We start from the raw sequence: 72,089 nt of genomic DNA on the forward strand, positions 1-72,089 counted from the left end.
CCTGTTTAGGGATGAACCTTTTATCGGTGCATTAATGCGCCGACTAAACTATATCAAAACAGGTTCAAAGAGGATAAGAGTATCTGTTTATGTCGGCATTTAAGTTGTGCCGGTGCAATTTTTCGCCGGTAAAACAAGTTTTTACTGGCGCATTTTACCTGTGCACCGGTAAAAACTCCTTTACCGACCAAGCTTCGCAGACCTCTTTTGCCGGTGTATAATTGCGCCAGCAAAATTTTGCCGACGCATTTAGTTTACTTTTATCGGCAGGATTTTTTGCGCCAGCAAAAGTAGATTTTCTTGTAGTGTGTCTATATGTGTGTTATTCATATAAATATTGATCAATCCAAAAGAAAAGTTGATACTTAATTTAATTGCACACATACATGTGGTGATAAATATGTAACAATTATAAAGTTATTTCATACAAACAATATGTACAATTCAAAAATAGACTAATTGTTTGACCAGATTTATTGTCAATATTTAATTGCTACAACAAGAGTACCGTCAGTTAATATAATTGTCCAAAAATTTAATATTAATGGTATATTTAGTATCTTGATATGAGATTTGTCATTATTTGAACTTAATATGTTATATTCCCTTATGAACTTTGTTTATTTTGTTCATTTAAGTTTATGCTTCAGTTACATCTACCAACATATAAGCTTTTTTTTTTTTTTGATGAAGTACCAACATATAAGCTTAATTCTCATGCTAAATATAAAAAAGTTTTAAGTAAAGAAAAGAGACACTCACATGTCTTTGACTACGGTTTGTTTTATAAAGGATTTATTGTACCTAAATAAACGTCGTAGGAAGTAAAATTTTGTGACATTTATTATGTAAGTATAACTATGAGCGATTATTTTTAAAACTAAAAGTCAAGTGATGATGAAAAATTTATCTTTCTGGGCAATTGTGAAAGAACTAATCTAGAAAGATATATCCAAAGTTATAGTTAAAGACTATTTATTTATTTATTTATTTGGAAAAGACTTATACAATATCATAACCTAAATGACTTTTAGGTGGTGTTTGATTGGAGTTATTGAAATAAAAATGAAATAATTTTCATTCTATTCTTTTGTTTGGTTGCATTTTAAAATATTGAAATATCATTTCAATGGAATGCCCTTTCGACGATTTTGGTGAAATATAATGACTATTTCATTTTGAAATAGAAAAAAAGACCTATGTAACATGAGAAAAAATGTAATGATTTTTTTATCAATTTTTTTATGTATTATAAATATTATTCCATTTTATACATATTCTTATTTTTATTCTTATTCATATTCTTATATTTTTATTTTTCCTAATCAAACACTACTTTAGAGTTGAATTTTATTTTGAATAAATTACATCATTATTATTATTATTATTTAAAATTCTAAATGAATAGTAATGACCTAATTTATTCAAAATAAAACTCAAAACCAAAAGCCATTTAGGTGAAGATAATGTACGAGTCTTTCTACTCGACTTTGCCTACATGATTTAATTATATGTATATATACTTAATGATGAATGTGAAATAATTGTGGATAAGAATTGTATATGCATGTTGGGAAAGTCGAGTAGAAATCAAAGTGGCAGGCAGGGAAAGACATAACAAAGAAAGATAGCAAACTTTGGAGGCACAAGTTTAATTAGTTAGCTAGATACATACAATGGCTTTAATTAAGGTTGAAATGACAAGAGATAGAGCGGTGTGCTGTGGCTGGTCTTTCTCTTCACTTCTTCCTAGAGTAGCTACCCAAGAGTTTTAATTTAAAGGGAAAACCAATTATAACCTTCCTATATATCGTGATTCATGACCTCCACTTTCTATTAAGATTATGACATCGTTGAATAAATAATTTCTTTTTTTCTTTGCCATATTAAGGGTCTTTAAAGAATCAAAAATAACAGATATAATATGGGAAACTTCTACAAATGTAGCCACTTATAAAGAATTTGATGCACCCTTAACTATTTCGATATTTGAGAAACTTTTTTAGTTTGATTTTTTCATAGTCGTCTACGTTCTAGTTATTTAAGATATGTTGCAAAATTTTAAATGATTTAGAAAAATTTAACACGAGAAAAACATGATTTAAACAGATGCAAGACTCTTTTATTTTATAGCATGTGAACTAGATTGTTTGAACCCTATTTTCAATGTGTTAAATTTTTTTAAATTTCTTAAAATTTTACAGAATGTCCTAAATAACTACAACATAGACAAACATGAAAAAAAAAATTAAACTAATTTTTCTTTTCAAATGTCGAAACATATAAGGAGTATGTTATCCTATTTTTACTCACCTGAAGTAGCAGTACAGCTTTCCAACAATAGGGTCAAGCTATCTACTCAGCACTTCAACCAACGAGGGGTCCTGGTACTCAGGCGGGACGACGAAGTGACGAATTACCAGCTACCTCAAAGGGGCTGGCCGATCACCCTTGGCCGCGCTATTGCCAGCATAGGTCGTCTAGCTTCTGAACATCTCATGGCTTGCCAACATGCACTCTACAGGTGCATGGCTGATCAGCCTTTGACTTAACAGGATTTTTGTGTGCATGTTTTATACGTGGACAGTAAGACAAACCACGAATTGGGCCATAATAGGCCACAAAAATAGAGAAAAAATATCTATTTTCGAGAGGTATTTTAGTCATTTGTATTTTATTAATTTAATATGCAAATAATAGCTTATTTTAACTATTTGAAAAGGATTTGAAGGGTGAAAGCTCTCCTATATAATTATAGAGCCTTACTCAATTCCTAAAACCCTAAGTCATTAAGTCTAAACCATAAGCTTTAAGTTTGATAACTTATCACCCATTACTCTTCTCTTACTTGAGATTTTCCAACTCTAATTCCTACATTGTAACCTTAAGAGAGCTACTTCAGATCTCATTACTATAGAGATCTAAGTAGTATTATCTCTCGGTATCAATACAACTAAAAGGAGAGTAGGTCATGACCCGCTAACTAAGAGGGTCAAACCTCTATAAAATTTTGTATCTATTTACTTTATTGTTCTAATTGTGTAACACTTGGCAAGCATTAGCATTAAATTCGACTTCGCTGTTGATTGGCCAAATTTGAGGTCAACAGTTTAGTGCTTTCATTAAGAGCGAGTTGTTAATTTGTCTTATCAAACGCTATGGTTAACACAAGGAGAACTCTAGCCACAATTTTGGCCTCATCGGGTCTTTCTCAAGACCCCGTGAATGCTAATCCTAAGGTGCATGTTCCAGTCACAACTAGAATCTCGACAAATCCAACAGATGTGGCCACTCTTACCCCCTCAGCAAGCACCACCAACCTGGCCAGGACGACACAACCGTTCATGTGGGTCTGAATAATCAGCCTATCCTGCCTAGGGAAGACCCTCCACTAGCGCCTCCTGGTGAGGAAGAACCCACGTGGATCAACCCCTAGGCACTGTAACTTGATATGGTCCCCGCTATTATATTGGAGAGACGGGGCTAAGAATTGATGACCTTGCCTTTGGTAAGCCCCATGTATACTTGGGAGAAGACATCGAATTGGCCATATAAGAGAAGATGCCTGCCAAATTGATCAAATCAAAGAACCACGCGCTATTGGCTGCGATGCATTCACACATAGAGACAGAAATTTCTAAGGTGGATGGATAACCAAGAGTACATCCTTCGATCTCACTAGGCACAGCTAGACCGCGATAATAGAGAAGTTACAACCTGTTGGGAGAGGCCATAATCTCATCAGAGATCCCCTCAAAGGGAGACTAGTCGACAGATCGAGGAGGGTCTACCAACAAATTGTCCAACCAGGTTCCTTAAAAACTAGGACATGCCTTCTCTTACCCAAAGGAGGACACGTCTTGCCACAAAGATCTAGTGGCAAGAACAGCTAGATCTCGGCAACTAGCAGTTTGGGGGGCCTACATCAGTCCCAACTAAGCTGGAAAGTCCATATTCGCATAGACGTCAGCACAAGAACTTGGGGGCAAATGTTATCCCAATTTTTGCCCACCTGGCGTGGCAGTACAGCTTGCCAACAAGAGGGCCAGGCCAACTACTCAGTATTTCAACCAACAAGGTGTCTGAGTACTCAGGCGGGATGACAAAGTGACGAACTAACCACCATAAAGGGGTTGGCCGGCCACCCTTAGCCGGCCCTATGGCCAAGACAGGCCGGCCAGCTTCTAGACATCTCATGGCCGACCAACATGCACTCTAAAGGTACATGGCCAACCAGCCTTTCACGTGGTAGGATTTTGATGCGCAACTTTCATAAGTGGACAACAAGCCAGACCACGAATTGGGCCTTAAAAGCCCACGAAAATAGAGGAAAATATTTATTTTTGAGGGGTCTTTTAGTCATTTATATTTTATTAATTTAATATGTAAATAATAGCTTATTTTACTTATTTCTAAGGGATTTGAACGGTGGAAGCTCTCACGTATAAAGAGCCTTAGTCAAACTCTAAAACACTAAGTCATTAAGTCTAAACCCTAAGCTCCAAGTCTGATAACTTATCTCTCTCTCTCTCTCTCTCTCTCTCTCTCTCTCTCTCTCTCTCTCTCTCTCTCTCTCTCTCTCTCTCTCTCTCTCTCTCTCTCTCTCTCTCTCTCTCTCACGCCCACTACTCTTCTCTTACTTGAGATATGACAACTCTAATTCTTACATTGTAACCTTAAGAGAGCTACTTCAGATCCCATTACTATAGTGATCTAAGTAGTATTATCTCTCGGTATCAATAGAACTAAAAGGGGAGTAAGTCATTACCCGCTAACTAAGAGGGACAAACCTCTATAAAATTCTGTGTCTATTTACTTTATTGTTCTAATTGTGTAACACGTAATAATCATCAGCATTAAATTTGCTTTCGCTGTTGGTTGGCCAAATCTGAGAGTAATAGGGTGCGAACCCCTTTTAAAGAGATGCATTGTGAAAATTTTCTATAATATCCAAGCTGGTAATGTTGAATAATAATAATAATAGATATGACTGCCTTAATAAATAACATTTATATGCATAGTATATTCTTTTTGTAATGATGTACATATTCATTTATAAATAATCTTTCACTTTTTAATTTTAACATTGTTTCAAGGGCTATTTACAAAAATGTGGGAAAATAAAAGTAAGTTTTGATATATATGGCATAAAAACTTAATTACACTAAATATGGCATTTTTTAAAAAAACTTACAAATATGGGAAAAAGTCATGAGTAATGACATAAAAAATTTTAAATTTTTGTTTCTTTTTATTTATTTTTTCTTTTTAAAAAAAATAAAATACTAAAATAAAAAAAAAAATGATCTCAACTATAGATATTATTTTTTTTTTACAGAAATTAAACTTGTTTTTTTTTTATTTAAACTACTATTTTTTTGTTAAAAATTAATTATTTCATTAAAAGCAGCAGAAAAAAAAAAAACCAGTTTCATCAACATCATCCTGCAAAAAAAAACAATATAAAAAATTATAATCTAAAAATAATATAAACTTTAAAAATCAGTTTCATCAACATTGAAAGAAACAAATAATTTTATCAAAAGAATAAAAAAATAGTTTCATTATGTTATTAGAATTTTTTTTCAAGTTACTTTTTTATTATTTTGTTTCTAGGTTGGAAATTTATACTTATATTTTGTTATTAAATTATTGGTATGCATTATGTGTTGTTTTGATTATATTTGTGATTAGTATTTTTTTTTTTTTTGTATTTTTGTGTGTGTGTGTGTGTATTTTTTTATTTGATTGTCTGATGAAACTGGTTTCAATTAACTTTATTATTAACATTTGTATTTTGTTATGATTTTTTATAACGTCAAAACTGGTTTCACATGTCGAAATTAGTTTCACAGGTTTTAACTGTTCTGTAATGGGGTTGCTCCATTTTTATGATATTATTGTATATTTTTAAGTTTGTATAAAACTAGTTTTATTATTGTATGATATTTGAACAACAATTTTTATTTTATTTTAATTAATCAGTTTCTAACAAACATATTATTTTATTATTTTCATAACTAATTTTTTTAAGTAACTAGTTTTTATAGCTGATTTTTTTTTATTGTTGTTCATTATTGAGTTTTATTCAATTTTTTATTAATTTATTTCAATAAACTGGTTTTTATTTGTTTGTTTTTATTTTGGTTGTTTTACTAACTGGTTTCTCACATTCCACTGTTTTTATTTTTTTATGGTTTTTATTGCATTTTTGTCTCTTTAATTTTCTTTGTTTCTTTTTTTTCTCTTTGATTTTAATTTATGATTCTCTTTGTTATATTTGCTGCATATTGTATGTTTAAATTAAGTTTAATTTTTGAGCAAGAAAATAAAAAATTAAATGTCAAAATAAAGAATGAAGTTAGAAGTTTGATTATTAGGTATTGATATAAAATTTATATGTTCGAAACTGGTTTTTAAATTTAGTATCATTTGTACAAGTTTAGTTATTAGGCATTGTGTATTTTTTATTATGTTATTGATGAAACTATTTTTTTTTTTTTGCCTCTTTTAATGAAATAATTCGTTTCTTTTAATATTGATGAAACTGGTTTTTAAAGTTAGTATCGTTTTTAGATTGTAATTTTTTTCATTATCTTGTTGATGAAACTTCTTTTTTATTCTTTAAATGAAATTATTAGTTTCTTTCAATGTTGATGAAACTAGTTTTTAAAGTTTGGATTCTTTTTAGATTATGATTTTTTATATTATTTTTTTTTTTAGGATGATGTTGATGAAACTGGTTTTTTTTTCTTGCTGTTTTTAATGGAATGATTAGTTTTTAACAAGAAAAAACAAATAGTAGTTTAAATAAAAAAAAAAAAACAAGCTTAATTTTTGTAAAAAAAAAATAAAATATAAAAATGTACACTTATTATATATATTAAGAGAAAAAAATTAGTTTGAGAAAAAATATTAAAAAAAAAAGAGACACAAAGAGAAATTAGAAAAAAAAAATAGAGAGAGATAAGAGAAAGAAAGAAAAAAAAAAGTAGCAACTGACTTAAAAATTGAAAAGAAAAAAGAAAGCCAAAATTGACTAAAAAAATATATAAAAAAGACAAAAAAAAAACTTTATGAAGCTTCAATATGTAAAAAACAGTAAAAAAGAAAAAAAAAATTAAGAAAAGTATAAAAGTAAAATGTTTTGTCAAATTAAAAATGTAAAGTTTGAAAAAAAAAATGTAGTATTTGGTGTAAATTTTCCAAATAGAAAAGAACCTTAAATGTAAATGTAAAATAAATTAAAAAAAATAAAATAAAACTAATTAAGCTAAAAACAAAAACATAAAATATGGGATTGGATAATAAGTTTATAAAAATATGGCATATCAAATACCATAAAAAATCTTAAATGTGAAAAAATGCCATAGAAGAGTGGCAAACCTATAAATGCCATATTTTTCTAACTTTTTTTATGAAATCCCATATTTGATGTAATTTTCACTTGTTTCAATTCAAGCCCGGACGCTTATGATATTTGGCCCAGTTTTTGCTTTCTTGGGCCTTCGTGTGGCTGGTTTTGGTTACCAAATCATACGCACACCCACGCAGGCTTTTCGGCGAAATGAATGGTTGAAAATGGGCCAATACAAATTAAGGGAAATTACATGAAATAGGGAATTTTAATGAGATTATTTTACAAATATATAAAAATTACAAAAATAAGTTTGTACTGAATTCTAAATATTTTTAAGATTTTAATTACAGAAAATATAGTCTTTTGATATTTCCTTATGTTGTACTCTTGTTAATTTATTGTTCATTTTTTTTTTTGTTGTTATTTGAATGTTATTTTTTTATTACTTTTATGTGGTTTTCTTATTGTTTTCATCTTATTTTTATAAACACAGTAAAAAGATAAAATAAAAAAAAATCTTTAAATCTAAAAATGTAAAAATTTTACAAAAAATAATATTTTGTGTAAATATTCCAATTTTTATTTCAATGAGTTTTAAAGTACAAGTCTGCAAAAATATTGTTTTTTTTTTTAAAAAAAAAAATATTTTATGGAAAAATTAAACAAAAAATAAAGAAAACAGTATAAGATTACCCTTACATGTTTTTATCATAGTTTTAAATTTTTTCTCAAATTTTTCCCATAAAATAATTCTTTATTTTTTTAAAGAACCATATTTTGCACAAATTGTATAAAAACTTGTAAAATTTGTAATATGTAATTTTTATGGTTTTTAAGGTACAAGTTTTTGAAAATGTGATTTTTTTTTTCAAATTTGAAAAATAGTTAAAAAAAATGTACAAAATATAATATAAGGTAATTGGTTACTTCTCTAATTACCTAAGGGTAACCCTTACATGTTTTTTTCCATATTTTTTTCTACTTTTTATTGAACTTTTCCTTTTTTTTTTTAAAAAAAAAAAAAAAAAAAAAGCATTTTATTACAAAGATTGTATAAAAAACCATAAAATTTGTAATTTCTTCTTATTTACAAGTTAGATAAAAATGACATTTTAACTGTGTATATTTATTATGGCGTCTAATGTACAAAGTAGTGTTAGATTAGTGAATACAGGTATTTCTATATACAGTAGAACCTCTATCCAAGAATACACTTGGGACCAACTAAATTATATTCTAATTGGGAGGTTATAACTAAATAGAGTTACACTAGAAACAAAAATTAAAAAAATCAAAAAATATCAATGTAACAATAATAACAATAAACAATCATTAATACTATATCATAATAGAAATATTTTAAAGTAAATATAATTTCATACATGTATCATAATTTAAAATAAAATTATTAATTTTACATAAATAAATTTACAAAATACATGTATATATTTTATTAAGATGTAATTATTCTTATATAGAGGTATACTTTGTTAATACGGGACTTAAAAAATGTATAACTAATTACAATTTAGAGGTTATTCTTATTTATAACTGGCCCAAATCGGGACTTGATTTTTTTATAACAAATTAGAGGTTATTCTTGAATAGAGTATTCTTAAATAGAGGTTCTACTGTATTACTATTTTTTATGGGAACTTTTTTTGCATAATCACTATATGTGGTTCTTTATCAGAGTTTGTGTGTAATCCACACGTTACTCTCGCAGACCACATATTGCATTGCACTCAGGAAGAGGAACTAAAGTTTCCCTCACTCAAGGAATGGAGTAGAGGGCCTATTATTATTTACTAGGAATAGAAGCTTAATCACTTGTAAACGTTGCCTATGGGTACTAGAGATTGGAAGGAGTGTGAGATTCGTAATTCCCTCAATCAAGCTATGGAAAGGAAAGCTCTTTATTGGAAACAACGAGCCCGTATCTTGTGGCTTAAAGATGGGGGTAGATGTTCCGAATTCTTTATTTTGACTACTACCATTTAGAGGAAGATGTAATGTCATTGAAAGTATTTTGGATAGGAATGATGTTTAGGTGACTAGGTATGACTTAATTGGGAAAGAATTCACTGATTTCTGGAGTAGAATTTTTTCGAGAAATAATTCAGTTCAAGTGCCCAACTTTGATGGCCTCATTCAAGATCAAGACCGTCTTTCTATTGAGGAGCAAGAAGACCTTGTCAAGCTTCTGAATGATGATGAAATAAGAAAGAGTCTTTTTACCATGGGAAGAAACAAAGCCCCTGGATCGGATGTGTAACGCCCTGTCCAACAGGGACGCCACGTGTGTGCAATTTAATAAAATTCTCTGATTTATATAATATGTAATTATACTGAAAAGTGTGGGTAATTAAACTTTGATAATTAAAATTCAACTTTTAAAACTGTTTAACAAAAGATAAGTGATATAGACTACGGGGTCCCCCTATTTTCAAAATATTTACAAACTGGTTCCAAAGTATTTTACAACGTAAACTTTACATTTCCAAAATACAATCAAAATAGAGCATCCTGTTTACTAGGCCGTGCCACTGCGGCTGGTATGTACATTGCTGCTGCGACCACAAACTCATGGTTGCTCAACCTTTGCCTTCCCTTTACCTGCACCATAAAGCACCCGTGCGTCACAAAGACTCAGCAAGAAAAGTGACCATAACAATAACTGAAAGAAAATGATTATCAATTTAATCTCATGTCATTATGTTTACTCATTACACAATATCATAAAGCATTCCTTTAAAAACTACACATTCTTGGTACTTAATAAAGTACCCCTTTACCACTCGTCACCCACGAGCTGAATATGTCACTATCGTGGCTCGATTAAGTAAACGATAAGTAAGAAACCTAACCGCGGTTTCAAGAGTAATTACTCGTAACGGTAATAACCGTTTCCAACCCTAGGTCATAACCTAGGCTTAATAAATATTTAATTAAAGTCTTGATAATAATCAAGGCCACTTCCATTCAATTGTTAATCTTTTACCACATACAGTGCTTACCACTTTTCTTACCTTAGTTTAGAAGTCAAGAGTATGGGCCGACCTGAGTGGAAAACAAGCTAGGCGATCCTGATCCTATGTCACGACAATTAAAACTCAAATGAATACCTTAACTTGATATTTTCCGGATTAAAACCCTAATTTAAAACCGATTAGACTTAGCCTTAACCAACTTTAAAATAACTCAAATAACTCAAAAACATTCAAAGGCAGGTACTAGGTTCAACCCCGAGTCAAAACAGGGTTCGGAGAAAACCCGAGAAATTTTCCTTTCTTTATGCTTAGGTCGGCCGGTTACGGTACACCGAACCAACCGGTCGGCCGGTTCTGTCGTCGAACCGAGAAAAATTCTAGGTTTTCTTCCCCAGCTCGAACCAAAACCATTACAGACCTAAATTGCATTTCCAGAACAGTTCAATATACCGAGTACAACATATCCAACACATCATTTAATCACAATTCACCATTTAACTCAAAATCATTATCTCACATGAAAATTTACACTAAACATCACTTTCAACACCAATTCAATTAAACAGCCCCTAACTTCACTCAAATTTCATTCAAACAAGTTCCATTTCAACCCTAAGAACCCACCTTACCCTCAGTTTATACCCCAGCTCAGAATTCATTGAAACTTCCACCAAAACCTAAACTAAACTCAAGAAAACAAATCAAGAGAAGTGTAGAAAGATCATACCTCCACTTAGCTAGCTTCTAGGGCTAAGATTAGCTCAAGAATGGTTGAAATAAGATGAATTTCACTTGGTTCCCAGCTGCTTCTAGGGTTCGACGGAAGGAGAAAAGAAGAGCTTGATGTTATGAAATGGTTTTCTTGCTTTGGAAGAAAACTTCCTTAAATAAGGGTTTGTATTTTTATTTTTATTATTATTTTTTAAAAAAATAATAGGCAGCTAAAAATAAAAGTAAAAGCACCATGAATTTACTAATCTATCCCTCTTCCTTAATTTTTTTTTTTAAAAAAAACCCTAGGGGCATTTTGGTAATTTCACTAATTCACCAACCCGACATTCTAATAAAATTTTAACTTAATCCGGGATGTTCTCAAAATAATTCTTTCATTAATGTTGTGACATTACTAACCACATCGCTAAATTCTCACAATTGTCGGGCCCAAAAATATCGTATTTCATTAAATAATTTCTCAACAATTTACCTAAGTAAGATCATAATCTTACTTCGTTTCCAAAGTAATTACATATTTGATAAAATATGTCTATTTAAACATTATTTATTTTCTGGGATATTACAGAATGGGATGTCAGTTCTCTTTTTCAAGCATTACTGGGATTTGGTGGGTGGTAAATTTTTGATACAATGTCTAATTTCTTTAGGTCTGGATCTATGCACAAGAGCGTTAATGCTACCGATTTGGTGCTCATTCCTAAAGTCAAGAACCCCTAGAGAGTTAGTCAATTTAGGCCCATTTCTCTCTACAATGTCATCTCTAAGATCATTGCAATTAGAATCAAGCCAATCTTACCTAGAATGATTTGCTTGACTCAAGCAGCTTTCGTTCCTCGCCAAAACATACAAGATAACAATGTGATTGTCCAAGAAGTTATTCACTCCTCCAAGAGGAAAAAAGGTAAAGAAGATTTCTTTTCCATTAAGATCGATCTTGTGAAGGCGTATGATAAGATGAGTTGGCGGTTCATTGATTTTGTTTTAAATAGTTTTGGGCCCCAAAGATTTTTCACAATTGGATCACACATTGTATCTCTACTACCACTCTTAATGTTTGTCTCAATGGAGGCCATGTAGGGAGAATTAATCCCTCTTGTGGCATCCGCAAAGGTGATCCCCTATCACCTTATCTTTTTATATGGGCTGCAGAAATTTTTTCTAGACTTTTAGAGGAAGCCCTCGATATTGGAGCCATAAAAGGTATTAGACTTAGCAAGGGAGGTTCGATCTTTTCTCATATCTTTTTTACAGATGATCTTATCCTTGTAGGAGAAGCCAATTTAACGGAAGCTAAAGGTTTGTGGCATTATTTGGAGAATTTTTGCACCTAGTTAGGACAAAAAGTCAACAAGCTCAAACTTTCATTTTTTTCAGCAAGAATACTTTGGAAGTGATGAAAAGAGGGATAAGAGATTTCCTTGGTATTAATGAGCCGGATGAAAATATTAAATATTTGGGGCTTCTGTTAGGATTTATGCCCTGAAAAGCCTGTAAAGAAATTTTTGATTATTAATAAAGAGTTGAACATTTTGATATATGCATGAATGTTAAATTATTAATATTTATTATTGAATAATTTATATTAAATATCAAAAAATTCTTTATTAATATATGACGTTGTGGCTTGTAGTTGTACAGAAAACTAAAACCACTTAGCTATGAATAAAAAAATCAGCAATATATTAAAGTATGGAATCTTTAATTAATGGTTGCTAGTATGGTTCACTAATGCCTATTCTTCGATGCAAGTAATCTTGATTCGGATTACAGATGTAGTATGACATCAAAGCAAAGACATTATATATAATAGAGATTATATATGACAATAACCGATATGAATAAAAGTATTTTTATTAACATGTTGTTTACTATAAAGATCTAATTCATATCATAACGGTGATCAATAGTAGATCGGCTTAAATCTTGAGTAATCATGAACTCATGTCCATGTTATTAGTTTTTTTGATTCACTCGTTAAATTTTCTCAGAGAAGATGATTCTTACAACTTTTATTTTGGAAATCTAATAATGCGAATGGCTGGGAACATGATCTAAAATTATAGAATCATAACTTTCTTAACGGATCTAATGCTGGTTTCCTTTAAGTGTTAATTCTAGAACTAGAATGTTGTGCACAAATTTAGATGGGATCTAATTATACTTCCACTAGTGAATTAATGGTATTAAAGGATAATGAAGCAATTAGAAGGATCAAATAGTATTTTGACGAAAACTAATTACGAACCAACACATGGAGGGCTAATCACTAGAATTGATTATATCAATAAACACTCTGGAGTAAAACTCAGTAAATATAATTCTATAATATTACTAAGAGTTCAATTCTATATTTTTAGTAGAGTAATCATGGAATTAATAAACAAGAATTATTTGATTGATGAGGCTCAATAAATAATTTAGTTTATTGGAGCTTAGAATTATAGGTCTATGATCCCCGAATCGCCACCTTGAAACACTGTCAAGGGTAAGTATAAAGAGTAGTATAATGTCATTTTAAATTGCAAAAATAGTAATTATTTATTTTTCTAAAAAAATTAATTAAATGGGGAAAAGATAATATCTGTCAAGACAAAAGACACTATCTTTGTCCTAAACAGACAAGGGTAGGCACCTATCCCTATGCATATTTGTCTTTTTGGGTAAATTAATTATTTAATTAATTCAATCAAATAAATGTTTTAATTTGAAAAGTAGTTATAAATTTTTCAAAGTTGTTGAGATCTCTCAAGTGGTTGAGAGATTCTTTCATAAATATTACTAATCAAATTCGATTATAGATATTTATTTATTTGAATAATTATATATAATTTAATTAAGGAATTATTACATAGAAAATATAAATTGACACATTATTTACAAAAATACTTTCATAAGGTAAGGACAAACATTTATACCTTTTATGTGATTTTAATTACAAAAATACCACTTACACTATCACTTACACAATCAGATGATGGTTGCAGGGTGGTTGCTGTGTGGTTGCACGGTGGTTGCATCAGACGAGGGTTTCAATCAGACGATGGTTGCAAGGTGGTTGGCCGAAGGTTGCATCAGACGAAAGTTTCAATCAGACAGAAGTTTCTGGGTAGTTGCTAGGTGGTTGGCCGAAGGTTGCATCAGACGAAGGTTTCAATCAGACGAAATAACTAAAATGTTTATGCAACTGTAATGCAACTTTTGTGAAACATTAAAAATCAAAATAATGTTTTCACATACGTAACTCTATCTACATGTCTATTTATGATTTAATATGAATAAATTCGCCATTAAAAATTTAGAAAATAACAAAAATATACCAGGACAAACATTTTACTATAGTATTGATGAGAGTTTTTTTTTTTTTTTTAAATTATACTTGAGATATTGTAATTTTTTTTAACCATATTTTTAAATTTGTTAGTTTAATTTTGAACTAAAACAAGAGACACTTCAACGGGCACACAACGATTCACCATTATATCTCACTTTACTTGGGTTTTATTATACATATTTATGTATATAATCACATTTAAAGGGTATACTAATATAGTTGTAACAGCTAAAATAAATCCTTAAATATTAAAATCTCAAACCCTATCTTAAAAAAATATACATTATCTAATTAAAAAAATTAAACATATGCACTTAAAATTACTTAATTAAATCTAATTTAAAAAAAATTAAGTATACCCATATAGCATAACCTTTTCTTTTTTTATTCAAGCTTTTATATATTACATTGCATAATTTGGAACTCGAACCCAGGACCTCCAACACACACGCACCCTCCTATGACGTAACCTAGTATATATATACATGTAAAATAATTCTAGTATTTCAATCAATATTCAATCTACAATTGTTGCAATTACAAAATTGAGTATGTGATTTCTTAAAGGTATATTTGGAAATAAAGAAAGAATCTAATCAATTCATAAGTGCTTTGCATGTTTGATCAAGTGATTTGAGATTCATTAATTTAAGAAAATAAATTAAATATATAGCTTGGGACTAATTAATTCAATGAATAATAACATCAAATTTCCTTTCAAATTCATATTGAGAACAGTTAATCATGATGGAAAGAATGTTCTTCTTCATTATAAACAACGGGCATTGCAATCAAAACGAATGTACAATAAATGGTAATTTTTTTATTCAATGCCAATCAAAATCATTCAAAAAAAATGTTTTCTACTTTAAACTTTCAGAAAAGATAAAAAAAAAAAAAAGTTAAGATCTTTTAGTATTAGTGAGCTCATCTTGGAGAACATCTTCGAGCCACAACCAAGATTCTTCCATAAGATCAGGGCTTAATCTGAACATCAAAACGCAGAACTCCATCTGGTTAAGAGCTCCATCACCATCCAAATCACCTTCTCTAACCATACTCACAAGCTCATCTTCTCTCATATTTTGCAGACCCAAAACGGCAGCGTTTGACCTCAAGCTCTCCAACGTGATCAACCCCTTTTCCTTGTCCATCAGCAGCTCGAATCCATTACAGAGTTCTTTAATAAGCCCTTCTCCCCCTAATTTATCGGCCATTACAGGCAACAAATCTTCAAACTCAGAGAAAGCCCTGCTTTTTCCAATTCCATTGGTCATTGTTGTTACTGTTCTTGAAATTGTTTTTAGAGAAAGAGAAAGAGAAGTTGTTGATTGATGTGAGGGAAAGGAGGAGAGGGGTGTATATATATATATGTATATAGAAAGAGAGAGGGGTTAGAGAGAGAAAGAGGGGTTCTTCGAAGGAGGAAGGGAATGGTCTCTCGATGGATGACAGCAATGGAACAAGCAATTAATTGCTGGTCGGCCTCGATGATTCCTCTGAAAGAAAGAGTCTGCAGTTGCCTCTATGTTTCGTAGAAGTATGTAAGGGGCATTTTCGTCATTTTCTCGACTAGTTTTCTTACTCTGTTTTTTTTTTTTTTTTTTTGAAAAAAAAAGTAAACTTTATGAAGAAGGGAATCAAGGGATATTGTCCAAAAATTACCAAATATTTTATGTAACATTGCACATACGGTATGATTTAAATACTATAAAATAAGTGATGTTTATATATATAAAATATTGTAGCATATTATCTGCAATGCTAAAAGAGTAATATTAAATTGTCAAATTACCAAGTTGATAGGGTCAAAATTCTTAATTTTCAATTTTTATTTTTGATGGTACTATTATATGCTTTGAAGAACAAATCATCGTCATAATGTGTTGGAGATGCTCTTGATGAAGGTAAATTTTCCTCTATGGTTGAATTTGTTTGGCCTTTTTTTAAAAAGACAGCCATATAATTTTGAAGAATATTTATTAAATAATAGTCAATTTTCAGTTTCCTCTATACTTTCCATAAGCATTTCATCTTGACCTGCACCTCTCTTGGGTTTTGGGTTTGCAAATTACAGGTTTGACCTTGTCCACATGTAAGCTAACATTATACTAATTTATTTTCTTTTTAAATAATTCTTTCTGTATATCATAGCAAAATACACATAATTTAATCAATTTGCCGTCTTAAGCCACCTTTCTTGGAACATTTCGAAACTTCCTAAGGACTCTTTATTATAGACGAGAAACTTCGCACGGGATAATAGTTTATTATGTCTTTTAAATTTTATAATTGTTTTGGATAAAGTTGGTTTAACACTCATAATTGCATCCAAATGCATGAATTATAATTTTCATAATTCGTGATCTAGTCTAAAATCTCAGTTAAGCATCAAGAAAATCGTGTATCTATATACTGTGGTCAAAATTGCTATTCAATTTTTAGCCTATTTTCTATGAAGTAGTTTTTCAAATTTAATTAAAAAAAATTATGACCGAGTGAAGAAAGGAGGAAAAAAAAAGATATATGTCGGTTGATTTAGGATTTCTTCAAATAACATTTTTGTAGAAAAGAAAAATAATTGATGATATATGGTATGACGTATGAACATAATAGGCTTAAAGTTGGCGTAGGATTCTTCTCACGCAGGTGTTGTGTTGTGTATGTATCTTAGCCGCGTATGGTATGTATGGGTATTAAGATGAGATCAAAATACTCAAACACTGTATTCGCTTTTTGACCTTACACGTTGAATAGTTTATTATGATATCAGCAGTGACGGACACATGTCATGATTCAATTGATTGGGACTTTCCTATGAAATCATTTGGTTGGTCCCCCATTTGACTCACTATTAATACTCATATTTTTAAAGGAAAATTATGGTTACAATATTATTGCATTTATTGAAATTAAGTACTTTTTTTCTTCACCAAAAGTAGCAAATGTCCAACTTCTCATTAGATTAGTATTGGTTGGTTATATTTTTGAAAAAAATTTGTACAACACCACCTTAAATGTTGTTTCGACACACACCCGTATTTGTTCCGCTATACAGAAAAGAAATTTAGTTATTGATAAAAATAAAAATGAAATAAATTGAGGAATATCTTTTTATTTATTTATTTATTTATTAATCAAAAATACTTTTAAATTATATTTGTGACCGTCACTGATCCGTAAAGGGAAACTGTGGGACTACACAGTTGAAGAAGGCTTAAATAGATTCATTGGTACTACCTATATCAACAAGGTGTATCTTATTTTTCGGTAGCCCATCACAAAAGAACTTCACGGTTAAGCGTGCTTGGCCTGGGACAATAGAGACTTGAAGCGGGACGTTACAATATTTTATTAAAATATATCTACCTTTGTGAGTGGATTGCTCAATACACCATCATCCTTTACTTAACTCTAACACATAATTCACATTAACCTAAATGTATAATGGAGACATCATCTATAAAAATATGTATATTTTGAAGAATATAAAAATGAAGGTAAAAATTAAAACATATAAAGTAAAGAGGATATATAATATAATTTCCTCAATAAAAATTGGGTCTTTTATATTAGAAGAGAAACAAATACAAAATAAAATAAATAAAAAGAAAAAATATAAAAGAAGGTTAAGCTAAAGACATAAATTGACTTAATTTTTAGTGGTTTTTGCAAAAGTGGTGCATTTTGGATAAAATATTTTAATTGTACGTATTGTCACACGACAGAAATTATATTTATACTGTCTTTTTTTTTTTCTTTTCTTTTATACTGTAAACACTAAAAAAAAAATATGAGCTTTTAATCTTCGACACCCACAACCAGAACCACCACAGTATACACCAAAAGAGCTAGAAAATAACCATTAATTCTGGTGAGGTTGAGCAAAAAATAATAAAATCGACCTCATATAAATAATCATGGGAAAACAATTGTAAAACAACACTAATAAATCAAAAAAAAAAAAGGAAAAAAAGATTAAAAAAACTAACAATTTTTTGTACAGCCTCAACACCAAATGCAATAGTAGCTATATTTACAAGTCCAATCCTGAAATATCAGAATAAGAAAATTACTAAAACAATACAAAAATAAATGTAAAACAATAAAGCAGATATAATCACTTAGATAAACATAAAAGAAGCACACACCTCAAAACTCTTTTGTCATGAGCTCGTCAAATATATTTATAGGAGAACCAGAATAGAAAATCACAAAATTAGCCAAAGAGAATGAAGAAGAAATATATTTATAACCTCCATCTTATACACCCACGGACAGAATCACTACAGCAACACGAAAACGCTCAAAAAAACAATCATTAATTCTGGAGAGATAGAGCGAAAACAGTAAAATCGACGTCAAATAAATAAATCATGGCAACAACCGTAAAACAACACTAAAATAAATATAAAAACAAAAGAAAAAAAGTGATTAAAAAAACTATCTTATGTACAACCTCAACACTAGATGCAATAGACACTATATTTGCAAGCTAAGTTCTAGAAAATCGGAATAAAAAAACCAAACTCTTATCTTTCCCAAATCTTCTTCTTCTTCCTCTTACTTCACATGCTCTTTTTTTTTTTTTTTTTGGTTACCTACTACAAAAAAAGAGAGAGTTAGCTTTTATTTAGCTAATGTTGTAGACTTAGGAAAAATAAGGAAAAAAACGAAGAAGAAGATGATGAACAGGGAAAGATAATAGAAAAATAGAAAGAAAAAAAAAGGAAAAAAAAAAACTAATATACTCATAAATAACCATATGAATTTGTAAATACAAAAGAACAATAAAGAAGTATAGATTTGTAAACATAAAAAAAAAAGTATAGATTTGTAAACACAAAAAAAAATTTAAAAAAAAAATAAAGAAGAACGTGAAGAAGAAGAAGATGAACAGAGGAGAGAGATGAAGAGCTTAATGATGAAGATGATGATAAAAAAATATAAGAAAAATAAAATGATGAAATGCCAAATGAAGGTAACGTGTGATTGATAAGGGAAAAAAAAACGTGCATGAAGTAACAAGTTTATATAAAAGAAATTAAAAAAAAAAATCAGTATAAAAGTTATATGTAGTTATGTACACAGTATAAATGTTATTTATACCAGTGTACAATAAAAATATAACATTTGGCAAAAATACAGTATAAGATGTAAATTTTCCTAGTTTTTATAAAAAAGAAAATGTACATTCTAGAACATGTGTGGCCATCTATAATGTTTTGGGGGCACAAAAAGTTCTATTATCATTTGTCGTTTTTTTAGCTCAGATGTTTTATTTATATATATATATATATATATATATATATATTTATATATATAAATATAAAGAAAGAAAAAAATGGGTCTTATATGGTCTTTGTATAGTGGCCCAAGCGGCCTAATGTTTAGGCCAACCTTGATGATAGCGTATATATTTCTTTTTTTTTAAAAAAATAATAATTTACCATGTTGAAATAAAAGCTCAATAGCTGCTTACAATGTGAAAAACAATCACACGTGCAATAAAATATTTAACTTTTATTTTTATTATCTTAAACTATTTAGAATTTTATAAAAAATTATAAATAATTTTAGATAACGACAACGTACACAATTATAGAAGAAAAAATTGACTAAAAAAATCTCCTAAATATCAAAACAAAAAACAATGTACCGCAATGACTTTTTTAAGGTGTGTACTATAAAAAACCAACACACCAGGTTGAATTCCTAGAGCGAAATTTGCATATGAGTGACAAAAACCAACACACCACGTTGAATGCCAACCTAGGGGATGGGCTCAATTCTTGGCCGTTCAGGATTCCAGTTTTCTCCTCGAATTTACCCTTATCTTCATTATTTTTTATGATGGAAAAATTGCTTGGAACACTTTTCAAAAAAACTCCTTGGAAAAGACCCATGTTGATAAATATGTTAACTTGGGCGTAGGGGCCTAGCACCAGGTCAACCTGGGCGCTGGGTCCCCTTTTTTGCCCCCAAATGGCTATGTTTGACTCTCGTGAGAACTTGTATCTTAATTTTTGATGAAAACTAAGAATATGCTCAGAGTACTTTGTTGGAATTAATGATGGAAGTTGCCTAGATTGACAAAATGTCAACCTAGGTGCTGGGTGCCTAGTGCCAGGTCAACCTAGACGTTGGGTGCCTTGTTTGCCCTCCAGGTTGGTCTGTTTGTTTCCTAAGAGCACTTGTTTCCTCATTTTGGATGAAGACAAAGAAAATGCCCAAAAAATAATCTCTAGTTTGGTGATTGGAGGCGCTCCAGTTGGTAAAATGTTAACCTGGGTGCTGGGTGCACTTGGTCCCTAGGCACCTTATGCACTTAAGTGCTCAAGTTTGAAATTTCTTCGAATTTGATTCTAATGCCTCAAATATGTTCGTGACATGTCTAATTCATGTCTAAGTGCAAAGTTTGAGTCATCTTCACTAAAACGATGCCGAAAACTGAAACCCTAGCCAGGTTGTCAACCCAAGCGCTGGGTGAAACCCTAGGCGCCTAGGTTGACTTCTCGTGGTTTATTTCGACTCCTTTCAATTTCCAAACTTCGAACTTGAATTCTTCTTGTCTCCCTTACTCAGAATACTGAAGGATGGTGACTTGGAAATAACTTAGCGATATCCAAATATCTATTCTAGAGTCCCCGAAGTCAACTTAGGCACAGGGGGGACCCTTTCCCAAGTCGATTGCTATGAATTGAGTAACTTAACTTCGTGAATGTTTTCCTTCGTGCCACGTATCAAATATTGATGTCCACGTCTCCAGATCAGTTTTCGAGTTAACCATTTTCTTACTTTTTGCTAAACAAAGTGTATTTTTATAATTTTAAAACTTTATAAGCGTATTATAGTAAATAAAAATTTTAGACCGTGAAAATGTAAATAAAACATAAAAAAAGATATTTTTGAAAATTTTTCTTTAAAAATTATTAAATTTGCAAATCACAGAAAAACAATGGGGTTTCTAAATCTCCACCAATATTCTTTTTTTTTTTTTTTTTTTTTTTAAATTATTTTATTATTTGTTATTTTAAAATTGTAAAATTTGATTGTTTAAAATAATATTTTATGGTGGACAAATTATTTTATTATCCATATATATTACGTCTAATTATTAATTTTTTTTAAATTGATTGAAAATTTTCAATGATTATATATTATGATCAAATTGCATATGTTATAAAACTCAAGAGAGATTCCTAATCATTACTCATGGGTGTATTGATTGCACCATAAACTTTCCACTTTGAAGGATACCAAGATGGATTACTCAGCTAGATTAGGAGCAAGTTCACATTGAACTTGTCTTGAACCACGATAAAACACTGTGTTTTGTTCTTTCATCTTTATATTATGCTTTATATTTTGTTTGTTAATCGTTTGCTGAATTGTTTTTACTTGTGATCTTGAGTCAGTTTCACTACATTCATGTTTTCTTTGTTTCTTTTTTAATAAAGAAAGGCAGCTCATCTTTCAAAATAATTACATTAGTTAATATTACTTCTCACAAATATTTATTTTTTAATGGTGGGATAATGTAGAAACATGAAGAAGAAAGACAAAAATGTCTATTGATGATTTTTGAGTCTTGAGGTCAAACTTTTTATTTTCATATTTTAATTCCTGCCTGAAGTGAACAGTGAACACATACACAATTATACAATCTCATGAAAAATTATAAATTATAAAATTTAATATAAATTTTTTGGGGGAGTCATGTTTCCCAAGACCTCTTACACTTTTTTAAGGCTTAAAATGACGTTTACTCACGATCCTCCGTTGATATTGTTTGAAGTTCATTAAATAAAGACGAACGTTCTTTTCTCCTTGAGATAGCGTATAATGTTTATTTCATTATTTTACAAAGGATTAAGGTGATAGTTTTGACTCTTGACAATTTCTTACAAGCTATTAAGCTGGCATCAGACTTTGACGTTCCCTTTTGAGTTTTGCAAGTTCCTCTTAATCAGGAAAACAAAAGAGTTTTTCAAGTTCCAAGTAGAAGAACTCTTGAGGTGAAGTACTAAAACAACTTTTGATTCTAATTTGGAATTAGATTAGTTTAATACGGACACCACTTTTTAATAGAGGATTTTGATTCCCCAAATCCATTGGCAATGCTTTTGTATGCACTTAGGAACAAAACAGAGTACACAATCAAAAGATCAAAGTTTATGATATGTTACAATGAGTAATTTAAAAGAAAAGGGTCTCAAATTCAATTCAACGCCAATAAAATTGATGGAAAAAAGATAAAGAAACAGAAGAACCCTTTTGCTATCTGCCATATTCTAATGTAACAGTTAGTTCATTGTGAGAGTAAGTTTCTGGTTTACTTGAGGATGAGGCTTTGCTAGAAGGGCATCGCCTAACGACGAAGGCTGGCTGTTTAGGGGTTGGAAGGGTTGCAGTTTCACTGCCAAGCATGAAAACTACGTTAGACATAGTAGGACGATCACTCGGATCTTCTTGAACACATAAGAGACCTAAGTTAAAGCACTTCAAGTACTCCTCTTTTTTGCAACTTTCAACAACTGTTTCTTCTATCAAGTTCAATGCTTTCTCTTCTTTCCATAAATGCCATGCCTGAAAGAAAGATGCCATTTAATATAATTAATGATTATGAAAGACGAGAGTAAACTGTGAAGGTCATGAAAAGATACACACGTAGCCTAGGAGACTCAATGCTTGTTCTGGCTCAAAAAATCCTGTGTTCCTTTTCCCACTGATGATCTCAATCACAACAACTCCGAAGCTGAACACATCGGACTTGAGGGAAAATAGTCCATCTAATGCATATTCTGGAGACATGTAGCCACTGCAAGAATGTGAATTAGTGAATTTGTGATCAATTTTAGTTATTGGTGAAGAAGAGGATATTATTGTTAACTTACTATGTTCCAACTACTCTTTTCGTGTTTGCTGCAGTTTCATCACCACCGAAAATCCTTGCCAAACCAAAATCTGAGATTTTGGGGTTCATCTCTTGATCTAGTAAAATGTTGCTTGTTTTTAGGTCTCTATGTATAATCCTTAACCTGGAATCATAGTGAAGATAGAGAAGGCCTCGAGCGATTCCCAGAATGATGTTGAAGCGCATATCCCAGTCTAATGACATGCACAACTTTCGATCTTTTAAGGAGTTTATTTGCCATTCAAGAAAGAACACATTTAGTTTCATTAATGATAATGTAGTTGAAAACAATAGGGACATGATGTATAGATACTAACCAAATATGAAAGAGTCCAAGCTTTTGTTAGCCATGTACTCATAAACTAACATTCTTTCTTCTCCTTCAATGCAATAACCCAAAAGTCTAACCAGATTTCGATGTTGAAGTTTAGCAATTAGCAGAACCTCATTCTTAAATTCCTCATGGCCTTGTCCAGAACTACTTGAGAGTCTCTTTACTGCAATTTCTTGCCCTCCTGCAAGCTCACCCTGAATACAGTCCAAATAAACTATGTGTTTAACAATATCTAGTTGAAAGTGACTCATAATACTTAAGTTTCAGTCACATAATTTTATTACTTTATAGACAGGTCCAAATCCTCCTTGTCCAAGCTTATTCGCATTCGAGAAGTAAGATGTGGCAGTGAGTATGCTCTCCAAATCGAAAAATGGTACTTCTATTCCATTGGTATCATCCTCCTTGTACCTGCCTGAATCAATATTCATGCTTTTAGCTCTTCTGTCACTGTCATACCACTGAAGCACCCCATTCTTGTCATAGCTTCCTCTGCTACCTGTATATGGCATGGATTAAAGTTTTGATGTTGTGATATAATATTCATATCAGCATTAAATTACCATATGTTGGCTTATGCTTTCTTGTTACCTTGTCTTTTGACCAGCTTTCTTCTCCAACAGCAGATGTAAATTATAGTGCTTGAGAGAGTAATTACAACAGCAATAGTTATAAGAATAATAATAATGATCAAAGCAAAGTTCATTTTTCCTCTCCTAATAGTCTTGTTGTAGCCATTTCCTGCATAAATTGAATTAAACATGCTTGTTCATTTTATTACTCTTGTTCTGTTAATTACCAAGGGAAACTCAAAATTTCATGTCATTCCAAGTAAAAAGCTAGACATAAACAGAATCATACCTCTACATTTCATGTTCAAGTTATCCCATTTAAATTTTTTATTGCAGAGGCACCTATTCTTGCCATCTTGAGCAGTATTGCAAGCTGAATTTGGCCAGTTCTCACAGTCCACTGATGAAGAACAAGGTGGCTCCAATGGTTGTTTCCAAGCAATTTCTACTTCAACTCCATGTTTAGATATCATATCAGAACTAAAATTCCCCAAGTTTGCATTGCAGCCGCGCCTCATCGTAAATGGCAATGACTGGTTGAGCTTGAGAAACTTCTCACTAAAACTGTCTTTACAATTATCAAGATCTTCGAGTCTGATAAAAAATGACTGTGTATTGGGGTTAATGCTTGTGACTCTGAAGGTGCCACTATTTGTCTCGAAACTAACCTGGCCGTTAGAATTGTTGCAATGAAAACTATAGTACAAGGGGTCACCACATTTTGGGTCAATGCTAAGGGGATAAGGGATCAGGTTTGTTCCACAAACTTCACAACTCCTGGCTGTCAATTCTGCAAAAGCCAAATCCCTTGACATCAGAGAAACAAGAAATATAAAGTGATACTTCATTTAGTATTTGCACCAATAGATTTTTTGAAAGATGTGTGACATGACAGGAATTCAGGCCATGAGAAGGCAGAACTGAATGTTCACTAAGCAAAACTGATGTCTTAGGCTCTTTTGGTTAACTAATTATTTTACATCCATTGTTATTACATCCAAATAGCCCGGAAGTTCTAAAAAGTCATAATCTCATGCAAACAGAAAAAAAGACATACCTATATCTGTGACTGCTACACGAACATGGAGATTCCGGCCAGTGGCATACTCCTCCTGAAGATTGTTGAGCTCCTCTGACCATATCCAACATGCTGAGCTGCCATGGCTCATCTCAGCTTCTTCAAACAAGTATGCTTGGCACTGACAATTATTGAGACACTCCACTTTGCATTCCTCTTCAGTCTTGGCATTGAACTGAGAGTCTGGATTTCCAACTTTCATCATCTTGAGGTCCAAGAACGTGTCAATCTCCGAATTGTTTTGACATGTAGTTGTCCTCCTAACACACCCTTTTGAGTAATCCCCAGTGTTCCCGTTTTCTGGTGAGATTGGCTTGAAACCAGGCAAACATTTACAAACCAAGTTGTTCTTACTATTGCAGCTACCAAAGTTTCCACAAGCATTGTATACACTACATTTGTCTCTGGGTTCCGCCCAAATTGGAGACGAAATCATCTGAGAATCCCACCTCAGATACTGAATTTGACCAGAAACACTCATAACTAATCTTGTGTTCTTGTATAAAGATGCTGTGAGATAAGGAATTGAGTCATTTCTAACTGTTTTTGACGTGAAGTTAGAAAGCAAATAAAGCATAGCAGGAGGCATCTCATTGAGGCTAATAAATCTACCTGAAACTCCACTATTCCAGTACTTTACTGATCTTTTCAATATAATCACCTGATTAGTTTTCTCTTGATCTTGCTGAAATGTAAAGTTCCCTGATCCTGGATCACCATTACTTGTCCAGGAAGTTAATACTAAATCTTCACTCAACATCATGCCTGGAAGAAAAGTATCCGTTGGATTTTCAAAACTCTGCCAGAGAACACTCATTGAGTTGTCTTCAGGGTCTATGTTGCTCAAGACCAAATTCCCAGAATCCATTAGCTTAACCACTCTATTCATCTGGGTTGAACTTGGAATCTTTGTTGACCAATAAGTTTGTCCACTTTTATCCATAACCTTGAGATTTCCATCATCAGAAATGGCGAAAACTCCACCAGTACCTGATAAAGGATTATCTCTATTGGCCACCCAAACAACTGTATGTGGATTTGACTTGTAATACCATATTCCAATATACCTTCTACTATCATAGCTTCCATTAGGAGTGAAGAATCCCAGCTCAAAAACCTCCCCTGCTGAAACCAGAGAATCTTTTATCTCATCACTGAGCAAACTTTTAAGTGTTATGGTATCTTCAGCTGAGTAACACAAAAATGAATTGTATAATAAGAATGAGTAGAAAAAGAAGATAAGCAAAATATGATTTTGAGACCAACTACACATGATTATATTTGTTTGCTTTCTTCTTTTGCTTACCATAATGTGTTAGAATTTTTATGTGTCCGCCCAAAAAATCTTCTTAACCTCTAAAGTCTAATCAACAGTGGCACAGTAAAACGTTAAATAATTAAATTTTCCATTGAGCCCGCTGCAGGGATTCACAAGACTTTCTTCTCTGCATAAAAAGGTAGCCTTGCTGTTTTTCATTATCAAAGCGCCCCCACATTCTAATTTATTTTTTACAAGACGTTAACATTTGCTTAGACTTAATTGGATAATTTGATTCAAATGTCGTTTGTGGTCATAAATATTTCAGTTGACAAGGACACTCGCAAGTATTGAATATTATATTAGTGAAATGAAGATTTCAATAATCAATAAAAGCCAAACGAAGCTTGAAAGTGGGAATAAACAAAGGGTCGGGTCGAGCATAGATCCGCATAGACATGATTTTCAAAGTCACTCAACCATACACGCTTTTAACTGAAAAAAAGGATAGCTTTCATGACTAAAAGTAAAATTTTTATAATATTATAATCAACATACATATAATTAGAGCTAGCTGAGCCAAATTAAAATCACATAGGGGTTGGGATTTTTAATGAGATTCTAGCTAGGCCATCATTGATATTATCAAAACTAACTTAATTGATTCAATACGTTACTCAGTCTGAACATGTATTAGAAAAAATAAAGCTAACAAAATTAACATTCCCCACATACATTCAGTGTATTATTTCAAATGGGAAATTTGATTTTCTATGCTTAGAAAATCAAAAAATTTGATTTATAAACCAATAATTAAAACCCTAAAAAAACTATACCTTTTTTTTCAAAACCCCAAAAATACCCCCAAACTAAAACTATCTCTCTTTCTCTCTCTATCTAGCCGGTCCCAATAATCCCACACCCCAGGTCTGATGGTCGGACCATGGGGTCCGATGGGGTCCGACCAATCGGACCCATCGGACCCCAAGGTCCGACCATCGGACCTCTCTCTTCCCCTCTCTCTCAAATCGCAGGAAAAAAAAAAAAAAAAAAAATTAAAGTCGGTCGGACCTTACGGTCCGATGGGTCCGACCATCGGACCCATCGGACCGAAGGTCCGACCATCAGACCCTTTCTTCCTCTCTCTCCAAAATCGCGAGAAAAAAAAAAAAAAAAAAAAAATTTCAAAGGTCCGATGGTCGGACCTTGGGGGTCCGATGGGTCCGACCATCGGACCCCCAAGGTCCGACCATCGGACCTTTGTCTTCTTCCCTCTCTCAAATCGCAGGAAAAAAAAAAAAAAGTTTCAGAATTTTTTTTTTTTTTCTTCAGATTTCAGAGAGGGTCGGAGGTGGTGGAGGTGTGGGTTCGGTTGGCTCTCCGTCGGCATCTCGGTCGGAGGTGGCATTCGCCGTTCTGCGATGGTTGGTTTTGGGTGGAAGGGAGGTGGATCGGCAGTGTGTTTTGGTGGGTTTGATTTGAGAGAGAAAGGAGGAAGAGAGAGAAATGGTTGAGAATAATGAGGGGGTATTTTGGGGTTTAGGTAAAAGTAGTCCTATTTTTTAAAGAGTTATAAGTATTAGTTTAGATAATTAATTTAGGTATAAAAAATGCATAGAAACTCAAATTTCCCTTTCAAATTTACCAAGTGAAAACTTTGGCTTGTATTTAAATGAGTCCAAAACAGTTGTAAGTTTAGAAAAATTAGTAAATATATAAACATGGACTGCTGTGCTTCTTGTGGATTGGTGAAAATAGTTTGAGTGGTGATTTATTGACTTAAGTTGAATTATTGGTAAAAGAAAGTTAAAGGTAGCTGGCCAGCCATCAGAGTCAAGCTTACCAGAATTTCGAAATCTCAAATCAAGATTTTTGAATTGTGGTCCCTTCACTTAGTTTTAAATGTTTTTCTTAATCTGCTATAGAGGGAAGGAATTTGACATAGGCTTAGGACTTTAGGTGGTTTCTTATCGTGAAGCAACATCTGCTTCTTCTCATCTTTTTTATTTGTATAATAATTTGATGAAAGAGATGTTAAATTTAAACACAAACAGCATTTTATCATTAATAATAATAAATACAATTAATATTCATAAATATCCAAAATCAGTTATTTTATTTAGTACATTCAATAATAATAAACATACCTCAATATTGAATATTCTCTATGAGTCTCCTTAATTCACCATAACTTTTATTAAGTATTGAGAGCTTTTGGAAAACATCTCTTATAATCTTTACCCCCTATCATCCATATATATCTCATATTCCACTAAAATCACATACAAATATATAAATATGCTAATTTACCCTAAGGAGTAAATTTTTTACCCCTTTATCATCCATATATATCTCATATTTTACTAAAATCACATACACATATAAAGGTATTAGGGTGCTACCATATGCCTCAAATGCAGTTAATAAACTGACAATCTCATTATGGTCCTAATTGCATAATCGACATCATATCATGCAAATAATTGTTCACATATGCTAATATTGACTCCTAATTTTCAACACAAAACAAGACCGCCTGCTGAACCCAACGGGGCCACATAAAACAAACCAGTGAAATAAATCTTGGACATTAAACAAGTGAACTTATCGTAAGTGAGTCTGACTTCAGAGAAGACCAGGATTTCGGGATTCGACTTTTGGATAAGATCTTTCAATTTTTGAATTGTCGCTGCATTCCTGAAACCACGACACGACCCTCATTTGAGTTGTGGGGACTTTTTTGGGCAAGTCCCCGTAGCCCCAAAACAAAAAACCTGGTTGCAAAAGTTCTCCCTCTCTCCTTTCTCTTCAGTAACCTTCTGTGTAGAGCAAGTCGACTTCAGCTTGGGAGTGCGTTCAACAATCACGAAGTGATTATTCAAATCAACCGTTAAATCAAAGACGTTGTTCTCCCAATTGGTTTGGATAGTTGACTGTCGTTGTTTCGTAAACTCTTGGTTTTCCTCTTAATAGGTTGAGCCTTCACGCCACAATTGGTAGATGCTTTAGACGGTCGCCCCATTCACCTAGGCTTTGGAGAAAGATCTTGAGGATTCGTTGTACCCGTAGCATTGCCTGAACTGTATGTGGGTGGTCTTCCTCTATTACGCTTCGAAGAAGTAGCTCCCAAGGAGCTCGGAGAAAAGGTCAGGTCCACTGGCAGAACAGGGAACGACTGCTACTCAGCAACACTTGGTGTGGGATGCGTTTCTTTTCCTGAAAAAGTCAACTGTTTCTATTGCATGGAATTTTGAGGTGAAAGCGAAGCTTTAATTGGGCCTTGGGCCAACAAGTAATCCATCTAGGGCCTTTCATTTTTTGGGTCCGAAATCATGTTCCAAGGATCTAAAGTCCTCAATATCCAATATGGGATTACAAAATGACAATTCTCCCATATATTTTTCCACAGTGCCCATACCAGTAAGGGTTTTATATCCCCTAGCCCATAATTCCTGTAAAGGAGATGGTATTACCTTGCCAAGGAGACTAGAGTAAGAATTTTGATGCAAGTGATCCATCCCAGAAGGGCCCAAGCCCACAGAAGTGATGTTAGTCCCGAAAGGTGGGACCACCGAGCGATTAAAAAGGTGAGTACTAGCCCCATCAGAATGTTGGTTAGAGGAACTCGATACCAAAGAGGAAGAAGCTTAACCGTTCTTACTCATGGTGGTCTGTGGCATCTGCACTATGTCCTAATGAACATCTGATGATCCCGGTACTGTCCGAGGACTGGTCTCACAACCTCTTTCCTTCTCTTGATTCTACTGTAAGCCTGAAGCAATGTCCCTTTCAGGTTGGTCAGATGATGGCTCCGAGAGTAGGTTATTCACAGAAGCTTTTCGAATCACCAGTGTGGCAGTATCCTCAAAAGGGCAAACTTCTCCCACGCCAGGGATGGAAACCATCGAAAAACAACTAACTTTCTCTTCATCCGTGGCCGGCAAGTCCTCCACCACATGTTAAACCATCCATCGATCTTTTTCCAAGGAGTTGACGCCGTAATTCCTTAGCCTCCCAAGAGTCTGCAACCTTTACAGAGTTACTTAATTTCCTTTGTTGTTTAAAAGTTTGGTCCACAGTCAGCCTCTTCTGGATGATCCATTCTTCAAACCATTTAGGAAGATTAGGAGCGAAAGGCCACCTCACAGGCTCCTCATGCTTCATCCAAATGCCAAACATAGGGAAAAAAGCTCTGTTGGGGTCCTTAATAACCGTTGGTGGCTTGAAACAGATTTTTTGTTTATGGGAAATGATTCCACATTTAGACACAACTTAGGTAGCTTTTGTATTTATAATGCATCCAAATGTCTTTAGTGGCCTCTCTCTTCATAAAGAAACCTGAAAAATAAGAGCTTATCAATATCAATGGTTGCCCAAAACCGTACAGTCCCCATGCCAAAAGATCCACTTTCAAAGTCGATGTATCTCGGGAGCTAATAGTTAGGCGAGACTTTTGCTACAAGCTCTTCCAAATTGGATTTATTCCAGTAGAAATGAGGTATGCCACTGAGCCCGACCCAAATGGGAGACTTATTGAACTTCACCTCCGAATGAGAAAGCCAAGATGGCCATGACATGATCACTAGAAGTGCCCCACAAATAATCCACGCACATCGATGAAGAACATTCCAGGCATCCTCCTTAGAAGCAGACGTAAAATGTAGAATACCATTATCGTCTTCCCTCCAACTCCACCCTTTGAAGGAGGACCAAGCCATCTTGAGTGTACCCGCGATGGCAGCTCGACCGAGCTTGCCTTTGCAGATAATTTTTCCCAATAGGACTTTTCCTAGTGGTTCTTGGGTGTCAATTTCTCTGGGATCCAATCTATAAGTTAAATCATCTGTGGTGACTTGAACCGTTTCCTCAAAAAGGTGACTGAGACTGTTATCTACCATCGCAAAACAAGCAGTAAAAGCAAATGATGTTGTCCAAAGTTACTAGCAGCAAACTTTGGTAATCTTTCTATGAAGAGACGCTCTTAAAGAGCATATGCCAGAAAATAAAAGAAATCTTATATTTATTAATGGGGAATTTATAATTTTATGTACATTATAGTACTTAATTACATTATATGTGCATAAAATATTATTTAGAATTTATCATACATTTTATTAACTATGAGAAACATAATCTTAAATTTTATGTACAAATTATATATAGTAAAAATAAATAATAAACATACATGTTTTATTTATAAATTTATATTTAAATTTTAATAAACACATTATATCAACATATTATCACACACTTGGTAAAAAAAAACATATCATCACAAATATTATCATAACAAATATATTAGATTAATAATTAATAAACTTTATCAATAATAATATAAACATATAAGGTCACTAAGTGTTATTTAAAGTGTTTATTCAAATAAATAAATGAATAAACTTAAGTGTTATTTAAAGTGTTTATTCAATTAAATAAATAAATAAACTTAAGTGTTATTTAAACACATTTTTCAATAACTAATAAACAAAAGTGTTATTTAAGTGTTTATTCAAATAAATAAATAAATAAACTTATGTGTTATTTAAACACATTTTTCAATAACTAATAAACATAAGTGTTATTTAAAGTGTTTATTCAAATAAATAAATAAACTTAAGTGTTCCATTTTTAAAATTAGTATGATATTTTAATAAACAAATTATATTTATTATCATAATAAACATACTAGATTAATAGTAGCATTATGAATATTAATAATACTAATCAAATGTTTAATAAATATATATATATGCATTGTTTATAAAATATAAATAAAATTAGAGAATTACCCCATATACTATATTTTTAATTTTTTTTTTTCAAATTTACGATTTGAGTTTCTAAAGTGGTTGCAGTGCTAGTTGCAATAGGGAATTCTATACGATTTTTTGTTGCAATTGTGGTTGCAGCGCTAGTTGCAATAAGAGTTTCTATGTAGAATTCTGTAATAATGAAAAAAAAAAAAACTGTTTTGAAGTGTAAAAATAAAAAATGCCCAATTTATAAATATGTTTGTATATTTAGTAAATATATTATTTTAATAATATATCAAAATATAAATATTAACTTTTATATTTACATATTTAGCTTTATGCATTTATTTTAGAAAATCAATTAGAAGTAAACAACAAATTAAAATTGTAAATATATATGTTTATTTGTAAATATTCATAAAATTGTATAAAATTATATAATTATGCTTTTTTTTTCACATTTTTTATAATATTATATATTTACTTGTTTTTAATGAAAATTACCTTTTATTAATATGTCTTGAAGGCATCCTTTTTCTTTCTTCCAATAAAAGAAGGTAGGCCAATATAGTAACCATGATTATCAAACATTTTAACACTAAACGTATCTACCAACACTCTCCTCTTCCTTGTCCGCATCATCTCTTAAATGACATATTGAACTTGTGGAAATTGATGACTTGGCAGAAGTCACCATTTACTTGAAGAGAATGTTTTGAAAAATTATCTTCCAAAAATATAAGATTTGTTGAGTTTTAAAACTTAAATTTAATTTTATATATTATTTTAATTCAATAAAGTTTAGAAATTAAATTTTAAATTTATCAATCACTTGATTTACATGTATGTTTACATGATATTATGTATTATATATAGATTTTATTAAATTTTTAAAATATAGTTATTCACAATTAGAGTGACATGACGTCATCACAATAAAAATATATTGTGATTATATGGTGGAAACTTATTTATTCCTAAAATTTATTAGTGTATTAGATATACACTATGTGATAATCCACAATGTTGTATATACTTACACTATGACAAGTGGTATGTCTTTTTCAAAGTATTGGTAAAGTAGATTTGTATCGATTGTATTGGTTCACATTCGACTGGACCAGTATTAAAAATAGAACAGATATTATAAACTAACTATTATATTTATTCTAAGTCAATATAACTTAGTTGATCGTAGATCAATTCGATCTGAATCCTATATGATTATATGCTTTAAGCTAATTGTGTTATTCAAGTTTTTTGGCTTGTTCGTTACCAGCTTACCCTACAAACTAGCTTACACTTATATCTAGAGAAATCAATAGTATAATTGAGTGAGAGTATTAATTATAGATATGGATATTTATAACATCTATATTAGAAGTAAAATAGTAGTTTTCTTTGAGGTTGATTAAATGCGTTAAATGATAGATATCTCATTTTTGTAATTATACTAGTTTAATATAATACATTTACAAAGAACTAAGTATTCAAGGATAAAATACATTGTCGCATAAAATGGTAATTTTAGTCTCTATTCCTTTTAAACCGATCGTTGAATGATTGATTGAAATAATAAATAATTTATAGCGTATTTATATTATGTATATAATATTAGAATATTTTTATTTATGGAAATTATTTTCTAATTAAGGAAATGATTTTCTATTTAAGGAAATAAATAAATAATTGATTTTCTGATAAATGAATATTTTATATTCATTGAATCTGAACAAAATCAATTATGTAATATTCTATATATGGTCAGATTTCTATATTCATTACCTGATTTGATTTCCTGAATTAATTGTCAAAATATTATGACAATTAATGTGGCGAAGATACTGATGGAGTATCTCACCTATAAATATAGGGTCTCGGTCCCCGAGCTCCTCACTCATTCTGAATCCATTCAGCAAATTCCATCTAAAGAGAGTTGAGAGAGCGAGGAAGCCCGAACTCCAATACTGAAGCTATCGCAGGGATTGAAGCTCAAAGATCAATGGCTGGAGGTACATCGATCCTTTCATTGCATATATTATTGATATGATTACAGTTTATTTTCCGCATATTACATACACTATATATATAGTCTAACAGTTGGTATCAGAGCGGATTTATCTCTGCCTTGATTTTATTTGAGTTTCATATATATATATACATACATATACTGTTCATATATATATATTTGTTATGTTCAGTTCGTATATATACATATACTCATATTCATATAATCCCATATATATATAAAATTCATACGTATACACATATACATATATACATTTATTCATAAATTTATATATATATATAACACATACACGTACCTCCTACAGTATATATATATTTTTATCGGTATATTTATATGTATATATGTTTTATCGCATAATAATAACCATAATATTCATTTTCATTTATGTGATATATACATGCATATATATATATATAAACACGATCGGTCCAAGTTTAATTTTTCCGTTTTTCATTTTTTCGGTGTTTATTTCGAATTCTATATACATTACTATATTCGTATAGTATTATAGATCGATCTAAGCATTGAAAATCCATTGAAAAACTTAAAGATGGAAAAAATTTTCAGTTAAAACTTTTTCGGACCCGATTAATTTCGTGATATTAAAGTATATATTTTTTCGTGTTTTTGTGCATAAAATCTATGTGGATCTCTTTATTATTTGATTTAGAACCATTTAGATTTGAAAACACGCATTTTGGTCGTCGGAAACACAATTTCCGATCGGGTTTGGGTCAGGTTCGACGGACCCGCGTGTAGAAAAACGGGTCAAAATCGACCCGGTTTGGCTGAAGAAGACGACGCAAACGACATGTCGTTTGTCAAAAACGACGTGTCGTTTGCCCAAAAACGACGTGTCGTTTGCCCAAAAACGACGTGTCGTTTTCCCAAAAACGACGTGTCGTTTGTCAAAAACGACGTGTCGTTTGAAAGGCTTCATTTCAGCTGTCGTTTATAGTAAACGACATGTCGTTTTTCACACTGTGAAAAAATGACATGTCGTTTTTCGTCTTCATAGGAGCCCTTCAGAGATAAAAAACGACGTGTCGTTTTTCCCCTTGTGGAAAAACGACGTGTCGTTTGCATGCATTTTCAGCCCCTTCAAATTTTGGAAAAACGACGTGTCGTTTTGCTTTTTGCAAAAACGACATGTCGTTTGGCAGTATGGATTTTTCAAAAAAAAAAAAGGGGAAAAATTCCGAATTTTTTTATAAATTTTTATTTATTTGGAATATGAATTATTTTCCCATTTCAGTGTTAATTTAGTCAATAAATTGCATTTAGTTAATTTTCCATTTTTGTTTAATACATATATATAGTATAAATTGAAAATGGAAATTTGTTTAAATTTGGTAATTTATTACATGATTTATTTAGGCATGTAAAAATTGTGCTAATTTGTGCATTTAATTATATATTACCAAATTTCTGCAATTTATTGTCTAAATTAATTTTGAAAAATCTGCCATTAATTTCATATTAAGGAATTAGCATTTAATTAATAATCATACATTAATTGTATTATTTTGTATTTATTTGACAAATTTATGTTTAATGCAATTAATTTGGATTTGTATGATTTAAATGCTATACATAAATTCCTTTTATAGTGCTAGATATATTTAGAAATATTCAAACATTAAGATAGATTGAATATTTTATTTAGCAATTAAGTTTCATAAAACTTCATAAAATTATTCATAAAATATTCATAAAACTTTATAAAATGAATAAAATATGAATAAAACGTAAGTAGTTTTGTGGTTTGACATAAGAAAACATGAACCTGGGACAAATGCTCATATCTAGAACGGTTTTTAATGATCTTCGGACGACCACACTAGGAGCACCAATCTCAGTGATTGTCTATTATGTTAATAACGAAATTACTTTTAGGTAGAGCCCAATACCTAATGTCTAAAGTGAAAATATAATTTTTTATAATTAGGGAGTAGCCACAGCATCTTTAATTATATAAAATTATATATTAATTAAAATTCACCTTAATGGACAAAACTTGTAATTAATTATTTGGATATAATAATTTTACCCCACAAGGATTTTATTATATTTTTATAATTAATTAGGATAATATATTAAGTTAAATTCTCTTAATTTACCCCACAGGGAGTTATGAGGATTTGAATTAATAGTGTTATCACAAATTTTAATTAAAGATAGATTTCATTCCTCCATTAATCTAAATTAAATATTTCATTAAATCTATCATAAAGTTCATACAATTTTATTAGATTTAAAATTTAGCCCACAGGCAATTTTAGATTTAATAAAATTTTCATCTTCATCATGTTTCTACATTGGTAAAACATGAATTCATTAAAGCCTCAATTCTTTTAACATCTAAATTTTTTGTAATCCTATTCTTGCAGCTATTTCATCCACCTCTAAATATGCTGAAATTACTAGTGAAATCCCTGAGCTTAGGAGTGACAACTTCAAAATCTGGAAGGAACGAGTTCTTCTCCACCTAGCTTGCACTGACATGAATTATGCAATAAGAAAAGATGAACCAGCTGCTATCACTGATACTAGCACTGCTGCTGAGATTGCACTACGTTAAAAGTGGGAGCAATCTAATCGTCTTTGCATCATGTTCATTATGTCCAGAATTCCTATGGGAATGCGTGGATCGGTGGAGCCACCTGAGAAGGTGAAAGACTTTATCAAAGTTATGGATGAGCAGTTTGACACTTCAGATAAATCTTTGTTCATCAACCTCATCCAAGATTTCTCGTCCACAAAACTCACCGGTGTTAAAGGAGTTCGAGAACATATTTCTAAAATGAGGGACATCACTGCTCATTTGAAGAAACTCGACGTTATCATTCCTGATACCTTCCTGGTTCATTACATCCTTCACAATCTTCCTCCACAATATGGGCCTTTCAAAATTTCCTACAACACACATAAAGAAAAATGGACTATCAATGAATTGATGACCATGTGTGTTCAAGAGGAAGCCAGGCTCCTACAGGAGCAAGGAGAAAGTGTTCACCTGACCACTCAACCTAAGAAACGCAAGCCATTCAAGAAGAACAAAGGGAAAAAGCCCATGGCTCCCAAGGCTGCCATAAAGAAAGATTCCATCAAATGTTTCTTTTGTAAACAAAAGGGACATGCGAAAAGGGAGTGCAAGGTTCAAGAAATGGATGGATGACAAAGGTAATCCAATTTCCTTAGTATGTTATGAATCTAATATGGCTAATGTTAATCTTAACACATGGTGGATTGATTCCGGTTCAACAATTCACATAACAAATTCCTTGCAAGATATTCAAAATCTAAGGAAGCCAGTGGCAAGTGAGCAAAGCATCTTATCTGGAAACAAGATGGGCTCACATGTGGAAGCTATTGGAACATGCAATTTAGTTTTAAGTAATGGTTTTATTTTAAAGTTAGAAAAGACCTTTTATGTACCAAGTTTCTCTAGAAACTTGATTTCAGTTTCAAGACTTATACCTTTTGGTTTTTCCTTTACATTTTCAGACAAAAAATTCAATTTATATTATAAATCTGAATGTGTTGGAAATGGTATTTTGTCTGATGGTCTTTACTGCCTTAATTTACAAAATAATACCACTAATAATGTTATGCATGTTCGCGCTGGCACTAAAAGATGTGTTATAAAAGAGGATTCCTGTACATTGTGGCACCGGAGATTGGGACATATCTCCATTGATAGAATTAAAAGATTGGTAAAAGATGGGGTACTCAATACCTTAGATTTTACTGACTTTGATACTTGTGTGGATTGCATTAAGGGAAAGCAAACCTCCAAGTCTGTCAAAACTGGTGTTCATAGGCGTTCTGAAATATTAGAAATCATACATACTGATATATGTAGTCCAGATATGGAGTCACATGGTCAGAAATACTTCATCTCATTCATAGATGATTACTCACGCTACATGTATATCTACTTACTTCATAATAAAAGTGAAGCATTAGATGTCTTTAAGATATTTAAAGCTGAAGTAGAGAAACAATGCAACAAGCAAATTAAGATAGTGAGATCAGATAGAGGAGGTGAGTATTATGGTAGATACACAGAAGATGGACAAGCACCTGGTGCATTTGCGAAGTTTCTTGAAGAAAATGGGATTGTTGCTCATTACACCTTGCCCGGTACACCCGAGCAAAATGGTGTTGCAGAAAGAAGAAACCGAACATTAATGGACATGGTACGGAGTATGCTTAGTAGCAACTCTAACCTTCCTAAATCCTTGTGGACTGAAGCATTAAAGACATCCGTGTACATATTAAACCGAGTTCCAACAAAGGCAGTCTCAAAAACTCCTTTTGAATTATGGAAAGGTTGGAAACCAAGTTTGAATCATGTACGCATTTGGGGATGTCCATCTGAAGTCAGAATATATAATCCACAAGAGAAGAAATTGGACCCAAGGACCATAAGCGGATTCTTTATAGGGTACGCTGAAAAGTCTAAAGGGTACAAGTTTTATTGTCCATCTCATAGCACAAGAATTGTGGAATCAAGGAATGCAAAATTTCTTGAGAATGCCTTGATCAGTGGGAGTGATCAATCAAAGGACTTAGGTCCTGAGAAAGATCCTTCAGAACCTTCCACTTCAAAAGCAAGATTGATAATGGTTAACACTCCTGTAGTTCAAACGAATGTTGAACAACCATTACCAATCACTGAAGATCCACAAGTTGGTAATGATAATCCAAAGAGATCAAAATGTTCAAGAGTTGCTCGCAACCGTTGAACAACCCGCCGAACCCGCCGTCGCTCCCCAAGAGCCTGTTGGTGAAGTCTTAAGAAGATCTACTAGACCTATCAAACCAAAGATTTACAAAGACTATGTTGTGTATTTATTAGAATCTGATATTGGAATTGGAAATGATCCAGAAACGTTTTTACAAGCTATGAACAGTAGAGAATCAAAATTGTGGTACAATGCTATGGATGATGAAATGAATTCTATGAGGTGCAACAGAGTCTGGGAACTTGTAAAGTTGCCTAATGGGGCGAGAGCCATTGGCTGTAAATGGGTCTATAAATCTAAGAAAGACTCATTAGGCAACACTGAGAGGTACAAAGCGAGACTTGTTGCTAAATGATTCACTCAAGAGGAAGGAATTGACTATACGGAGACTTTTTCTCCTGTATCAAAGTCATCTTGGCATTAGTTGCTCATTTTGATTTAGAGCTGGAGCAGATGGATGTAAAAACTGCTTTTCTGAATGGTGATCTAGAGGAGGAGGTATACATGAAACAACCAGAAGGATTCTCCTCTAGTGAAGGTCGTGATTTGGTATGCAAGCTCAAGAAGTCCATCTATGGATTAAAACAAGCATCCCGCCAATGGTATTTAAAATTTCATGATGTCATCTCTTCCTTTGGATTTGAAGAGAATGTCATGGATCAATGCATATACCTGAAGGAAAGTGGGAGTAAGATCTGTTTTCTTGTTTTATATGTGGACGATATTCTTCTTGCATCCAATGATAAAGGGTTGCTACGTGAAGTGAAACAATTTCTTTCAAAGAACTTTGAGATGAAAGACATGGGTGAAGCATCCTATGTCATAGGCATTAAGATTCATAGAGATAGATACCGAGGTATCTTAGGTTTATCTCAAGAAGCCTACATCAACAGAGTTTTAGAAAGATTTCATATGAAAGATTGTTCACCGAGCGTTGCTCCAATTATGAAGGGTGATAAATTAAATTTGAGCCAGTGCCCAAAGAATGATTTTGAAAGAGAACAAATGAAGAACATTCCTTATGCTTCTGCTGTCGGAAGCCTAATGTATGCTCAGGTGTGCACAAGACCCGACATTGCTTATTCTGTCGGAATGTTAGGAAGATTTCGCAGTAACCCGGGATAGACCACCGGAAAGCCGCAAAGAAAGTTATGAGGTATCTTCGGGGACTAAGGATTACAAACCGATGTTCAAACGAACCGACAATCTAGAAGTAGTTGGCTACTCGTACTCGCATTTCGCCGGTTGCACCGATTCACGTAAATCTACATCCGGTTACGTGTTTATGTTTGCCGGTGGAGCCGTGTCTGGAGGAGTAACAAACAAACTTTGAGCTACTTCTACTATGGAGGCCGAGTTCGTTTCTTGTTTTGAGGCTACATCACATGGTGTATGGCTAAAGAGTTTCATTTCGAGCCTTAGAGTGGTTGATTCCATTGCAAGGCCGCTAAAGATGTTCTCGTGACAATTCGACTTGTTTTCATGGCTAAGAACAACAAAAGTGGAAGTCGAAGCAAGCACATCGACATTAAGTACTTAGCTATTAGAGAACGTGTTAAGGAAAATAAAGTGGTCATTCAACACATTAGCACTGAATTGATGATTGCCGATCCTATGACAAAAGGCTTGCCACCTCATAAATTCAAGGATCATGTAGAGAACATGGGACTTGGTTCCCTTATGTAATTTGTACAAATAAAATTATTATTAATGAAACTCTTATTTTGATTTTTCTCATATTTATGCGCATCTTAATTTTACATTTGAGAAAAATTTCAGAGGACCTGAATAAACATAAGGTTTAGGGTTTATTCACTTAAGTACATTGCCACATAAAGTACATTGTTATATAATAAATGTATTGTAATACATGGAAGATAATACTCGATTCATAATGAGGACATGTCGCTATGATTCGTATGTTTATTATATAATGAGGAACGTTGGGTTTGAATATTTTAGTTTAAATGCTGACCAAGTGGGAGAATATTAGAATATTTTTATTTATGGAAATTATTTTCTAATTAAGGAAATGATTTTCTATTTAAGGAAATAAATAAATAATTGATTTTATGATAAATGAATATTTTATATTCATTGAATCTGAACAAAATCAATTATGTAATATTCTATATATGGTCAGATTTCTATATTCATTACCTGATTTGATTTCCTGAATTAATTGTCAAAATATTCTGACAATTAATGTGGCGAAGATACTGATGGAGTATCTCACCTATAAATATAGGGTCTCGGTCCCCGAGCTCCTCACTCATTCTGAATCCATTCAGCAAATTCCATCTAAAGAGAGTTGAGAGAGCGAGGAAGCCCGAACTCCAATACTGAAGCTATCGCAGGGATTGAAGCTCAAAGATCAATGGCTGGAGGTACATCGATCCTTTCATTGCATATATTATTGATATGATTACAGTTTATTTTCCGCATTTCATATCATTGTATATGCTATATTACATACACTATATATAGTCTAACATATAGAGCATTTTTTAATAGTGCAATTTCGAGTCTAAAGTGGAGTCACGAAGAATCAATAAGTTAAAAAATTTATTAATTATATTTCAATTCTACTTATTCAGAGCTTGATTTTATAGGCCCGTTCCCAATAAATATCTAAAATAATGTTTGACATAATTAGTTTTTCTTTTATTCTCTTGAGTTAAATTCTTATGTATGTACAATATTGAATAATAAAGGGTAAATATTATTTCGGACTCTATGTTTTGTAAAAGTTACAGATTGGACCTTCTGTTTTGTTAAATGATAAAATGGACCCTGTATTTTCTAAAATGGTAAAAATAGGACCATGAGCTTAATTTTTGACAATTTTTTTTTAATACAACCAACTTGAAGACAATTCCTAATATGAACATATACAAAAAATGTAAACAGTTTTGTCATAGCACTTTTAGATCGGATTATAATTAAACTTTAAAAATCAATTCAAGGTCCTATATATTAGTACTATTTTAGAAAATACATGATCCATTTTGTCATTTAACAAAACACAGGGTCCAATTAGTAACTTTTGCAAAACACAGGGTCCAAAATAGTATTTACCCAATAATAAATGATCTTTTCTAGATCAATAAAACATAATTATGAGCGAATAATAATTCTTTTATTTAAATATTCAATAATTATTTTAAAGAAATATACAGCACTAGGGGTGCACATCAAACCGCTAAAACCGCCCGCACCGCACCACACTGCAAAAAAATGCGGTTTGAAATTCTTCGCGGTGCGGTGCGGTTTGCGGTTTGAAATTATTAAACCGCGATTCCAACCGCAATGCACCGCATGTTTTAAAATTTTAATTTTTATATTTATTTAATTAAGCCCATACATATGAGCCCAACCCAAGCCCATAAATCTTAGGACAAAATCCATAACTCTTCACAAACCCTTTCTTCTTAGCAACAAACCCAAGCCCATACATGTGTATTGAAATTTAGAGTTAGAAGTTTGTGTTTGTACATTTATATTGTTGTTGGAATTTAATTAGTTTCAAGTTTATTATTTTGATTTAGGTGTGTTGTTGAAACTTTAAAAAGATTATTAACTTATTGTTGTTGTTATAACTTTTATTAGTCTCAAGTTTGTTGTATTTTCTTAAGTGTTTTGGAATAATTATATTAATGATAGTTTAATTATTTTGTGATGACTTCAAAAAAAAATTTGATAGTTCAAACCGCATAAATCGCAGAAACCGCACCGCACCGCATTATTTTTTGCGGTGCGGTTTTTGCAGTTTTTTAGTATCGCGGTGCGGGTGCGGTTTGGAAAATTGGAAAAACCGCATGTGCGGGTTGGTTTGAAAAAATAGTTAAAAACTGCACCACCCGCACCGCGAACACCCCTATACAGCACCAGTCCCAAAAAAATGCCGTGACTCGGATATCACCTCAGGAAAAGTAAATCTCGGTCTCGTGGCCAAATATTTAAAAAAAAAAATTATAGGCCACATTACCAAGACTAATAGGCCTATACTGCTCAATTCATCTCAGGCTTGTCAACTTTGGGGATGAAAGCAATTTGCCTTTCACTCAAATCCCCAATTTCACTATCATTTTTAAGAATTATAAGTAGCAGTAGCAGTAGCATCTTGCTCAACAATTGACCAATATTTATGGTCGAACAAAGCAGGAAACTGATAAGCCATAGTAGAATTCCTATCTTAGAGTAGCTTGAACCTCATCCTTAGTAAATTCGACTAGCAGCAAACTATATGCATCTCAGTATAATAACTTTTTGAGAAATACTGTTATAAACCATCCCTCTTGGCTTGGAGGTGGAGAAAAGCTTGCTGAAATAATTAGTAATAATTTCTCTATAATTTTTTCTCATCTTTTCACTCTCCAAGCGCATCTTCACTAAACAAGAACTTAGACTCATTTTGAAAAAAATGTTTCAATATATTTGAGACAGACAAAACTTAACATGTAAATTAAAAAACGAAGAAATTACTATAATTTTGTAAATAATATTGAGCATGAGTGGAAGCAATTAATTTGAGTCTTATATTTGTATGATTCTTTTTTTTACAACGCACAACTTGGATAATAAGAATTTTTTTCCAGAAAAACTTGTGTTTATTATCGACCTTGCACTAAGGTAGTTGTTAACTTGTTGACTGATGATGAAGGTTTATTGGGAGAGGTAGAGATAGAAGGAGAAATCCATGAAACAAAGGCTGGTTGCTTGGGATTTGACAAAAATGTTGTCTCATTTCCAAGCATGAATACCACATTTGGCATGGTGGGGCGATCACTTGAGCTCTCTTGTACGCACAATAGAGCCACGTTAACACACCTCATAAATTCATTTCTATTGCAACTCTCACTTAACCTTGCATCCATTAGATCCAATGCCTTGTTATCTTTCCACAATTTCCATGCCTACAAACAAGTAATAATTGAGAAATATCATTTTGTTGATGACCAAAATAAAGAAAACAAAAATATTATAATATGAAAATGCATTATTTTTATATGATATCATAATATAGAGATTAAATATAAAATGCAACAAAAACAAATAAGTGTTGGTAGAATGTTCTTTTGTCAAATCGTGTAACATAAAATTGTGGGGTGAACAAATCTGGATAATATTTTCTAACTCCTACGAAATTACGCAATTAAAACTTTAAAAAAGAGGTTACACAATCTTAATTTTGAATCTCTTGAAGCTATAATGTTTATATTTGTTAGAGAAGGCTAATAGATTGCCAAAGTGTAGAAACAAAAAGTTAAAAAAAATGGTACGGCAGCCTAGGCGATATACCCAATGTATGACGATATCACAACTGCCATGATTTTTCAAAAACTTTGGTTTGGAGCTTCTACAAAGTATATTGGGCGATTCTAACATTTTGTTAAGAAATCTATTCAAATGCGGTAACAACTATGGGATTAGTGAATTTTGAAACACAAATTCTAAGTTTATAATAAAAATATAATATTTTTTCTTATCTCTCTTTAATTTTCTTTTACATTATTTATTATTTATGACACTCTTATTCCGAATACTATTATAAATATATAATTTGTTTTAATTATAAATTATATAGTTTTATTTACTTTAATTTTTTAATAGAAAAAAAAAAAGATAGAATAATGTCATTGTATGACCTCAATAAAAATTCTTAGAATGACATTAATTTCTCTCTAATGGTATAGTACCCTCATATTTTGTCGACTAAGATGTCTACCTCAGCAAACATTTCCAAAATTTAATCATTGGAGATGCTCTTGTATGTATTTTAACACACACACACACTCAATTGTATTACTGTGTTCTCAAAATATAAGTATAGACTAACGAACAAGTTTAAGAACTACAAACAATACAATTATAGGCTAAAACATAACCATCTCAAGATTGAGACCAATTTATCTATAATCAACCAAATGATTTTGACTTAGATTAAGATATAACAGTAAGTTTATGATGTCTTTTCTACTATCAATATTGGTTGGTCTGATGTATAATCAATAATACATCTAATCCAAGTTTACTTTACTAATGTCCTAGAAAAGACATTCCACTTATCCAAGTGTAAGTAAACCACATTATTTATTATCACGTCAGTGTAAATTTAATATACTGATAAATCGTAAGAATAAATATATAGTTTGAAACATATATAGTCACAATTATTTTTTATTGTGATGATATCACTATAATTGTTAATATGTTCTGAATTTAATAAATTAATGTATGATAAGATAAGTATATAATTTCTTATTTTTATTAATAATTAATAAGATTATATTTAAACTTTTTTATTATAAACACATTTTTTCTATAACAAATCCACATATCTAGAAAACATATGCATGGGTTGATTATTTAACAGAGCAATTTTCATTAAGAATGCCTTTGTGCATATGGAATAAGAAAAATGAACTTTTGCGAAAATTCTTAAACTTTATTTAACTTGGTGATCTCACTACTCTACACTTATTATGATTGTGTAAGTATTTTTCTCCTTATTTTATAGTTCTTAAATCTTGTATGTTGTTGTAATTCTAATTAGTTTGTAATTATTGTCTTCATTTTCTTTTACTTCTCCATTTACTTGTAAATTTATGCATAAGCTACTTGTAGGAGAATTTAGTAACTTGGGTATTGCTAATGTTAGTCTAATCTGGTGACTTATTAGATGTTGTAGGTCTATCCAATCAATTTTTGAGTTAGTTTTTACAGTTAACTAACTTGGGTTCCCCTCTTACTAAGTTTCCTATATAAGGCTTTGTGTATTACTTCTCAAGGTAATGATCTAGAAAAGAATTTAGATGATAATTAAGTTTGTAATGAGAGAGGAGGATTGTTAAAGAGCATGTGTGTGTTTGATCACATCTCTCTCAAGTGAGTTGATTGGTAAGGTACGAGACACCCTTGATGATGAGATTGAACTCTGCATTCTCCTCTGCATTCCTATATTGTTGAAGATCAAATAAAGCTTGGCCAAAGGGCAGTTCCTCCAAAGGATTAGTCACCACAAAAAGAGTGATGAACCTCGTTAAATCTTGTCCCTATTTCATTAAGTTTTTTTGCATTTATTTTTTTGGTTGATGTCATTGTTTGATTCAACCATTCTAGTACTTTAGTTCTTGTTTATTTGATTCTTCATAAGTGTTAATTTACCGCAAATGGTATCAGAGCTATACGATTAGATCAAGGATTCAAGAATTAAGTTTTGGAGTTTCAAAAACTCATCAAGATTTAAGAACTCATCAAGAATGGCTACTGCTAGATATGAAGTAGACAAGTTCACATGTCTGAATGACTTTGGGTTATGGAGGATTAAGATGAAAGTGCTCATTTCGCATCAAGGACTTGTAGATGCGATTTAGGCTACTGATTCTAAGGAAGATGAAGATGTGAAGAAGATTTCTCAAAAGATTGATATTAAAGGAAATAGTGCTATTATTTTTAGTTTAGGAGATGAATTCCTTAGAGAAGTTGTCAATGAAGACTCTGCTTTTGGGATTATGGAACAATCTTGGATCGATTTACATGATGAAATTTTCGGCCAATAAGCTCTATTTGAAGAAACTTTTTTACACGATGAAGATGGATAAAACTAAAGGGCTTCAAAGGCATCTATACAATTTAACAATTTAATTCTGAACCTAAATAATTTTGGGGTCAGAATTGAAGAAGAAGATCAAGCTATACTTCTAATTTGTTCACTCTAAGGTATATGAACACTTTGTCGATACCATATTTTATGGAAAAAATACACTAACTATGTCCGAAGTTAAAGCAACCTTGAATTAGAAGGTAATTCAAGTGGTGATGGTTTGTTTGTTCGTGGAAGAACAGAGAAGAAAGAATTCAAGAAACCCAAGATTGGGTACAAGCTAAGGTCAAATTCAAAAACACCAACTGGAAAGAAGTGTTATTATTGCAAAAAAGATGAACACTTTTGAGATGGATGTATGTCATTGAAGGCTAAGTTGAAGAGAGACAACAATCAAGGGAAGAATAAGTACAAGAATCAAGGAGAAGCTGATATTGCAAGTGTACATGAATTTGCAGGGGTTATAGTTGCATCTAATTTAAAATCAAGTGGATATGAATTTGCAGGGGTTTTAGTTGCACTTAGTTCAGAATCAAGTGGAGAATGGACCTTGGACTCATGGTGCTCATTTCACATGACACCAAACAAGAACTTGTTCAATAACTACATTGAAAAACCAGGTGAAATAGTACTGTTGGGAGACAACAAGGCTTCCCAGATTCATGGAATTAGCTCCATTGATTTGATGCTACATGATGGTGTCACTCGAACGATCAAACAAGTCAGGTATGTTCCCGATTTGAAGTGAAATCTTATATCAATTAGCATGTTTGATAATGATGGATATTCAGTTAGAATTGACAATGGGACACTCAATATTTCAAAGGGGTCTTTGATCTTTGTTAACGGGGAGTTGAGAAACGGGTTGTAGTATCTAGTTGAGAATACAACGATTGGAGAAGTAGCTCCTGCACTTGGTAAGGATGATGTTGAAAACATCAAGACTTGGAATTTGACGCTTTGACATGTTAGTGAAAGAGGACTTACTGAAATGGACAAGCAAGGCTTGTTTCAAGGTGGACTGAAAGGGAAATTGAAATTTTATGAGGAATGTGTATATGGGAAGAGTAGTAGAATCAAATTCAGCACTTGTGTGCATACTACTAAGGAGAGATCGACCTATATATATTCAGATCTCTAGGGTCTTTCCAAAGTTAAGACCTTGGGTGGTGCTAGCTATTTTATCAGTATTATAGATGATTATTCAAGGAAAGTGTGGGTGTTTATGTTGAAAAGGAAAGATGAGGCTTTTAACACATTTGTTACATGGAAGAAGCTGATTGAAAATCAGACCAGATGTAAGATTAGGAAGTTGAGAAGTTGGAATATTGCTCAAACCAGTTTGATGAATTTTGCAAAGATCATGGAATAGCTATGAATTTAACTCTACAAGACACACCTCAACAAAATGGACTTTCTGAGATGATGAATAGAACTATCATAGAGAGAGTGAGGTGTAAGCTCAAAGGAGCAGGTCTTAAAAGAAAATTTTGGGGGAACCAAAGCACCGAACAAGTATTGATATGCCGAGTTCGCAACATTTTCACTATCAATAGACGAAGATCTTGAGTGTAGAACCTAAAAGCTACTTAGAGGCCATTACAGGTAAAGATGGTGCAAAATGGCTAAATGCCATTCAAGAGGGAAATGTGTCACTTGAGAATAACAAAACCTAGATATAGTCAAGAGAGCATTGAACAAGAGACTTATAAGATGTAAATGGATTTTCAAGTGGAAAAATGGAATTCTAGGAGTGGAAGGAACAAGGTATAAGGCAAGGTTATTTGTCAAAGGGTTTACTCAAAAGGAAGGCATTGACTATAATGATATTTTTTCACATGTGGCAAGCAAACATCAATAAGAGTAATTCTTTCCTTAGCTGCAGAATTTGATCTTGACATGGATCAAATGGATATACGAACTGCATTCTTACATGGGAATTTGGAAGAAAAGATCTACATGGAGATTCCAAAGGCTTTAAGAATGATGATCTAGATAAGATTTTCCTTTTAAACAATTCTCTATATGGTTTGAAGTAGGCTCCAAGACAATGGAACTTGAGGTTTAATGAATTCTTGATGAAAGTTGGCTATACCTAGAAGCAATTATGACACTTGTGCATATTTTAACAATCAGATTTACCTCTTATTGTATGTAGATGACATACTAATTTTTGGTAAAGATAGGACCAACATTGATAAGCCTAAGTCTCAACTCAAGAGTGAGTTTGAGATGAAGGATCTATGTGAGGCCGAGAAGATTTTGGCAATTGAGATAAAGAGGAACAAACCCCATACAACCATGTTAAGCCAAGGCAGCTACCTAAGGAAAGCAATAGAGAAATTTGGATGACTGATGTTAAACCAGTTGCAACTCCTCTAGCTTAGCACTTTAAATTGTCCCAAGAGAAATCTCCCAAAACTGAGATAGAAAGAAGAAAGACTGATGATGTGCCTTATGCTAGTGATGTTGGCAGTCTCATGTATTCCATGGTGTGCACTAAACCTGACCTGACACATAACATGAGTTTAGTGGCATGATTCATTACAGATCCTTGAGAAGAACATTGGACATTACTTAAATGGATGTCGAGGTACATCAAAGGGACTCTCATTAGTGGTCCAGTATGGGGAAAACCGGGTAATTTCAAAGAAAATGTAATTGGTTATGTTGACTCAGATTATGTTGCAAACCTAGACACAAGAAAATCCTTAACCGGATATGTGTTTACTGTGTTTGGAGTTTGTGTGAGCTAGAAATCTAACCTTCAAATGTCGCTCTATCATCCACTAAGGCTGAATATATGGCAACAACAGAAGTAATAAAGGAAGTCATTTATGTTAAGGGTTTACAAATGAGGTTGGTATCAAGATAGATGAATTGATTGTTCATTGTGACAACCAATGTGCTATTCACCTTATGAAGAATCCCATGTTTCTTGAACGGTCAAAGCACATAGAGATTAAGCTGCATTTTATAAGAGATATCATTGGTATTAAAGAGGTTTCAGTCAAGAAGATTCACACCAATGAGCTCTCAACCGTTATGTTCACCAAGAGTGTAACAAGAGAAAGTTTGGGAATAACAGAACACCCTGGGAAGAACTGCAACCGAATCAGTTTACTGATGAGTTCTGTACAAAAAAATATTTCCATATGTAGCATGAAATTATTTCTTCTCTTTTCTTCAATATTCTTTAAGAAGAATATCAGGGTTCATTATTGTGTCTAGTGCTCTTTAATGTTCAATGAACAATCAATTCATCTATGAGCTCTCAACCATTATATTCAGTCACAGTTAAAAGATGAACATTGAACATTGAACTAGTCAGGATACTAAAACGGAAGCGGACAAGAATTGATATTACAACTATGTGTTTGACAGATCTAATTTTGAGATGAACATTGAACACATTAGATGTTAATTTTTTATTTTTTTTTTTGCTCTTTTCAGAAATTTTTAATTTTTAATTTTTGACTTGTTTAATTAATTAGATTTTATTTATTTTTAATAATATTAATTTTTGCTTAAGTCTATAGTACACTCATTAACTCAGTAGACTCTTTTGCCCTGGGGAATATTTTAGTTTTTTTTTTTTTCATGATCATTGAACATTAAAGAGCACTAAAAGTTTGGGAATAACAGAACACCCTGGGAAGAACTGCAACCGAATCAGTTTACTGATGAGTTCTGTACAAAAAAATATTTCCATATGTAGCATGAAATTATTTCTTCTCTTTTCTTCAATATTCTTTAAGAAGAATATCAGGGTTCATTATTGTGTCTAGTGCTCCCATGTCGAAAAATGTTGCAAATTTTATTGGCTTGGCATATTTTGTTGGAAGAACTTGGACAGTAATGATAGGGGGTGATTGCATCGTATGAATAGTGAAAATGTGATAACATTCTGCATTTTCTCAACCACTCCATTGTTCGAATGCACAGAGAGAAATCGAATTAAATTCATCAACTGTGGAGAAGATTGACTCTATGTCATTTTCCTCAAGAGACATCCTAGTCGTTTGTTGGATATGTGAGATAAGCTTGACAGTTTTCCCTTTAAGGTATTCTTTTGCATAATGACCATTTTTTTCCACATACATAACATCAATCAGATTTTTTTTTTTGAAAGTTGCGTTTCCTTCAGAAATTTTTTTATGCTTCCTTTATGCTTTGAGAACTTGAACGTTTTAAACTTGTTTTTGTTCTTTGGTTTTTGGCAAGAACACGAAGATTCAGAAGGGCATTTGATGAGTAAATCTCGTATGCTACAAACTTTTTCTAGTTTTTTGGATTGCTTCATGAATTCCTTGAGAAATTCTTTTTAGGGAGCATATTTTTTCAAAGGCCTTTAAGACTAGCGAAAAAATTTCTCTAATTGTAGGATCGTTAGACTTTTTCCCAGTCCAGAGAGTAGCCTGAAGGTTTCTTCAGAAAGTGGCTCTGCAACAGAGGAAAGGAAGGCTTGGTTTAGGTTAGGATCATCAATGCCACCTATTTGGTAGAATCGTTGAGTCATCTTCTTATAGTGTTTTGAAAGATCTCTTTTTTTTTTCCATTGAACAACACTTGAGCTTGAAAATTTTTGCTCGAAGTCTCTCGATTACTTGTGCATCTTGACCACAGAACTTGACATAGAGATAGCTTAAGGCATTTATGATAGATGGAAGTTGCAAGAATGTCATATGTCTATATTCGCCTAAGTTTGTCCACCAATCTTCCGAAGTTTTAGTATATGAAGTTTTATCTCAAAACTAATTAATAATGAGAAGATTAACTCTATATCATATATATATATATAAATATATTCAACCAAAAATTTATATTTATATTTATATATGTATATCAATACTCACATATCCTAGAAGGCCCCAAGCTTCCTCTGATTGGTAAAATTCAGTGTTTCTTTTTCCGCTTATGATTTCTAAAAGCATAACACCAAAACTGAAAACGTCGGACTTGATTGAGAAAAGTCCATTTAATGCATATTCTGGAGACATATAACCGCTGCGTATCAAAATGATTAATTAGTTATATATTTGGAGATAAATATTATTTTAAAATTTTTATTTTGCAAAAGTTATTAATTAGAATTTCCATTTTATTAAATGATAAATTGAATTTTATATTTTTCAAAATGGTATAAAATAGTACCACGAGCTTAATTTTTATAAATTTTCTTTTAACATAACCAATTTGTAGTTAGCACGAACAAATATAGAATATGTAATTAGTCCCGTCATTGACATCTTCATCAAATTATTATTAAGTTTTAATTTGATGAAAATTGAGCTCGATGTATTATTTTGTACTATTTTGAAAAACATATGATTCGATTTATCATTTAACAAAACAAATAGTCTAATTAGTAATTTTTGCACAAGAGCTCTAAATTAGTATTTGTGATTGAACATTTGAGATTTAATGTTAGGGTCTTAAGCAAAACTTACTATGTTCCTACTACTCGTCTTGTACTTGCTTCAGTTTGTTTGCCTCCAAAAATCCTTGCCAAACCAAAGTCAGAAATTTTGGGGTTCAGCTCCTCATCTAATAGAACATTGCTTGTTTTCAAATCTCTATGGATAATTCTTAATCTTGAATCTTGGTGGAGGTAAACAAGCCCTCTAGCTATTCCCACTATGATATCAAAGCGTAACTCCCAGTTCAAGAACATGCTTAGTGTCCCACCTAGCAACATTTATATTTCAAGTGTGCATTTTAATAATATATAGAGTAGAGAATTTGATTGAATAATTCACATTGAAAAACTTACCAAATATGAACGAGTCCAAGCTCTTGTTAGGCATATATTCATAGAGTAACAATTTTTCTTCTCCTTCAACACAATAGCCCAAAAGTCTGACAAGGTTCCGATGCTGAAGTTTGGCAATCAAAGTAACTTCATTCTTAAATTCCTCAAAGCCTTGTCTTGAACCTCTAGAGAGTCTCTTTATAGCAATTTCTTGACCTCCTGGAAATTTTCCCTGTCAGAGTTCAAAGCAAAGATAAATAAATTAATCCAATTCAAATTTATGGAGATAGTTGGAAAATTAGACTTAAGTGATAGTACTAGGATGATTGATAATTTTGAACATTAATTACCTTATAAACAGGGCCAAAACCACCTTCTCCAAGTTTGTTTGCATCTGAAAAATTATCTGTAGCCACTACTATAATTTCTAAAGCAACAAAGGGTACATCTATACTTTCTGTTTCATCTTCTCTAAACTGCCCTGACTTTATAAAGTTTGCAATTTGTTTCTCAGTATCATACAAGTGGATTGCCTGTTTTCCCCAAGTTATCATTTTGTCACCTATATATATTTTTAACCAATACTTTAAGTTAGTTACACTAGCATGACTTGGTACCAAATGCATTCTAGTAATCAGTATTACCTTTTCTTTTGCTCTGTTTTCTTCTTTGATAATATCCATAACAAGCAATACTTGAGATTAGAACAATAGCCGCTATAATTCCAAGAATAACATAGAGTATCTTAGACTTCAAAACCATCCTACCTTCTGTAATAAATATATAAACAGACAAAAAAGATCAGCATTAATAGCACAACATTTGTGTGGTGATATAAATCCTAAAAAGATCCAGCAAAGTTGGACATGCTTACTGTTATTACGATCCTCAAACTCAGAAGCTGAAAGTCGAATATAGAGAGATTTACTATTGCTGTCATTAGCAGTGAGTTGCTTCACATTTAAGAGATCTTCTGTCCAAAATAAACAACCACTGTTGTTGTGGGCATAAGCGATGCATGAGCACATACTTAAACATGTGGAAGCACAGTCTTGGATGGCCCCTGTTCTTAAAGATTCATTATCTTTTGGCAAGTTAACATAAGGTATTTCAAGAAATCTATCTCCCCCAACATTATCCAAACTGTCATTACCACACTGCAATGCCCTTTCTCTGATACATCCATTGGAATATTCCTTTAAATCCCATTCACTCTGAAACTTTGGTGTGAACCCTGTTAAGCAGCGGCAGAAGGGTAAGTAATTGTGATCGCAGAGGCTATTTGCTCCACAAAAGGCATAAACTTCACAGTGTTGTCCCGGATGGGACCCACTGAGTTCCCATTTCTTAGAAGCGAAAAGCCAGTTGAATAGCTTTAGTTGCCCAGAAACATCTAGGAATACTTGAGATATCATCGTTGTATTTCTTACAGAATATGTAAAGTAGCTTTCATATCCATTTGATTCGTACATTAAATTGTAGGAGATTTCAAGTGTGGAACGGACTGAGCGAAAATTATGTCCGCTCCATGGTCCACTACTCCAATATGTTATGGACCTATTCCATATTAGGATATACGAGTTGTCAGTTTCGTTTAGATGAAAACTGTAAAGGCCGGGTAAAGGGTCTTTGGAATTCTTCCATGAAGTCAGAACCCTGTGAGTTTTGGTTACTTTGTTGTATCCAATTTGATTACCTGGTAGAAAGGTATGGGAAGGGTAATCAAAACTTTTCCATAAAGTTTTTGTGGGATTGGAACAATTAATTAAGATGAGGTTCCCATCATCTTTAATTACTGCCTGTACACAGGAGCTGCTGGAGTTCACATTTGTGGACCAAATTGGAACTTCATCTTCATTGAAAAGAACTAAATTGCCATCTGAGATTCTTAGGTGTGAGTAGAAGGAAACTGGTTTTTCTCTGTTTGCTATCCAAACTACACTCCGAGAAGGATCCACTTGGTACCATATGCCTACATAGTAGTTTTCATTGTTACCTGGGCTAAAGAATCCAAGCACAAACACCCCACCTGCAGAGACAATGGTTGAAAACCCATTCAGGGTTTGGTTTGAAGAGATTGTATCACCTCCTGTTCTTACTGAGAAATTGGTTTTGACAAACAGACATAAGAACTGAATCACTAAGATAAAGATTCGGTTGGACTTGGAAATCAACATGGTATAACTATCAATTGAAGACCCAGAAGACGTGATCTGTAGAAGAAGTAGAAGAGAAGTTATATGTGATCTGATTCAATCAATTGTTGCACTACTTACCCCAAATAAACTGTTTATTGTTTCTCTGCACTGCACTTGGAAAAGTCTTCCTTATAAAAGATTATCATCTTGAATTCTAAGTGTGAAATAAGTTAAAACTTACCTTTTAATTATTTCATCACTCTTGAACTTTTATCACAAGCTGATGTGGGTGTTTGTTTTGATTGCCACATAATCCAGTCATCCAATTATTCAAATGTGAACATCAACTCTTCTCTATATATTTTTGAGGAAGTCATAAATATCGTCAATATAAAATAAAAGTTATAAGTCAATACTAACCTTACCGAGTACAGAGCACTTGTGGAGGCCCTCAAAGAAGTGTTAATTTTCTTCTCAACTGTTTTCCTATCCCACATTAGTAGAAAAATAAATACAGCTGCTCACAACGTAACTCAAACTTATATTAAGTTAGTTAACACTTGGTATTAGTCTGACAGTGACCTTTTCCCTAACCTAACAGGTCACTCTCCTCTCAAAAAATTGTTTAATTTGTGAAGAGAAGTGCTACCGTCAATTTTCTGTTACAATTTCTTAGTCAATCTTCACGTTCAAAAATACATGTCGGTATATTCTTTTTCAATTTTTTTTTTCACAGGGGTGTTCGTTATGCTTACAACATCACTCCTGTAAATTTTTGAACCTGTAAATTTTTGAAAAATTTCGAACAGTTTACAGTGCCGAAAATACATTTAAAGTTTTTTGAATGCGCGTGATAAACTGGAATATCAGGAACTCTGTTTTCCGTACTGTAAACTATTCGGAATTTTTCAAAAATTTATAGGGATGATATTGTAACTATAATGAATACCGCTATAAAAAAAAATTAAAAAAAATATTTCGACATGTGATTTCGGACGTAGAGGTTGACTAAGAGATTGTAATAAGATGTTGTAATTAGGATTCCTCATTTTTGAATATGTGGGGACTGGGGAGTGTTTTCTTTTAACAATATACTAATAAATTATGGTGGTATTTCGTAATATTTTTTAAATTTTATTTTTGAAAAATAAAAAGAATAATTAGCAATTTTGTCCCTTGAATTTTTGACAATACTCGTTTTGGCTCCGAAAATATACTGTTTGTTAAGAATTTCCTGAACTTTTATATTTATAGCAATTTAATCCTTCTGTTAGGCTCCGTTTCATTATTCCGTTTAAATGATGATGTGTCTTTCCTAATTAGTAACTTTGACAACTATCAAATTGTACCCTCTCAAAATAAAAATGAGAAAAATTTAACATTTTTTTTAGTAAATCTTAAAAAATTATTTAAATCTTAAGAAAATTATTTTGAATGATTAAGAAAATTAAAAATAAATTAAAATTTTAAAACCAATTAAGCAATATAAAAGATTATTTATTTTTTATTAGAAAATTCATTTAGATATTAAAAAAAATATATTAAAAATTCAATTTTGTAAAAACTAAATTTTACGGGAATAAACTTGAGTATATTTTATTTTCATAAAAAAAATATAGATTTGTTTAAGTAAACATAATATTTTTTTAGTTTAATTTATATCTTTTTTCAAAATAATTTTATATTTTTATTAAATTTTTAATTATTTTACATTATTTGTTAAGATATAAATATATAATTATAAATAAGTTTGATTTTTTCTTCAGGATATCTTAGTTTATTTAAATTATTCATTAGAATCTCAATAATTTTGGTTTGATTTTTTAAGATGCGTAATGATAAATAAAATAAAGTTTAAAAATACATTTTAAGTAAAATTAATATTTTTATCTAATTTGTTTAATAATTTTTATTATTTTTTTGAATTAATAAAATATTATAATTACTTTAAAAGATAGAATATTATTATTTTAAAATTATTTTTTTTTAATAAAAGGGGGCAAAATTTTGTAATGGTCAAAGTTTAACGGTAAAAGAAACAGAACCTAACAGAAGGGGCATAATTATATAATTGTTATATTTTAGGGAGAATTTTTAACAAAGTCGTATATTTTAAAAGGCAATATCAGGTAGTGCTAAAAGTTTAGAGGGTAAAAATGTTAATTATTCAAACAAAAATGTGTTCTATAACTAATTTTGTTTTTCAATTTTAAAAACAAAAAACAAAAGTGTATTCCGTAAATATTATTTTTATTTTTATGGGTAAATGGCGGCAAAACCCTCAATACTTTCGTTTTGGTTTCACTAAACCCCCACAACCCAAATTTCTGCGGGTAAACCCCCAAAACCACTATTCTGTTAGCAATTTACCCTTTCCGTCCAAATTTAGCTGTTAAGTGCCAGGTTAGCTTGTCCACGTGGACACAATATACACGTGGCACAATTTTATTGATCCACGTAAATAATTATATTAAAAAAAATTAAAAAGTTAAAAATAAAATTAATTTAAAATTAAAAAAAATTATAAATAAAAAATAAATAATTTTCTTTTTTTTTTCTTTCTTTTTTTCCTTTCTTTTTCTTTCTTTTTTTTTCTTTAATTTCTTTTTTTTTTGGCCGAAACGATTCTCTCTCTCTCTCTCTCTCTCTCTCTCTCTCTCTCTATCACTCTCGATCTCGTCTCTCTTTCTCTCTTGTTTGGGTTTTCAATCTAGGGATTTCAAAACCCTTGGGCGGCCTCTCCACCCTCACTGAAATTGATACAATACCCAGACATTAATAGAACAAAATTTTGAATACAAAATACCCAGAAATTGATACAATACCCATATCCATATACAAAATTGATAAAATACCTAGAAATTGATACAATACCCATATACAAATTTTGAACAGAAAATACCCAGAAATTCCGACTCGGTCTTCTTCTCCACTGAGATTGAGTTGCAGCACCGACAACTCGGACCGGACTCGCCGCAGCAGGGAGGGTTCTTGGGTGGAACTTCGCCGGCTCTGGTGGTGAAAGACCAAGGGAACGTGAGTTTGGTGGACGGTTCTTCTTCGGTGGTGGTGGAGTCGTCTCGACCTTCGTCTGGATATGGATCAACCTTTGTCTCGACTGGTTTTCTCCGTCGGACCAAATGGGTCTGAAGAGGAGCATATGGGTTTTGAGGTTGGGGTTCAGTGAGGGTCGAGAGGCCGCCTAAGGATTTTGAAAACCCTAGATTGAAAACCCAACCAAGAGAGAAAGAGAGACGAGATCGAGAGAGAGAGAGAGAGAGAGAGAGAGAGAGAGAATCGTTTCAGCCAAAAAAAAGAAAGAAAAAGAAAAAGAAAGGAAAAAAAGAAAGAAAAAAAAAAGAAAATTATTTATTTTTTATTTATAATTTTCTTTACTTTTAAATTAATTTTATTTTTAATTTTTTAATTTTTTTAATATAATTATTTACGTGGACCAATAAAATTGTGTCACGTGTATATTGTGTCCACGTGGACAAGCTAACCTGACACTTAACAGCTAAATTTGGATGGAAAGGGTAAATTGCTAACAGAATAGTAGTTTTGGGGGTTTACCTGCAGAAATTTGCGTTGTGGGGGTTTAGTGAAACCAAAACGAAAGTATTGGGGGGTTTTGCAGCCATTTACCCTATTTTTATTTATTGATTTTATTTAAGTCGGGTCTAGGGATGTGAGGATCGGGGTTGGGTTCGAGTTCGGTTTCTAAGATCTATATTAGGATTAGAGTCTAAAATATTAATTAAAAAAAATTGTTTAAATTTTTAAATAGTAAAATGAAATAGTGATGAAAGTTGAAAAGTGGAAGGGAAACTCATTAATGTTTTTATTATGTAGTTCGAGTACTGTGCTGACTCATGTCCAGGGCCGGCCCTAGGCATAGGCGGGCTAGGCCCGTGCCTAGGGCCTACACTTTTTGGGGGCCCAAAATAAAAAAATAAAAAATTTATTAGGTTTTTATTTAAGTAAAATTTAAGTGTATTATAAACAACAAATATTCATAGCTTAGTTGGTTGAGGTGGATGACATAATGTTCAAGGTAGGGCTGTACATCGGTCGGTTTGGGCGGTTTATCCTATATATTTTCTAACTCAATCTAAAGTTCGGGTTGCTAAAATTTAAGACCAACCCGCCCAATTTAAAAAAAAAAAAAAAATCTATAAACCGACCAACGATTTGGTCGGGTTAACCCGCCCAAACCGGCCAAACTTTTTTTTTTTAGTTTTAAAGTCAAAATCAATAAAAATTAAAAAGATAAATTAAAAATATCACATTCCACCAAAGTACAACACCATATATATGAATTTGAAACTAATAATTAAGTATATAATTTTATATTATTATATATTTAATCATTTATGTTATATATAATAAAAACTAAAAAGTTAAAAAAAAAAATTTAAAGGTGCAAAATCGGATTGGTCGGTTTAATTGGGCGGGTTGGAACTATTTTCAACCCGCCCAATTAACAGATTGGGCTGTTTGTAATTTTTTCGGGTTATTTCGGTTTGTAATTTTTATCGGTTTTTTCAGTTCGGTTTGGGCGGGTTATTCGGTTTGGCCGGTTTATAATTTTTTTTGTAAAGCCCTAGTTCAAGGTCATGGGTTCAAATCACATAGCACTCTTTTTTAGATATTTTTTTTTATATATATTTTTGAGGACCCTAAAATTTAATTTGTCTTGCACTCGTATATTTTCAGTGTTGTCAATGCTTCGTTTCTAGAACTGCAATTGCATATCTGCTATAACATATCTTTAATTTAAACAGCAATTATATATTTTATATATAAATTATTACTAGGCATTTAAAGCACTTTTGTCCCCAAACTTTTTTACTGGGCTCACTGTAGTGATCTTCATTGTCAACGGCCTAGTTCTAACGTAGCTGTGAACTCGTTAATGGACACCCCTTTACTTGAAGACCCTGTCGATGAAAGAGATTTTCTGATAACAAAGGCTGGTTGCTTAGGATTGGGGATTGTTGCCGTTTCACTCCCAAGCATGAAAACCGCATTTGACATTGTGGGACGATCTTCTGGGTCTTCTTGTACACACAACAGTCCTACATTTATACACCTTAAGAATTCATTTGCATTACACGTTTCACGTAGCGCTGCATCCATAAAATCTAATGGCCTGTTTTCTCTCCACAATTTCCATGCCTACAAATACAATCAACAACTCGATTAAAAACTCAGTCCCGATCAGAGTAAAAATAAGGTATACTGATGTTTTTAATAACACTTACATAACCTAGAAGGCTCAACACTTGATTTGACTGATAAAACCCTGTGTTCTTTTTCCCACTAATAATCTCAAGGATGACAACTCCAAAACTGAACACGTCCGACTTGATTGAGAAAAACCCATCTAATGCATATTCTGGAGCCATATAACCACTGGACAACACCAATTGGTTCTTATTCATTAGTATATTGATCAACATAATTAGTTGAACTTAAATTATTTAATATGAAAAAAAAAAAACAAAGAAACAAATATTAAGGTGTAGGTCTTAGCTACAACAATACTCACTATGTTCCAACTACTCTTGCCGTGGTTGCCTCAGTTTGTTTGCCTCCAAAAATCCTTGCCAAGCCAAAGTCGGAAATTTTTGGGTTCATCTCTTCATCTAGTAGAACGTTACTTGTTTTCAAATCTCTATGGATAATCCTTAATCTTGAATCTTGGTGAAGATAAATAAGCCCTCTTGCAATTCCTAGTATGATGTTAAAGCGCATCTCCCATTTCAGCAGCACACACAATGTTCGATCTTCAAATGTTAAAAATATGTTTAGAAACTATAGTATTATATAACATTGGACAATGATTATAAGAAAAATATATCTTTCTTTTAGTTCAAAATAAAAATTCGTACCAAATAGGAGGAGGTCTAAGCTTTTGTTTGGCATGTATTCATAGAGTAATATTTTTTCATCTCCTTCAATACAATAGCCTAACAGTCTAACAAGATTCCGATGCTGAAGTTTAGCAATCAACATAACCTCATTTTTAAACTCCAACAAGCCTTGTCCTGATCCACTTGAAAGCCTCTTTATGGCAATTTCTTGTCCCCCTGGAAATTTTCCCTGAGGGAAAGTTCAAACCAACCAACAATTGCAGGTCATATTTTAGCCTTGTGGTTACTATGCTAAGAATGAGTCAATCATTTTATTTACCTTATAAACTGGGCCAAACCCTCCTTGTCCAAGCTTGTTATCTTCTGAAAAGTAACTTGTAGCAACCAGTATGCTTTCCAAAACAACAAATGGTGCTTCAATGTTTTTCTTCTCTTCTTCTTTAAATTGACCTGTCTGCATAAAGTCTACAATACTCCTCTCACTGTCATATAAGTGAAGGGCTTGATTTACTTCGATTCTTCCGCCAGTTCCTGTTTGTTAAGATGATTAAATAAAACAAGTTACTCATTATCATTTGGAGGAAAAAAATTCAATTTGTTTATATTGACTTGCATACTTAGTACTCACCTGTTGTGTTGGCTACATTTTTTCGTCTCAGGAAATATACAAAACAAGTAGTGGAGGAGATGATCAAAGCAATCGTTACAAACCCCAAGAACACTACATAATACTTGAGTTTGGATGAAGATCCCTCAAACTATTGCCTAGAAACGTCGGTTCCTTTAATGAATATTTAACAGTATATAGATAGAGGTTAGCCTAAGGACAAGCAGCCATGTTTTTTTTTTAATAATATAGAAATATTATTTTCTTCTGGTATCATTTTTTCAGCTTGATTACTTTACTAACATATAAGGAAAATATATAATTCTATACAAAGAAAATGTCAAGATAGTTTTGTATTAAGATAGTACCCTCATATATGCACGTTAAGCTCTCAGAATCCCACGTAAAATGTTTAAGGCAAGTGCACCTTCTTGATCCATCTTCTTTTGCATCATTGCAATCTGAGTTTACAATCTCATCGCAGTCCGAAGTTGTCTTACAAGGTGGTCTTAGTGGTTTATTCCACTGAATTTCTAGTTCTATTATTTGTGCTCTACTAAAGAAGGGAAACATATTAGGAACGATAGAACTCTGCAAACTACTGCATCCCCTGCTTACGGTATAGCCTAAGGACTGATTGAGCATTTGCACGGAAGCTGTACAACCCAATTCTTCAGTCAACTGAACAGTGAATTTTCTGTGCACTGGATCGATGTTTGTTACTCGGTACTTGTGATGGAGAGCCTGAAAGAAAACCTCCCCAGAATTTGTGTCACATGTGAAATCGGAGTACAAAGGATCCCCACAATCAGAACTTGTGCTCAATGGATAGGGAATTATATTTGCACCACAAGCTTTACAGCTTTTTTTAAATGTTTCTGCAATGAAATAACCAAAATGAACATTTTGATGATTAATACATGAATATGAAGTCCATATAAATATATATTGATTCACTCAGCGTGAGAAAAGGAGAATAAAGGGGAGTTTATACATACCTGTTTTAGATAATTCCACACGAACATTGATGTAAGATTCAGCATCATTATCATTATCCTCTTGAATATTTTCTAGTCCATCGGTCCATATCCAGCACGAGGGTCTTCTGCCCTCAGTTGTGAATAAATAAGCAGTACAGTTACAATTGTCAGAACAATGTTCCTTACATTTTTCATCATCTTCTACATCTGTTAAAGTCTTACCAGGCTTTCCCACTTTGATGTTTTTCAAATGTAAGAAATCGTTTCCAAAATAATTTTTGTTGCAGGGCATAACTGATCTACTTACGCACCCATCCTTAAAGTTTCCAGAGTCCCAAGCACTTTGGTTTTTGGGTTGAAACCCAGGTAAACACCTGCACAAGACGGCATTCTTACTATTGCAGACACCAAATTCGCCACAAACTTCATAAACATGGCATGGGTCACTTGGTGATAATTTGATAGAGCAATTAACTACGCTATGAAGGCACATGTAGAATTGTATCTGTCCATTGAAGCTCATCACCAGTCTACTGTTACTGTAATTAGACACATAAGGTGATATAACCTCTCCCTTCCAACCTTTCATCATACGGTACGAATTCGAAGTATTAGTACTTGATACTCTAGTGAAATTTGTTAGAAAATAGTGTGCAATGGGTGAAATACCACCAAAACTGTCTGGATATTCTGGATTAGGCTGACTTGAACTTTTCCAAAATGTGGCTTTCGAAACCCCTCTCTGTATCATGTACGGGTACTCTTCTCTCTTAGTATCAAGCTGCAGGAAAGCAAATTCCCCCTGTTTAGGGTCATCTTGACTTGTCCATGAAGTCAACTTCATCTTCAAAGTCATCATCATACCAGGAAGAAATGTATCAGTAGGATTAAGAAAGCTTTCCCATACATGTGTTCTGCTTAACACAACACCTCTACTATAAAGTACATCACTCAAAACTAGGTTTCCAGAATCCATGAGAGTCACTTCCCTCGTGACAGAAGGCTGTAAACGACTACTAACGTTGGCTCTCCAATGCATATCCCCGCTTTTCTCATCTGTTACCTTAAGTTGTCCATCATTGGAAACGACAAAAACTCCATTGGTGTTTAACAGTGGTTTGTCCCGGTTGGCAACCCATACTACAATCTTTGGTGATACCTTGTAATACCAAATGCCCAAATACCTCTTGTTAGGAGAGCTTCCTTCTGGGGTAAAGAACCCCAGTTCGAATCTATTTCCAGCTGAAACTAGAGACTCATTTTGGCTGTCTTTAATGGGACCGTTCATCAAATTCATGGTATCAGTAGAATAACACATCAAAAAGATGAATGATAACATGAACATGGTAAAGAAGAGCAGAGGTGAGGAGCAGAAAAGCGCCATTGTTGGCAAGGGAAGAAGAAAGAACAGAGATGTCCGGTGACGTTAAAAATCAACGGACAACAATTTTATTATGTTGTCTGTGAATTCCCAAAGTTTTGCATAATATGAATAAGAGATGACCAGGTCAACGTGTATGGACTTCAGGAGTATAGAAAAGACCGATTCATCAGTACAGTCAAAAATCGACACAATAACGCTAGTCATTATATTCAGTCACAGTTAAAACATGAACATTGAACTAGTCAGGATACTAAAACGGAAGCGGACAAGAATTGATATTACAACTATGTGTTTGACAGATCTAATTTTGAGATGAACATTGAACACATTAGATGTTAATTTTTTTTTTTTTTGCTCTTTTCAGAAATTTTTAATTTTTAATTTTTGACTTGTTTAATTAATTAGATTTTATTTATTTTTAATAATATTAATTTTTGTTTAAGTCTATAGTACACTCATTAACTCAGTAGACTCTTTTGCCCTGGGGAATATTTTAGTTTTTTTTTTTTCATGATCATGTACATTCTGTTATTTAAGGTCACTTATAAATTTATATAAAATTTTTAATAATTTATAATGCCGTTCAAATATTTTATTGCACGAATGACTATTTTTTCTTATTCGTGTGATAAGAAACTATTTTAACTTTATCTTTAATATTGTAAATTATTTAGAATTTTCTAAAATATTTGTATGCATTCCTAAATAATTACAACGTACACAATGTGACAGTCAGTAATCCCGTGATCCGTAAGGGGAAATACCGGGTAAGCTGTGCAATCCCACATCGCCTGGGGAAGGTCAAGTGGGATGATTCTGAGACTGTGTAGGTATGGGACTACACAGTTGAAGAGAGCTTAAATGGATTGATTGGTACTACCTATATCAACAAGGTGCATCTTGTTTTTCGGTAGCCCATCTCGAAAGAACTCCATAGTTAAGCGTGCTTAACCTGGGGCAATTTCTGGATGGGTGACCTCTTGGGAAGTTTTCCCAGGAAGCGTGCGAGTGAGGACAAAGCACGCTGAAAACACTCGTGTTGGTCTGTAGGGTCAGTCATCAGTCCATGAAGCAGCCAGAGTGATGTACTCGTGTATAAGTGCCATTTATTCCGTGGGTGTAAGGGCCCAATGGAGGCTTGAAGCGGGTACGTTACACACAATATGAAAAATAAGACAGCAGTATTGGGTTATTTGAAGGGTAGCGTCAAAAAGCATCTTATGGGATGGGAAGGAAAGCTTTTATCACAAGCCAGAAAGAAATCCTCGTCAAATAGTAGCTCAATCTCTCCCAAGTTATGCTATGAATGTTTTCTTGTTGTCCATTGAGATTACACGGGATATAGAGAAACTAATGACAAAGTTTTGGTGGAAATCTTCATTGAAACAGAGCAAAGGAATCCATTGGATGTCCCGGGATAGGTTGTGCAAGCATAAGGACCTAGGTGGTATGGGGTTTCGTAGTTTAAGGGATTTTAATCTCGCAATGCTTGGGAAACAAGGTTGGCGTCTCATCCATCATCCGAATATCTTGGCTTCCAAGGTCTTTAAAGCGAGGTACTTCCCTCAAGATAATTTTCTATCGGCCCAGTTAGGAAATAATCCCAGTTTGTTTGGAGAAGTATTGTGGAGGCTCAATCGGTTGTTCGTAGTGGTTCAAGATGGGCTGTAATATCCCGATAAGCCTAATGGTAAATAATTCGAGTTTATATTTATACTTTGGGTTAATCAGGTAATTAGAGGGATTATGATCTTACTAATCTATTTCACTATAAAATTTAAATTTTGCTATAAGTGAGTAAATAATCGTAATTTGTTAATTACGGAGATTTATATAGCATGTGTGAATGTAATATGAGCTATATGTGGAATAAAAATATTTTAAGGTTGGGCGATGCTTGAGACTCAATAAGTGGATACATAAGCGTAATTTGTTAATTACAGGGATTTATTTGAAATACGTGGATATAATATGAGTTATTTGTGAAATAAAAATATTTTCAAGTTTGGCGACCCTAGAGACCCGATTGGAGGCCAAAAATGTCACAACAATTTTAGTTAGAAATATTGATGAGATTATTGGGATAAGTTGATTTTAAAAATATCAGAGTATTTTAGGGTACTCGAAGTTGGCCAAATACCTTAGAAATAGAAATTTTTTAGTGGCTAAAAAATAATAAGATAATTATTAATAATAAAATTTTGATTAATATTATTATATTATTATTATTAATATATTATTATATTATTATTATTAATATTAATATATTATTATAATATTATATATATAAGTTAACTTACGTTAACTTAAATATATATTAAGTTATCAGAACAGAACGAACGACGAACGAAATTCTCGTTCTCCTTCATTCGATAAAACTTTCTCCCTTTATATCCATTTTCTTCAATTTTCAATCAAAAACTTAGCGATTTAAGCTCTGATAGTAGCAGGATAGCAAATCCTTGAAGAGGGAAAGCTTAAAGTATGATTTAATTTCGTTTTAAGTTTAAAAACAATTGGTTTCATATAGGAGTTTTGTGAATTAGAATAGTTATGAAGGTTCTGACCTTATAGAATTGTTCTCGGGTAGTCATGGGACTAGTTTCGATATTTTCTTGTTGAATTAGAAGTGATTTTTGAGTTAGAAATCGAGTTTGGAACTTTTTAAAGCTTAGTCCGAACGTTAATGACTTTTTTCATTTAAGGGGTCGATTTTTATTTCTGTTACGTAAGGATGGTAGTATTTATGGCATACATGCACCCTGTGAAGTTTGGAGTGATTTGGATAAGTTTTGGTAGTGTTTCGGTGAGTGCGAAAATTGAAATTTTCGTATTTCACCGTTTATAGAAATTCCTAAGAGATCAGAAATCGTATTTTTGTCATAATTTTTGACTCAGGTGTCCGTTTTGGACATTCTATATACCGTTTCGAAGCTTGCGACGAGCTCTACAATGTGGTGTATGTTTTAGAGCTAAAATATAAATTTTATTTTAGTGTATTTATATTGCGGGGTTTGGTAGAAAACCCTCGATTGTCTTATGTGAATATAAGCAGTGTTTTGGGATAAACACTTATTGGTTTATCGTTGTTGTGACATAGGGTCGAGATCATCGGGGATAGTTCTCCACTTGGATTGGCTGAAATATATGAACCTGGATTAAAGGTAAGAAAAGTATATTGTACTGCATAGTACTTTTTATGCAATACAGTTAGTATTGTTATGAATTGATCAATATTGAGATATAGTTAATATTGTTATATATTGGAAAGTATATTGTACTGCATAGTATGTTGTATGTAATACAATTAGTATTTTTATGAATTGATTAATATTGAGATATAGTTAATATTGTTATATATTGAAAAGATTGATTGGTTGAGTATAGATAATGTGATAATATTATGCATGTGATATGTGGGCTCACCTGATTAGATGATGCAATTTTCCTGGTAACGTACTGGGCGTAAGTACAGGCGTCAGTGATATATGATGAGTGCTGAGTGTAGTTACGGGCTCACCTGATTAGGTGATGCGATTTTTCTGGCGACGTACTGGGCGTAAGTACGGGCGTCAGTGACATGATAAGTACCGGGTGTAGGTACGAGCTTGTCCAATTAGACGATGCGATATATTGGGGCCAGATTGTGGCACGGGCTCACCTGATTAGGTGATGCAATTATATGATACATGGGTGCAGGTTTTTGGGCATAGGCTCACTTGATTAGGTGATGCAGTTATGTGACATATGGGTGCCAGGCTATGGCACGGGCTTGCCTGATTAGACGATACAATACAAGATCATCATATTAAAGCATCGACTTGCCTGATTAGGCAACATGATGTCATGAAGATGGTTGCTTTATGAGGTAACATATATATTTTTTATATGATTAAATGAATATGAATTCTATTATTGGTATAATGATTTTGCATTACCAAATATCTGTATACTAATGTTTATTCGTGGCAGATGTCAGTAGTGATTTGGATTTCATCTTATGAACAAAGTGTGATGGTTTGATTCTTATTGTGTATAAATGACAATATTCGAATAATAAGCTATATGATTGTTATTATTACTTTTCTTGTTGAGTCCTTGTGACTCACCGGTGCTATGTAGTGCTGGTAAAGGCAAAGAAAAGCTAGATCAACCATAAGGTGGCAGTCTTCTCTAGCAATGTACATATTGACCTCGCCGGCCTGCGTGCCGAGTTGCCAGGAGTTGTTTTAGCATCGTCGTATCCGTCGTGTATTTTGATTTTATGTTTAAATGGTTGTCGTATATATTTCTTTAGCAAAACTTTTTATAACAGGGATTCCCGGAACACACTTTTTATGTCGTTATAATGTCCATTTTTAGTGTTTTGTTTTAGTCAAGTTTTTAATATTATCACGGTTTTTAATAATTAATTATTCTATTAGTATTAAACTAGTTTATAAAATCACACACGTGGCGTCCCTATAGATTAGGGCGTTACATGGGCGGTGGGGTCAAAAGAAAAGATAAGGGTACTTGGTGATTCTTGGCTACCTGATATGTCTAATCCCATGGTAACTTCTACATCTCTCGGTCTGCAAGAGGCAATGGTGGCTAACCTTATGGTTCCTTCTTCTTTTGTGTGGGATGTGGAGCTAATCAATGATATGTTTAATGAGAGGGACCAGGCTCTTATTCTAAGCATTCCTCTTACATTGACGAATCGTGATGATACAATAGTTTGGCTAAAAGAGGTTTCGGGGTTGTATCTTGTAAAGTTAGCCTACAAACTAATCCAGGAATTAAATGGAACATGGAATAGTGCCACCTCCTCTGCCTTTTGGAAGAAATTCTGGAAATTGCATGTGCCGCCCAAGATTAAGGACCTGGTTTGGCGAGCTTGTTCAAACTGTCTCTCTATAATGGTTCAACTTCGTACAAAGCATGCGACGGTCACGATGGAATGTCCTATTTACCATGAAAGTGAAGAATCGATTGTGCATTGCTTGGTCGAGTGTCCAGCTACTCAAAGTTGCTGGAATAGGGTTGGAATTAGCACTGGGGTGCCCATGGCTGCTGGTTTTTCCAGCTGGTTTGAGGCGTGTTTTCAGCAGCTCAATGATGACAGGTGAGATCTTCTTGCTGCCATATGTTGGGCAATTTGGGGGCCCCGTAATAACAAGGTTTGGAATCAAAAAATTGTTGTTGCATTAGAGATTGTATCATCTGCAGTAAGTTATCTTGTACAATGGAATATTACTCAATTTTCTAGTTTAGAAACTACATTATCTGGTCTAACCAAGGATGATGGGGCAGAGCAATGAAGGTTACCACCGTCAAATAGTATCAAGATCAGCGTAGATGGAGCTATCTTTGCAGATCTAAATAGATTTGGCCTTGGCTTGGTTGTGCGAGATGACAAGAGGTTTCTTATTGAAGGAAAGACCAAACTTTACCAAGAGAATGTGGCTGCTGAAGTTGCAGAAGCCATGATCTTCAGAGAGGCGCTTAGTTGGGTAAAATAATACTCAAATTTGTGGCAGCAGGTCTTCATTGAAACTGACTGTTTGATTGTGGTACAATCGTTAAGGAGTTCCTTTAGAATGATTTTAGTGTTTGGTGATTTAATTAACAATTGTAAAATGTTGCTTAAAGATTTACCATTTGTCTCGTTTTCATTTGTTAAACGGTCTACGAATGTGGTTCTCATAGATTTGCTAGAGCGTCTCGTTCATACCCTGATCGTACTTTCAGTTTGGGAGATGTCTCAACTGAGCTGTTATCTTGTTTGGTAACAGAGTTTGATGCTTAATAAAGCTTGAATTTTCATTCAAAAAAATGGATTAAGAAACTCTCCTGAATATCAAAACTGAAGGAAAGTCTATCTTAATATTTTTGGTTATTTTGTAAGGTAATTGGTCAAAAATATATTAGCAAGTGTTATGTTCTTTCGAAAATATTGTTATAGTAGAAATGATTGAGTGTATTGTTTCATCAAACTAGACTCATCTTGACTTTATATTAGATAAAAAAAAAATGTATTGCTATTATCTAATTTAATCATATCACAATAGTTGACTATAAGTGAACTAAGCCTTAATATTGAATGATAGACATTCTAACCGATTTTGTTATCTGAGTTCTTAAATTTGTTCTTACGAGGTTATCCTATAGCCTAATTCATACTTACATATTGGAATTTGGTAGTACAATTGAGTGAGACTATTTATCATAGATATGAAATTTATAATTTCTATATATGAAAGTTAAATAGTAATTTCCATAGAACTTGGTTCAACGAGTTTAAACGAAAGAGTTCTCACTTTAGTTTTTAAGATAACTGGCGTTTCATGAACAAGGAACTGAGTGTTTTAAGAATAAAATACATTAAGAGGTAAAACGGTAAATTGACATCGCCTCATTAGTAGATCACCTATATAGGATTAATTGATAGTTATAATTGTAATAAAGGATAATGTGCCTATATAGATTACGAAGTATTTTGTGAAGGGCATTTTATAATTTTGTATACATTATTTTAATTAATTACAAAATATGTGCAAAAAAACTTATTATCATTTTTTCATACATTTTTATATATAATTAAAAACTTTTTTTCAATTTCTTTTATAATATATATGGTAATAATTATTGATTATTATATATATGGTAATATTGATTATGTTTATTTTTATGTTTACAATTATAATAAAAAACATACCAATAATATAAAACATTTTATATATGTGTTTATTTTATTTTCTATTAATTAAACATACTAATTTAATAAACAAAATAATAATATTCACATAAGTTTATTATATCAATCTATGTGTGTTATGTTTATTGCTTAGTAATTTTTTAGAAAATAAATAACATATATATAAAAAAATTGTTTCTTTATCTTTTTCTTTGTTTATTGTGTCATGTTTATTTTTTTTAATTAAATAATTTTTGGAGTTTATAAAGTTATGTTTGTTTATTTATTTTTGGGATATTGGCGGCTAAACCCCCCAAACTTTTGGGTTTGTGACAGTTAACCACCAAAACTCAAATTTTGGCGGCTAAACTACCTGAACTCCACTTCCGTTTTGGTCCGCACTATTCCGTCACTTTGGCTCCGTTTAATGGTAAAAATGGCTTACGTGGCACAATCCTTGTCAGCAACTCATGCCACATTGGCATTAAATCATGCCACCTTCCTAAAATAAAATTAAAACTTAATCAGAAAATTAAAAAATTTAATTAAAATCAGAATTTAAATTAAAAACAGAAATAACCCATCAAAAAAAAAAAAACCCTAAATTAAAATCCCTCACCTGCACGACTGAACCGACCTCCCCCGTTCTTCCCTTCCCTTCATTCAGCCACAGTCGAAGAAGAAAATGAAGAGGGTTTCGCATCCGAAGTGCTCTTGTGCACAACCTGTAGTGATCAAAACCTCGTTGACAGATGCAAACCCAGGAAGGAGATTCGGGATGTGTCGACGTTATAGGGTGAGTTGTATTTTTTTAATTTTTTCTGTGTTTCCGTGATTGGTTTGCTCGAGACCTCGTCTGATTCTGCAGTAATGGTGTTTTTTTTCAACAGCTGGTTGGTGGTTGTTATTTTTGGGAGTGGATCGACCCACCAATGTGTGAAAGGGCATCGGAGGTGGTTCCTGGGCTGCTGCGTAAAATTAGAAGGCTTGAGGGAGAAATTTCAGACATTTCAACATCAAATGTTGATGCATATAATTATCTGAACAGTGTGGAAAATAACTGTGAGCAATCTTCAATACTGAAGGCCTTGAACAAGGGGGTTCAGGTTGATGAGCACTCATTGGTTAACAGTATGGGAAAGACTGCTTGCATGGAGAGTTTCAATGGAAGTAGCAGTACAAGTGTTGAAGACCCAAAAGAGAAGATTTGCACCAGTGGAATCTTAGTCATAAGTGTTGTTGTTGCCATTGTTCTGTTTTGGCTAATGTTCTGAATGTTGTTTAATGTATGGAAATATTGTTAGGCAAAACCACCTTAACTTTTATATTTGTAACAGTTAACCCCAAAATGTAATGTTTTTAAGGATAATGTTGGAATGTTATTTAAGGATGTAATGATATCTTTTGGTTGCTAATGCAGTATTAGAATGTAATGTAAAACTTGGCAATTTAAATGAACATTGAAACTTTTGCAAAATAAAATTTCTATTCATTTGGTTGGTGCATTGACCTGTTCAGATCCAAAAGGCACCTATACATTAGCAAAATATACTGTTGTTGTGCTTGGTGCATTGATCAAAATATTACCAAAATGCACCTATACAATTCACATTGATCAAAAGATCACCAAAATGCACCTATACAAGAAATATCCAAAAGGTATCTAAAACTAGTTTCTGTGACAATAGTTTAATGTAAATTATAATGTTACAATTCTAAACGACAATCAACCCCGAGGCTGGGAACTTGAACCTTCACCCCTCTTCCTAGCCTCTTTTGCAAGTTGTTTGTCCCTTCTCTTCCTCCTCTTGAGTGTTGCAGCAGATGGATTTTGAATTGGTGGCCTACCTCCTTTATTCTTTGGAGCCTACAATGGACATATAAACAATGTCAAAACACAATAGAAATGTAAAAGTCAAATAAATTGGCAATTAAAACTTAATCATACCTCGTTTGGCACAT

The 72,089-nt window shown here is 32.5% G+C and overlaps 4 protein-coding genes across 7 annotated transcripts; all 4 read right to left on the bottom strand.

Annotated features, from left to right (window-relative positions):
* Positions 1-15,104: 15,104 nt before the first annotated feature.
* LOC115698676 (calcium-binding protein KRP1) lies at positions 15,105-15,828 on the bottom strand. The gene has a single exon (XM_030625812.2). The coding sequence runs from the start codon at positions 15,691-15,693 to the stop codon at positions 15,319-15,321; it is 375 nt and encodes a 124-aa protein (XP_030481672.1). The 5' UTR covers positions 15,694-15,828; the 3' UTR covers positions 15,105-15,318.
* Positions 15,829-22,581: 6,753 nt separating this feature from the next.
* On the bottom strand, positions 22,582-27,637 carry LOC115698864 (G-type lectin S-receptor-like serine/threonine-protein kinase At4g03230). 4 transcript variants are annotated; one of them, XM_061102981.1, is made up of 10 exons: positions 26,624-27,635; positions 26,385-26,505; positions 25,297-26,307; positions 24,529-25,029; positions 24,259-24,408; positions 23,952-24,166; positions 23,651-23,861; positions 23,314-23,551; positions 23,087-23,237; positions 22,582-23,005 (listed from the first exon to the last, which is right to left on the bottom strand). In XM_061102981.1, exons 2-10 carry the CDS (start codon positions 26,404-26,406, stop codon positions 22,697-22,699), a joined length of 2,808 nt encoding a protein of 935 aa, XP_060958964.1. In that variant the 5' UTR covers positions 26,407-26,505; positions 26,624-27,635; the 3' UTR covers positions 22,582-22,696. The 4 variants fall into 4 exon arrangements, with proteins under 4 accessions (XP_060958964.1, XP_060958966.1, XP_060958965.1 ...); XM_061102983.1 differs by having other exon boundaries at positions 25,297-26,505; positions 26,624-26,642; XM_061102982.1 differs by lacking the exon at positions 26,624-27,635 and having other exon boundaries at positions 26,385-26,543.
* A 15,933-nt stretch (positions 27,638-43,570) lies between these two features.
* Positions 43,571-55,086, bottom strand: LOC115698865 (G-type lectin S-receptor-like serine/threonine-protein kinase At4g03230). The gene is made up of 7 exons (XM_061102984.1): positions 53,338-55,086; positions 53,108-53,233; positions 52,814-53,025; positions 52,485-52,695; positions 52,162-52,399; positions 51,568-51,718; positions 43,571-44,021 (listed from the first exon to the last, which is right to left on the bottom strand). Exons 1-7 carry the CDS (start codon positions 54,638-54,640, stop codon positions 43,719-43,721), a joined length of 2,544 nt encoding a protein of 847 aa, XP_060958967.1. The 5' UTR covers positions 54,641-55,086; the 3' UTR covers positions 43,571-43,718.
* Positions 55,087-59,333: 4,247 nt separating this feature from the next.
* Positions 59,334-63,795, bottom strand: LOC115700274 (G-type lectin S-receptor-like serine/threonine-protein kinase At4g03230). Its single transcript, XM_061103428.1, has 7 exons — positions 62,083-63,795; positions 61,453-61,962; positions 60,797-61,008; positions 60,496-60,706; positions 60,153-60,390; positions 59,866-60,016; positions 59,334-59,779 (listed from the first exon to the last, which is right to left on the bottom strand). Exons 1-7 carry the CDS (start codon positions 63,446-63,448, stop codon positions 59,480-59,482), a joined length of 2,988 nt encoding a protein of 995 aa, XP_060959411.1. The 5' UTR covers positions 63,449-63,795; the 3' UTR covers positions 59,334-59,479.
* Between the last annotated feature and the right edge of the window lie 8,294 nt (positions 63,796-72,089).

Source organism: Cannabis sativa, chromosome 8, assembly GCF_029168945.1.
Source record: "Cannabis sativa cultivar Pink pepper isolate KNU-18-1 chromosome 8, ASM2916894v1, whole genome shotgun sequence".
In the NCBI taxonomy this organism is placed as follows: domain Eukaryota; kingdom Viridiplantae; phylum Streptophyta; class Magnoliopsida; order Rosales; family Cannabaceae; genus Cannabis; species Cannabis sativa.

Coding starts and splice junctions, on each gene's coding strand:
- LOC115698865 (XM_061102984.1), bottom strand. CDS start 54,640: ATGTTGATTTCCAAGTCCAACCGAATCTTTATCTTAGTGATTCAGTTC. Junction 53,234..53,337: donor GTTTGAGGATCGTAATAACA/GTAAGCATGTCC, acceptor TATTTATTACAG/AAGGTAGGATGGTTTTGAAG. Junction 44,022..51,567: donor CTTGGGGCCTTCTAGGATAT/GTGAGTATTGAT, acceptor ACTTGTTTGTAG/GCATGGAAATTGTGGAAAGA.
- LOC115698676 (XM_030625812.2), bottom strand. CDS start 15,693: ATGACCAATGGAATTGGAAAAAGCAGGGCTTTCTCTGAGTTTGAAGAT.
- LOC115698864 (XM_030626070.2), bottom strand. CDS start 26,626: ATGGTAAGCAAAAGAAGAAAGCAAACAAATATAATCATGTGTAGTTGG. Junction 24,167..24,258: donor AAAGCTGGTCAAAAGACAAG/GTAACAAGAAAG, acceptor TGCCATATACAG/GTAGCAGAGGAAGCTATGAC. Junction 23,006..23,086: donor CATTGAGTCTCCTAGGCTAC/GTGTGTATCTTT, acceptor TCTTTCTTTCAG/GCATGGCATTTATGGAAAGA.
- LOC115700274 (XM_061103428.1), bottom strand. CDS start 63,448: ATGGCGCTTTTCTGCTCCTCACCTCTGCTCTTCTTTACCATGTTCATG. Junction 61,963..62,082: donor TGTGGAATTATCTAAAACAG/GTATGTATAAAC, acceptor ATTTCATTGCAG/AAACATTTAAAAAAAGCTGT. Junction 60,391..60,495: donor CTTAGACCTCCTCCTATTTG/GTACGAATTTTT, acceptor TAACATTTGAAG/ATCGAACATTGTGTGTGCTG.